Here is a 66,551-nt window from a genome sequence, read left to right on the forward strand (position 1 = left end):
GCATTGTCAGACGCATCGCAGAATATTGCGATAGGGGGGTGAGATTGATAATAATAATATATTGATGGGTGAGCGAGTAAGGTAGCTTTGGATATTCTTGCACTCTTCGAATGATTGTGATGCTTCGTCGGTCCATTCAATTATTGTTTTATCATGTTTCTTGACATGGTGTAGGTAAGCGTTTAGCGGAGCTTGTATTGATGCAGCATTCGGTATGTGGTCACGATAGAAATTTAACATGCCTAGAAATCGTCTTAAACCTTTTATAGTTTTCGGTTTTGAATATTCGGTAATGGCTTTAATCTTCTCTTCTGGTGGCTGTATACCGTTTTTTGATACGATGTATCCAAGAAATTTGACATCTGTTTGGCCTAAGTTACACTTCGCGGGGTTGATAATGATACCGTTTTCTTCCAATCTTCTAAGAACTGTTCTTAGGTGATCGCGATGCTCAGTCTCGTTTGCTGTGGCTATGAGCAAATCGTCGATGAATGGGAAAACGTAGTCTAATCCACGGAGCACTTCGTGAATTAATCGCTGAAATGTTTGTCCCGCATTCTTCAGACCAGGACACATGCGAGGAAATTCGAGGAATAAACCCATTGGTGTGATGTTAGCTGTCTTCTCTATGTCCTGTTCCCTAGTCTTCAATTGTTGGTAAGCGTGGTTGAGGTCGATTGTGGAGAATATTGTTTTGCCAGACAGATGATGGGTGAAGTCCTTGACTCTCGGCACTGGATAACGTTCGGGTTTGGTTATGCTGTTCAATCGTCTATAATCACCACATACCCGTATATCTCCATTCTTTTTAGGTACTATATGGAGTGGTGAAGACCATGGACTTTTACTCGGTCTGCAGAGTTCTTGTTGCATCATGTTTTCGAATTCTTTCTTCACTATTTCATAATGATGAGGTGGAATGGGACGAGCACGGCAATGTAATGGAGGTCCTTGTGTTTCAATATAATGTTCCACGTTAATTTTTGGCGATAATTGCATCGATGTTAATCTCGTGGTACCGGGGAATTCGGCGAGTATCGCGTGGTACGGGGCCTGTATATCGATACTTCATATTGTGGGTGAGGTCGATGACATTATTGGCGCGTTGATTTTTAAATTTGTGACGGCATCAATTAATCTTCGATTTTTTAAGTCTACGATAAGTTGATGGTGGTTGAGAAAATCGGCGCCTAATATTGGTTTCGTGACGTCAGCTACAATAAACTTCCACTTGTATGGTCGACGGAGGTTGAGATCGAGTTCTAATGTTTTCTCACCATAAGTTGAAATTGTTGTGTTGTTTGCAGCGTACAATTTAAATGGTAGAGGCGTTGCTTTCAGGCCTTGTTTTCTTGGTAGGACGGATATATTAGCACCGGTATCTACTAAGAATGACATCTTTGTTTTCTTGTCTGTGACAAAAAGGCGGTATGAAGTGTGAAGGACGCTGGGTTCCGCCGCAGCTAACGTCCGTTCTAGTTTCCCGGTGGCTCTTTCTTGAAGCTGCAGGGCGTAGTACAACGTCGTGCTTCACTACCAAATCGGCGATGGTAATAGCAGTAAAGTGTTGGTGAGCTATTGAGTGTGCGGAAATGCTGTTGTGACGAAGTTCTATTGCGAGATGAGGAGCGAAATCGGTGGCGATGATAGTGTTGAGATGGCCTTGAATTGAGTTCGGCGACTTCTAGTGATAGTTTTCGTATCTCGTTAATAAGTAATTGTGTGTGATCTACCTGATTTGATGTCGATGATTCTGGACCTGATGCTGGTGGCTGGCTGGAGACGGCTCGTGGGAGGCTGGAGACGGCTGGTGGCTGGCTGGAGACGGCTGCTACCTCCTGGATTTGCTCCAACATCGAGTCAGCAAGCAACGCTAGTTCCTCCAGCGTGGACTTCGCGCTGAATGACTCGCTGACGGCGAGCACGGAGCGGACGTGGGCTGGCAGCAGCTTACTCCACATCATGCGGAGGGTGGAGTCGGTAACCTTGTCCCTTGCAAGGTTACGCATGCGTCGCAGTAGCTGTGAAGGCTTCTGGTCTCCAAGCTCCATCTCGGCGAGTAGCTTCTGGAACTTGCGGCTGTCGGATTCCTCATACACCGATATGAGACGTTCCTTGATTGCTGAATATTGTTTGTCTCTCGGTATGTTAAATAGGATGTCGGAGATTTGTTCGATGTCAGCTTTTTCTAATTGGACGAGCACCATCTGTGTCAGCTGGGCTTGACTCCTCTTAAGATCATCGGTGGCAGCTTCAAAGCTGTGATACCACAATCGCGGATTTTCCCGCCAAAATGTGGTATGAACATCGACAGTGAAATGCTGGAGATTTCTGTCGCGGTTGGCGCTGGGAGTGGCTGAGCCTGGTTTGTGTCTTCCATTTCTTCGTCGGGTTGATATTCCTCGAGCAGAGATTTGTCGAACAGGAATTCGTCGTTACGGCGAGCTGGTGAAGCTGTTCTTCGATGTGTAGCCGGGCAGAGGTTCGGTGTTCTTCTGTTCTGGCTTCCTTCCGTCGGCGTTCTTGTTCGCGCTTCCTGGTTTCCTTCCGTCGTTGTTCTTGTTCGGGTTTCCTTCCGTCGGTGTTCTTGTTCGGGGTCACCACTTTAGAGACTGAGCGCTTGGCGATTAAATAAAACAACTGCTTGACTGTGAGGAATATGTGGAAGATATGATTTATTAAAAAGTTACACGATATATATACAAAATCCTTAAAACTAATTACCCAATTACAATCGTTACTTAAAAAATATTTACAAGTTCAGAAAATACACACCAATACTAAAGCTTACATTTTAACCAATAGTAAAACGTTTCATTCAATAAGAATTGAGAATAATATTATGTGTTCTATCTCGCTCTAAAACTAATGCTATCGCAGTTTGTGTAAACTTGCGTCGAACCTCGATCATACGATGACAATCAGCATTCCGCACCTACGCTGTTGCTCATTGATTAAAATTGCATGAATAGCGATCGACGCCCGAGTCCCGACGCGTCATTCGAGGACGCTCGGCCTTGCTGTGCGGTTGTGTAACGCGGAGCATATGACTGATCACGTGGGTATGTCTGCGATCGTCGAGAGAAAGTACGATGCTTGAAACTTCACTGATGACTACTGGTGATCTGTATGATTCTATGAGTTGATATACAGCATTATGAAATGGTTCTTATCAAAGCTAATATTACGTTATATAAAATAAAATGTTCTTGTCAGAACGAATCTTTCGGCATACGCTTATTACAGTTATTATGCACGATTACTATTTCTACGATCTATAATGCTACGTTACAAGTTATTATTAGACATTTGTATTCATTGATATTATTGGTTGTAGGTACAGCTACAACCTGTATAGCCGGTTGTAGGTACAGCTACAACCTGTATAGCCGGTTGTAGGTACAGCTACAACCTGTATAGCCGGTGGTTAGCGATCCTACCTACTAAGCTAGTGGTTTGAATCCCGGTAGGTGCAAGCATTTATATGATGAATATGGATGTTTGTTTCCGAGTCATGGATGTTTATAACACGTGTTTATGTATGTTTATATGTATTTATGTAAGTTTAAGTAAGTATGTGGTATTAAATATATCGTTGCAACCCATAACACAGGCTATATATACCTAATTTGGGGCAAGATAATTTGTGTAAAAAAAGTGTGTCAAAAATTTTATTTAATAGACCTCTTATGCTAACCTTTTCCTTTAATATTAATAAAATACTATTATTTGTATGTGCTACATATTGATAGCTTTGAAGTCGGTGCCAAGCCAAATGCAATAAAGGTACACTCGCTACGCGTGACTTTGAGCGGGACAGCTTCGTCTAGAACAAATCAACCCAAGCGGACAGACACGCGTAGCCAGACAACCTAAATAATTACAGTAAGTAAGCTGTTTATTATATTAAGTTTTATTTTATTTAGGGCTTAGCAATGACTTAAAACCTATCAATAGGTAGCACATATAAATAATAGTATTTTATTAATATTAAAGGTAAAGGTTTGCTGACATAAGAGGTGTATTAAATTAAATTTGTAGTTATTCTTATACTTTTCAGATTTTGAAGTCGGTTTTTTTAAACGGACTTTTTTTTTATTTCTTTGTACACAAATTCGATCTCTACAGATTTATTATAAGTATAGATAATCTATGGAATCACTGTCACTGTGTTAAAACTTAAAAGGTTACCACTATACTCTACAGTCAATATACAATAGTACAAGTAGGTACTACAGAGTACAGTCTACATTCTAGCTTCTACTAATATATTGTTAAATAGTAAATACAAAGGTACTCTGTGATTGTATTATGAAATATGAATTTCACTGCTTTAGGTTAGGGCTACTCTATTGGTTTTACATTATTACAATAATTAATAATGGCTCTCAATAAAGGTTGGAGATTTGGTGCATTTATTGGATGCTTTGTAGGTTTCATTGGTCTAACTCTGTATCCAATCGTCATTAGCCCTATGATGGATCCTTCCATTTACAGTCAGTATTCTATCCATAATTTATTGATGATAGAGCTTATAAAAGTAGATCAATAGTTAGCTGAAACAATTAAGATAGATTCTGTAAACAGATATTTTTGTTATAGAGACCATTCAGCAAGACACTCGAAAAGGCATTAGGCAAGAAGATATCCAACCTGGCAGTAAGTTAAAACAATCTAAATTACATTCATGTGTAAAACAGTGGAATAAATATGGATTTATTCCCAGTTTCATAGAAATTAAAGAAAGGGGTGTAGATGGAGCTCTCCAAGCAACATGATAAAATTTAAATTTATATTGGTTTTTAGTTCTTGCTAGCCATTATAAAAGTTAATTTCAAATTAATTCTGTATATATATAATATTGTTCTTAAAAATTAAATATTCAAGTAATAATTTACACAATTCAGATCTTAATTTTACTTTGTGTTCAGTCAGTGTTGGGTTTTAGTGATGTTGCTTCTTAATATGTAATGGGCCATCATCTCTCAAGTGTCTTACACTCATACACATAAAGTAAAAACAATCTGTGATTAAGACCATGAAATGGAAGTGAAAACTTCATAATAATAATATGCAACAAATTTTTTGTTTTAAACTTATAAATAACATTTACAATATATATATTTAAATTGAATATTTTGTACATTCCCATATCAAATTTTACCTTAACTAGCATAGCACAGCCAAGCATTTATCACTAGGCACAACTAAGTGTCATTTAAATCCCACAAAATGAAGTGCTCAGTGTGCGTATTGATGTTTCACTTCAAAAATTACTTTCAAATATAATTACAAATTAATAATCATGGCTCTTTTTCTATGGAGATTTGCTTGATTTATTTGCTAGTTGCTTTGTAGATTTCATTGGTTAATATCTGTATCCATCATTAGTAAATAAACTTGAGCTTTATTTGTTATTTTCAGATATGAAAGTATGGACAGACCCTTTTGACAGAAAAAAGTCTCAAGATTGAGTAAAATAGTTCAGTTTATTGAGTAATATAGTAAATTATTGTAGATACTAAGATTGTAAACTTATTGTTTGTATCGAAAATAAAATTTGTTCTTTTCCATTAAATACCTATGCCTTTTATATTTTATAATGCTCTGATAAAAGAGCGAGTGCATGCATAGTATGGGTCATGGGATATTTTGTTATTAAAAACATACTTTCAGTGGGGGAGATGGTTGAAAGTGCTTCTTTCTACATAAGACCAATTGCTAATTAATATATATATTAACATTTAAGGCTTTGGGGTATCAACTATCGTTAGCTTAATGCTATTATTATGCAAACATGTTAAGGTACCGGTTAAGCAAACAAATTGACAGTTTTGAGATATGCCAATAGAAGTGAAAACATGAAAAGTGACTAACCCAGAAGTGAGGGCTATTACCTTAAAAAAAATTGTTTAGTTTTCAAAGAGTGATATCTCGTGAGTTGAGCAGGTTATCAACTGTAATACTTTACAGTTGATAACCTGACAAGATTGAACTTTACGTTACTATACTGGTTTAACGTGAGTGGTTGCGGGTGCGTGTCCCGCATCGTTCATAAATTTTGTTTTCAAATTTATTTGTGTAATTAATCCCGGAAGTGAGGGTTATCACTTAAAAAAATATATAATTTTTATTATTCAAATATAATATGACGGGCTGTACAAGATAATGACAAAATACATGTAAATACAATAATAATATGGATAATATTCGTATTTACATAAATACAGAATGCGCGCGACAGCCGCCCGTAGCGAGCGTTTATACTTTATACGAATATGTCGTCCAAACTCCGAAGATCCTCTTAAATCCTCGTAAATCAAAGAATAGGTATATTACTATCTAACGTAAATAACACTTAAAAAGATATAAAAGTTGGGACTGCCTAAGTAAAAATTGAAATTTAGTTTAGTATGAAACGTATTTAGTTGAAAAAGTAGTAACTAATTACAGTATGGCTATTGGCGACGAAGTCAAGACCGGCTAAGTTTGAAAGCGACCAGTTGGTTAAGACGTAGTGTTTTTCTTCTATCTCTGTTTTTAAAGCCCACAGCCGACATATGTCAATCTATCAATGACTCTACCTCTCATACAGTCGAGTGAATCGCTTTTTTCTTAGAGTTTCGCTAGTCTGATGTCGTCGTCTAAGCGAATAAGGTGTTCTAGTTGCAATATTGTTTTTTGTGAAGTTTTGCCTTTCATGCAATACAAAATTGACGTGATGGACGAGGAAAGTCTTTCGTCAGAATATGTGTGAGTGCATTTAGTGATGCAGATATTGAAGAGGCTAAATCTTTACTCATCGAGTCATTACAAACAAACTGTAAAACAAGAAAAAGGCGTAGCAAAACAGAGATAAACCTGGAGGATATTACTTCGATATTAAAAAACCTGTGCTTCCCCGGGGCGTTAAAAGAATAGGGAAGTCCCAGACCCAAGAGTGTCGTAAGAGGCGACTAAGGGTTTTTTTAAGAGTCACGCTGCTGTCTTATGACGTCAGCACAATCGGGCAAGACCCGTCCGGGTTATTACCACACTCGGAAAGAATACCAGCGTGAAGGCCTAGTGCCGCTATGTTTTGCATCGGTTAGTGTCGAGGACCGGAGCCCATCCCCTACCCCTTCTCCACCAGAATATGACAGCGTTCCTAAAAGATATTTTACCCTAGGAGGGTACTGGCTCTTCTAAAGTCGTAGAATCCCTCCCCCGAGCATCCCGTCCCGTTTGGCACTACAAGTCAGCAGATTGGGATAGGATGCGTTCCTTTTTTGAACCATACAAGGGTAGGATGCAAAAAAGGAACGTATGCAAGGTTTGTTTCCCTTCTGGATGATCCCAGTGCCTGCGTCGTTGCAGTAGCCGAAGTTATACTACAGGGCATGGATATTTTTATACCACGCTCTGTAGTACCGATCGGTGGCTGATCACAAACTTGGTTTGCGGCGCTTGGCTCAAAGGATCGGATCTCCAAAGCTCTAAAGAAGAAATATAACCGTGCCTCCAGATATTTTAAGCTGCAAATCGCCCGTGCGAAATCGAAGTCTTTCCAGTTACCCGACTGTAATACGTTCTGGGCGTTGTCGAAAGCTGCACTTGCTTACTTCAACCAGCCGACCCTACCGCCGTTGCACATGAGGAATGACACCCTGGTCATACGGCAAAAGAGGAAGCCGATCTTTTGAAATCGACTCCTGACGACAACGGAAAAACACCGCCGACCATCCCGCGGTGTCTGAGCTCTATGCTTGAAGTACGATTCGGACAGAAAACTGTTCGGCGAGGTCTGTTTTCATTGGACACCAGGAAGTCGAGCGGGCTGGGTGGCATTTCTCCAATCGTGCTTAGAATGTGTGTCCCTGAGTTGACGCCGATGCTAACGCGTTTATTCCGGCACTCATATTTAAAAGGTGTAGTCCCGGACTTATGGAAGTCAGCCCTTGTCCATCCGATCCAAAAAGGAGACAGTTCGAATCTGGCAAACTACAGAACTTTTTTTATATAAGAGGGGGCATACGAGCAAGAGGCTCACGGGATGAGGAGAGGTGAGGCAACCGCCCATAGACATCAAAAACACAGGTGTCAAGAAATGCGTTGCCCGCCTTTAAGGTGGGAGTATGCTTTTTTCTTGAAGGTCCCTAAGTCGTATCTGTTCGCAGCTGGTAATTGATTCCACAAAGTGGCTGTGCGAGGCAATAAATTTCATGCAAAACGCGCGGTTGTGGAATGCCAGACGTCAACGTGATAAGGATGGTACTTTGCACGTAATGTCCGGTGGTGGAATTCGGCCGCTGGAATCAACCCGAACAGCTCCCCTGAGCACTCCCCGTGATAAATGCGGTAGAAGATGCAGGGAGAACCCACATCTCTACGAAATGCCAAAGAATCAAGCCGATCAGAAATGACTTGATCGTCGATGATTCGAGCCGCTTTTCGTTGTATACGGTCGAATGGAAGAAGTTGGTACTGAGGAGTACCCGCCCAGAGGTTTTTACCTCTGGGCTGTACTTCATGTGAGGCTGAATTTGCGCCTTATAAAGTACATATTTTATCTATGCATGAGCTAATACCTCCCTGCTCTCCAAAATCACGGAGAGCATAACTAACCGCCAGCTCTTGGTATACCTAGAACGCCACCAGTTGATCAAGGACAAACAGTACTGCTTTCGCCATGGTCGGTCGGCAGGCGATCTTCTGGTATACCTAACACATAGATGGGTGGCGGCTGCCGAAAGTAAGGGGGAAGGCCTGGCAGTTAGCCTGGATATAGCGAAGGCCTTTGGTCGTATATGGCAAAAGGCACTTCTTTCAAACCTTCCATCATTGGGCTTCCCGAGCTTATGCAAGTGGATCTCCAGCTTCCTCACTGGGCGCAGCATACAGGTCGTTTTCGACGGCTATAGTTCGAACCCGAAGCCGTGAACGCTGGAGTGCCCCAAGGCTGTGTGCTGTCTTCTCCACTGTTTCTACTGCATATCTGTAGTGCCAAAAAGTAAAAAAAAGATTGCAAAAATATCCTATTCAAAATCACTCATGTAATAAACGATAAAATGAAGGCACGTAAAGATGGAAAAGTTATAAAAATCCGAGAGATTATGATGAATTTTCTTTACTACGAGTTCGGGAAAAAGAAGTTACTAGAAAATGTTACTATTCTCACATAGAGCACTTACTAAATAACGTCATAAGAAATCCAAAACATTTATGAACGTATATAAAAATTCAAGACAGAACAATTTGGGATATCCTACTCCAATGAGCCTAGGTAGTTAAGTTTTTTTAGCAGAACATGTGAACGTTTTAGTCAGTTTTTTGAAACTGTGTTTCAAAGTCCCGCGACAAGATATCTATCAATCTCCCACAAATAAGGAAAATAAAGTAAGATATGGTTTGAATAATATGTTAACCATACTATCTAATTGTTATTATTTGACAAATATAATTAAATATAAATGTAAGATATTGAACTCTGATATAAATTAGATAGATGTAATAGGTTACACCTTTTTATTTTTTTTATGGAATAGGAGGACAAACGAGCGTACGGGTCACCTGGTGTTAAGTGATCACCGCCGCCCACACTCTCTTGCAACACCAGAGGAATCACAAGAGCGTTGCCGGCCTTTAAGGAAGGTGTACGCGCTCTTGAAGGTACCCATGTCGTATCGTCGCGGAAATACCGCACAAGGAAGCTCATTCCACAGCTTCGTAGTACGAGGAAGAAAGCTCCTTGAAACCCGCACTGTGGAGGACCGCCACACATCCAGATGGTGGGGATGATATCGTAACTTGTGGCGTGTCGTGCGAAGGTGAAATTCGGCGGCAGGAATCAGGTTGAACAGCTCTTCGGATAACACTACCCGTGATAAATGCGGTAGAAGACACACAGTGAAGCGACGTCTCTACGCAACGCCAAGTGATCCAGCCGTTCACAGAGCGCTAGGTCCCCGTCAATTCGACCTGCTCTGCGTTGCACGCAGTCAACCGACCTGATCCTGAGGCCGGACCTGCGCTTTGTGGAGCGCTAGAATGTGGGCCGGCTTGAAGTATTGCCGTCCTCTATTTATGACGCCCAGTTTCTTCGAAGCCAATTTGGCTTTGCCCTCCATATGGCCACGGAATTGGCAATCGCTCGAGATTTCGAGGCCCAGTATTCCGATACTAGGCGAGGCTTTAAGGGAAGTGTTATCGAAGAGCGGTGATACGGCAAATGGGGTTTTTTTAGTGGTAAACGCGCAAACTTGAGTCTTCTGGGGGTTAAATTGGACAAGGTCCGATTTACCCCATTCCGCGACCTTCCCGAGAGAGGACTCGATAAAAGACACAAGTTTCTCCCGGCACTGGTCGACGTTTTCCCGAGAGAGACCTGCATGGCCCGTGTATACGGCATCACCAGTGCTGTCGTCTGCATAGCAATGTATGTTGGAGGTGGCCAACATATGCAGAAGAAACAGCGTGGGAGAGAGCACACAGCCCTGGGGTACTCCAGCGTCCACGTGCTTGGGATTCGAGTAATAACCGTCGACAACGACCTGTATGCTGCGCCCAGTGAGGAAGCTGGAGGTCCACTTGCAAAAGCTCTCGGGAAGCCCAAATGATGGAAGTTTTGCGAGGAGCGCCTTGTGCCATACACGATCAAAGGCCTTCGCTATGTCCAGGCTAACTGCCAGGCCTTCCCCCTTGCTTTCAATAGCTGCCGCCCATCTATGTGTTAGGTATACCAGAAGATCGCCAGTCGACCGATCATGGCGAAAGCCGTACTGCCGGTCGTTGATCAACTGGTGACCCTCAAGGTATACCAAGAGCTGGCGGTTAATTATGCTCTCCATGATTTTGGAGAGTAGGGAGGTAATAGCAATAGGCCTGTAGTTTGCCGGGTCCGAGCTGTCTCCTTTTTTTGGGATCGGATGGACAAGGGCTGACTTCCATGAATCAGGCACTACGCGTTTTGAATAAGAGTGCCGGAATAAACGCGTTAGCACCGGCGTCAACTCAGGGGCACACGTTCTAAGCACGATTGGAGAAATGCCATCCGGCCCGCTGGACTTCCTGACCTCCAACGAAAACAGAGCTCGCCTAACAGTTTTCTGTCGGAACTGTACTTCAGGCATGGAGCTCTGACACCGCGGGATGGTCGGCGGTGTTTTTCCGTTGGCGTCAAGATTCGAATTGGAGGCAAAAAGAGTGCACAGGAGATCGGATTTCTCTTTTGCCGTATGGGCCAGGGTGTCATTCCTCATGTGCAATGGCGGCATGGACGGCTGGTTGAAGTTACCAACAGCAGCTTTCGACAACGACCAGAACTTGCGTGTTCCGATCGGGTAACTGGAAAGCTGCTCGCCAATTTTGACGACGTGCTTCGATTTCGCACGGGCGATTTGCCGCTTAAAAAATCTGGAGGCACGGTTATATTTCCTCTTCAGAACTTTGCAGTTCGGATCCTTTGAGCCCAACGCCGCAATCCAAGTTCGATACGCCTGTTTTTTGTTGTCAGATGCAGCTTTAACTGACGCATCGAACCAGAGCTGTGATCTGCCACCGATCGGTACTACAGAGCTTGGTATAAAAATATCCATGCCCTGCAGTATCACATCGGCTACTACAACGGCGCAGGCACTAGGATCATCCGAAGGGAAACAAAGCCTGCCCCAAGGGTAGGATGCAAAAAAGGAAAGCATCCTATCCCAATCTGCTGACTTCTAGTGCCAAACGCGGCGGGTCGCTGGTGGTCTGCGACGTTGGCGTCGGATAGGCACTACACTCCTGACCAGGTAATGGTCGGACGTTCCGAGAGGGGCGTCGACAGAGACCTGGTAACCATCGGGATGTGTAGTCAACAGAAGATCTAATAAGGACGGCATGTGGCGATTCACATCCGGTAGCCGCGTTGGCGACTCAACCAATTGGGACAGACCATACGCCAATGCAAAATTATGCACAGATCGCCCTGCGTAGTCTGTGGTACGTGATCCAAGCCGTTCGGCATTGTGCCCGTTGAAATCACCCAAGACTACGATTTCAGCGGAGGGGATCTGAGCAAGCACGTCATCAAATGCCGCTTGAACGCAGCCTATGAGGTGATCCATTTCTGCGTTACCGTAAAACGGGGTGATTAGGGATCCAGGGGTGAATAGGGATAAAATCAAAATTGAACCTGAGACGAGAAATTAATTTGCTTACCATAGATTACTACATACTTTTTTGAAGAAAATCGTAGTAGAATATATACTCTCTAGGTTGGCAGCATTTGTTTAACATGAAGTCAAGCAATTCGGCGTAAGATTCACTACTGAAGTTGTTGCTCTGTTACCGGTGTTTTTTTGTGGTTCTAAACTTTCGAGATAAATATATTTTTTTAGAACTATTTGAGCTAGTTTAGTTTTATTACGGTATATTAGTTATTTCTAGAGACGTTACATAAAGGGTGAGTACAATTTAAGCGCTTATTTGTAAATTTAACGGTTAAAAGTGGGTGGAGATACTTTTTATCGAAATTTGAGGTGAATAGGAACGCCGAATGGGGTGTATAGGGATGGTTAGTAAGTCTAATAGGGACGCCATATTTGGTTAATAGTGACGAGCTTAGTGACTCAATGGGAATGTAGAAGGGTCAATAGGGACAGGGCTGTCACCACAATGTTCTTGTTTTTTATCATATAAATAGTTACAAAATTAAATATCGGCTTTAAACATGCAAAGATTATTAATACATGATAACTAAAAAGTAAAAAATAAATTATGACGAGTAGTAATTATGAGGGGGTACAACAGCTTTACAATTCAAAGAAATCGTTACTTAAGATGTGGATATATAGGAAGAGCATGTGTTATGATAATTCTAATAAGCACAAGCTCAGCTTGGATAGTTACATGGTTCCATTAAGAAGTTCCGATGCCCACTTTCCGACTTAATCACCAGATAAGTTTGCTGGTACTATTGTGATTCCATGTGAATTTGGTTAGTTATAATATATTTTTAATGCAATAGGTAGACAAACGAGTTTATATTTGTTGAACAATAATAAGAAATAAGTGCAATTCTATCATTAAATCTCTTTCTTTTTTCAGATAACATCTATTTTTGGACAACGCCGCGTGATTACCAAACTAGTCGAAACACAAATCATAAAAAATATGACGATTCTGTAATAGAAATAGCACTACACGAGTACAATAGCTCTAACCTTTCCTTTAAAGATGTTTCACGGAAATACGATATACCGAAATCAGTCCTGCATCGGCACAACACCCGTGTCATGAAAAAACAAGGAGGCCAAACTGCCCTAAGCCGGGCTGAAGAAGCGTACTTAGTAGAGTACGTAAATGTATGTTCAGAATGGGGATATCCTCTAGAACCCATTGATTTTAGATTGCTGATAAAAGGATACCTGGATAAAATGGGAGTTGATATCAAAAGGTTCAAAAATAATTTGCCAGGTCCTGATTTTATGTCATGTTTTCTTAAAAGGCATAAAAATAAAATTAGCAAAAGACTCAGTCAAAATACAAAGAGAGCAAGAGCAGCTGTTTCACCAGAAACCATCGATGAATATTTTAGAAAACTTGAAACGTCTCTTCGAGGCACACCACCTGCTAACATTTATAATTACGATGAGACCAACCTCAGCGATGACCCAGGACGTCAGAGTGCTGGTTAAGAGAACAGTCAAATACCCTGAAAGGGTAATGAACCATACAAAGGGTTCCACATCTCTTATGATGACTTCTGCAGCTGACGGCACTCTTCTACCCCCATATGTTGTATATAAATTGCAAAATATGTACGATACGTGGCGGCAAAATGGACATAAATATTGTAGGTACAACTGCACACCTTCCGGCTCGTTAAGATGGTAATATTTTCCAGGACTGGGTTTGAACTATTGCAATGCCGTATTTCAGTGATAAAATTGGATCTAAAATTTTTATAGGTGATAACCTGGCCTCTTATTTATACTTAATATAATAATTAATATGTTAATTATAATACTTTAAGTATAGTATGTTGATTAAAAAAAGATTTTAATACTTCTATAATGTTGATTATTACAGTGATTTTATATTTTTGAATTCATTTGTATTATTTAACCTTTACCCGACTGTGCAAAATAATGGTAATATTTGACTTAGCCGTGACAACCCTGACTGTTTTTTTCTATTGTCCCATAGCTGATCCCTATTAACCCCTCTAAGAGTTTAAATAGGGATGGGCAACATTTTAAGCTATCATGAGTAATTCGTAAATTTTTTAAGTTCTTTCTACATTTTATCTAATAGAGATAGTTTTAACTCAAGTTTTTAAATATAAATAACATAGGTTTTATAGAAAGAAATCAGAGAAAATGTCATCTAAAATCTAGTTTCGTCCCCATTCACCCCGTTTTACGGTACCACTATGGGACACACGCATAGATAGATGTTTATAAAAGACAGACAGTTAAATCACTATCATATCATTTATTTTATAACACTGCCATCTATTTGGCAACCGTCCTCCTGCTGTGATAACTTTTTCGACTCGGCTTCGTTGAGCAGAGTAAGAATTTATTAACCACTGTTTCTATTGAGCTATTTGTGTACTATTTGTAATGTATTCCAAAAAATTAAATAATAAGACAATAGGGGACTTCTCTAGCAGTGTAAAACCACAATGTACAAGTACTAGAAAAATTAAACCTGATGGACCAAAACATGCAAGGATTGTTAGGTATAGAACTTGAACTGGAGTTATTTATGACTCAATAAAATATACCTATTTTATGTCTATCAGACCACTGGCTTAAAAAAATATGAGCTTTAACTTCAGTGGTCATCAGGTAGCAAGTGCGTTCAGCAGAGAAAAGGCTACGCGTGGCGGCTCGCTTATACTTGTAAGTAAATTATTTAATTCAAAGAATGTGCAGATATTGTGTTGTTGAACGTACCATTGAAATAGCCTGTAGAGAGCTTGATCGCGCCATCGTTGTAAATACATACAGACCCCCAGATGGAGTATATGAATTGAGGTGTATTGGAGGATTTTAGGTTTAAATTTTTATTATCTGAGTCTAAGAAGTATGATATTATATTTATTGTTAAAAATCCACCACCAGTATTAGATTTTTTATTAGTATTTCCTCTTTGTTCAAATCATACGATTTATACCATATTTTCTTAGAGCCTACAAGAGTAACCGACACATCCAAACGCTGTATTGATAATATATTTACCAAATTTAAACCCATCTCTCAGTCAATAATAACCAAGCTGAAATCAGACCACGTTGATCAATTATTAGCCTCTTTTATTGTTCAGTTAAAAAAAATGTACTTCAATTAAAAAGTTTACGTTTGTTCCTATGAATAAAAGGCGAATGGAGAAATATAGAGGTTATGTTTAATTAATTACTAAGTTGTAAATTCTGTTTACTATCGACTCTGAGCTCCATCCTAAAATTAATAATATTTTCCCCCAGTTTACGCTATAATGCTAATTGGAGGCTACAGCGAAAATAATTTATTTATTGTGTTGTTGTATGTACTTTTGATTCTTGACTTGTGAGCAGTGAGAGACACCTACTCTCAATCTGACATAAAACGTTTAAATTGACTCTTGAAAGATTTGGAAGACTTGGAAATAAAAAAATAATGATCTGTGAGTGTATTGCTAGCATGTACAAATTCGATACATACAAAAAATATGTTTATTTATTAAAAAAAACATTAATATTAATGTAAAAAAATATCAGCGAATGTTATTTTTACAATAAAACAAAGTAATCATCGAATCCATACTAAAATAAACATAAAAAAATGAGATTTTTAGATGTTAGTGATAGTGATATTCAAATTTTTTTTTGTGAAAACGCAGGTCTTCAAAATTATTTTAATCATCAAATAAGCCTAAATTGTAAGGCCTTATTCTAAAAAACTTTCAACTAACAAGTTTAAAAAAATAAAAATATTAACAGACCATTGACGGATAAGTCTTATGGGTACATTTGACCCATGAAAAATATTAAAAAAAAAACATAAAATATAAATATTTTTTAATTATTTATACTTAGTAGTAGTAATAGTTAATGATGTTCTTAATGGAGATTTAAAAAAATCATTGTTTACACTTGTTTTTTAAAATGTAAAATGTTTAATTTAAATGTTTTATAAAAACTAAATATAAAATCACTTATTGAAAGTCAAAAACTACCACCCATTCCAAAAGGTATACCTCAGATCAGAGAAGAACGGGCGCAACAAACTCAGCGGGCTTCTTTTTTTATATAAAAATGTTTTTTTTATGAAAATAAGGCATGAGACGAGCTGAACATTCAGCTGATGGTAATTGATACGCCCTGCCCATTACCGTGTGCCGCTTCTGAGCGGCACTACAACTGCGCTCGTCACCTTGAGACACTTATGTCTCAACATCTTAATGTTAAGTCTCATTTGCCCAGTAATTTCACTAGCTACGGCGCCCTTCAGACCGAAACACAGTAATGCTTACACATTACTGCTTTATGGCAGAAATAGGCGCCGTTGTGGTACCCATAATCTAACCGACATCCTGTGCAAAGGAGCCTCTCACTGGTTACAATGTTAAATCTTATAATAAAATATATTATTTAATAACCTGTAAACCCGCTCTATTCTCAATCAGTGGTATCATTAAGAAAGTTATTTATGTTATAATAACCTTTCCCACACAAACGCACCTCCCAATCATATTATCATATTTTTGCTACTTTTATTTTATTTATTTTTAAGAAAGACGTGTGACTGGGATGAAGGGAACATCTCTGGGATATAAATATGTTTAATGATTTTAAAATACAATATAATATTGTCTTGTGCACACTGCAGCGGTCAGTTGCGATCGTGTGTCCTGAATGCCAGTCGCGGTGGAGACGGTCGCCGGACGTAAAATCAAAACACATTATTAATATAAAATCATTCTTTTATTGCGAATATTGCATATACCTGGACGAGGGCACCCCACACACTAGCTATTCTATAAAAAGCGGAGTGTCAACGTCACAAATTTATAAAAAATAAATCTAAATATATATAATATGTACATGTTGTGTGAATCTGATGTGACCACCCGGACCATCCACCAACAAACACAACCAGCTCATCAGAACACGACACTCAACTAGAGCCGGTGAGGTACACACTAACTACCACACAACCATTGTTATTATTATAAACTACTTAACTGTAAATCGGTTAATATTAAATGAAGGACATATTTTCAATTGAATTAATTATATAATTTACATATTTTCTTTAAATTATTATTTATTTATTAAACATTTTTTTATGTCGACACGTACGACATAAGAAAACCGCCATATAATTTCGTAGTAAAACTAACCAATATCACTGTCTGTAACACTCATGACCGGTAACAAGGACACCAATCAGTTGTTTCATCAACAACATGTTCAACTATGAACCAGTCGTACTATTCACGTCATTCCAAAATGGTTGACGTTAAGTTTCGATTCTATCAAAGTAAGCGATTTCTCCTAACATTTTCTTAGACCATTAACTGAACCGGAGTTGAGAGTCAACGTCATAAGAACGACAAGCTCGCTCTAAGTTCTAACACTGTTCTAACAAATATATTACATATATTTGTACCTACTACTATTAAAAGGGTTATCTATGATATATTAAATGTTGTCTTATATTGTAAACTCAATCAAACGTCAAAATTGTGCAGAATATTCATCTCCCAATTGTCGTTCAATGTTGTTAGGAGCCTGTCCTCGTGCCGCGCGCCCGGTGCTAGCTCTAGTTGAGTGACACAAGTGGGTCATACTTGTTACAACACAAACTTAACAAACCATCACATATATTAATTATCTTTACTATAAAGTTTAGTATTTACATAATTATCCACGGCAGGCGGTTCACGGTATCGCACCAGACTACCTCCACCGGTATTACAAGCGGTGTCAGTTCAATTCACATTTAGTTGAACGTAATGCTAATAACAACTATTTGTTTGTTAACATTAACACATTACTATTTTAAGTTCTTATATTGATTTCATTCATTCATTAACTTCAACATTGTCTATGTTGCTCTATTACATTTGAGCAATTTTTTTACACTTCAAACTCCGACCAACACATTAGTAAAATATTTTGATTATAATAAACACAAATGATAAAGAAATACTTTTAAAATGAGTGTATTAATTTAAAAACATAAAGTAAAGTGGAGCTCAGTGGGTAGTACTCCACTAATGACTGAACATTGTAACTGTCTCAATATTACACCGAGCTTTATATTTGTATTGCCCAATTGCACTTTACACTCAGTTTGAATATAATTTATATATTTTCACAGATGACTGTTTTTAATTATTAAGTACAATATATCACAATGTATATAATATGTAGTTCCTTCAAATATTAATTTGCTACCATCAAAAATGATTTTTTATTTGTAAAATATATGTATGTTAATCACTTTCAGTTATATTACAAACTACAGTTTTCTCAAATATAATTAATCAATCGATACTGTGTTGGTAATTAACACTTTTTTTTAGTTTTTGAATATAAATAACAATAATTGGACGTACTAGGCAATATTAGTAATTGGTCAAACACTGATTTATACAATATTGTACAACACATGATCACAAAACAATGAACATGATCATCAGTGTGTCTTATGTGGAGCTCAAATGTTTATGACAAAAGTGTCGTCTATGTGTGTGTCACACATCTATGTAGTATCATCATCATTGTAGTAGTTTATGCTGTGCCTGTACCTGTGAGGGTCACATTTTATTTCATCTCATTATAAACGACAAAATAAGTAACAAATGTTCCAACTACGTTAATATGTCAATAGCAATATAAGTGACCACAATAACGTTGTTGAGTGTCGACTGCTCTGTGGTTGTTGTACGGACGTGGACCATCATCACATCACCTGTGTGTGTGACGATAACATCTTACTATAACTGATCACTATCATTTTGTACTGCCATTTAGCACGGTCACAAGTATCACTGTCGGTATGTCGGTTGTGTTGAGGCGCGACCGTCAGATATCAGTGAAGGAATTCGTCGTCATCGCCAACCTGTAACATTAAATACAAATATTATGAAGGCAGGTAATAACCAAATTATAAGTTACGACACTGGGACAATATGTCATAGATATTGTTTGTCAAATAATGGATCGTCCATAAATTACGTTCCACGTTAAAGGGGGAGGGGCACATTTATAAATATAATATCTAAGTATTAGTGGGTCAGTATCTAAGATTTTGTAAATTGACAGGCAGACATTAACCAACAAATAGGTATATGGTATAGGTATATATCAAAGGTCACAAGCACAGTATCATAGTACAATCACAAACTGCCAAAATAATCAACTTTGTTCAAGTCTATTAATAAGCTACCTACTTCCGTTATATTACTTTATGGATTGTGAGCATTATTTGAGTATTAAACCACTAAAAAACAAAATCAAATAGTTGTAACAGTGTTTGTAAGACATAAGGTGTGTCTCACTAATGTGACCAACTGTGTGAAGCGCGCGGTGTTTTCCACGTACTGTATGGCCACAGGGACCACCTGATGTGTTGTGGCCGACATGTTCAAGGAAACTATCACTAGCGGCACGCTATGGTGGCCGTTTTGACATTTCAAACAAAAAAACAATTAAATTAAATTATAATATTGATGTGAAATGTCAATTTATTCTGGAAAAAAATAAAATCAAATCTATTAGTTGCTGCAAGTAGTACCTGATTAAAAAGGTTTTATAAAACAAAAATATAAATGTTTACTCAATATATTTGAACGATCTGAATATTGGAATGAAAATGAATATACATACTTTATATGCACATAAGAAACATATGAATACAAAAAGAGACCAAAAAAGGTGTAACAAAAGGCCAGATTTAATCAGATTCATCAATACTGCTATTTTCACTGTCGTTACTGCTATCATCACCTACATAAATTATAAGTCCGTTTTCTAAAATATTATCTATTTTCACATCTCTTTCATAATCTTCCCTTATTAATTTAACAGTTCTATTCACAACCTTTTCCCAGTCTCCTTTAGTCACATGTTCACAAGCTTCTTCTAATATTTTTAGCATTTTTGTTGTGGTAAATGTGGGTTCTGTATTGCGTCTTGCAGCATATCCCTTAATTTGAGCCCACAACAACTCAATTGCATTATATTCACAATATTAAGGCGGTAACCGTATAACTCTGTGCCCATGTTCTAACGCTATTTCGTCAAAGACGTATCGTATTTTGGTTGGTTTGTTTTCTTTTTAAAGACGTACTAATTCAGCTTTGAACATATTTATGTTTGCATCTACGTCATTTTTTGAAGCCATGCGACGATGTCAGCTTTTATTTTGGGATTGGGCAGGTGGCTTGTCAAATTGCATCGAGTGGTATGGGGCGTTGTCCATAATTATAATAGATGGTTCAGGGAGGCCACACAACATTGAGGTAAACCATTCAGTAAACTTTTCTTCATTCATAAACAGACGGCGTGACAAATTATAAGTCGGGATCCTTTTCCAACAGGAATTTTGGACGTAGATTCTGCAGTGTCATCGGTCCAAGAACGGTTTACAGTATGGTTAACATTAAGCCATGTTTCATCCTAAAATACAACATTTTGATAATTTTCAACTTCTTTCCCTTGCCGTAAAAAACTATATATTGCCATCACGATATCAAATCTTTTCATCAATATTTTGCGTTTGTTACTTTGTTTGTATCGAAATCCAATGGTCTTCAAAATCTTCGTTAAAGAACTTTCCCCACCGAAGAATAATCCAGCTCCCTTCAGTGATTGCACTAACTTTATTCTTGTTAGTTACTCCTTCCGTAAATAGTAGCCGTACACATGTCTTCGGATGGCATCGGCATCAAAGCTATCGATGCCTACGACTGGTTTTGCTCGTTTTATCTTTTTAACCGACTTCAAAAAAGTTGGAGGTTCTCAATTCGTCGGTATGTTTTTTTTTTATGTTTGTTACCTCAAACGTTCGTTAAAATATTTTTAAGCTATTGCATAGCTTCTATCGCGGGCCTTGAGCGTGGAGACCGAATCCAGAAATTCCGTAACGAAAATAACCTATCACCCCACTTACTAGATGTACATAGATATTTCGCCACGGTCATTACAATTACCGTGGAACAGCGGTTATCACGTATGCTTTTTGTGGAGAAGGTCCCAGGTTCGAGCCTGGGGTAAGTCTTGATTTTTTAAGCTATTGCATAGCTTCTATCGCGGGCCTTGAGCGTGGAGACCGAATCCAGAAATTCCGTAACGAAAATAACCTAACACTTACTTACTAGATCTATATAGATATTTCGCTACGTTCAATGCAGTTGCCGTGGAACAGCGGTTATCACGTATGCTTTTTTGCAGAAGGTCCCAGGTTCGAGCCTGGGGTACGTCCTGATTTTTTTTAACTTCTTTATTTTTTTATCACGTTTTTTAATTTTTATTATTATGACAAGCATTTTTATTTTTATTTTTTTTTATCAAAATACACACTATCATTGCAGTATATTCCAATGCGATACAGGTACATACAATATTTCACTTTTTTACATCCTTAAATTTCATAACATATTATAAATAACGCTACTCTCGTGAATTCACCCTGAGTGCAACTGTGGCGACAAACTTAGGCCACAACCTCTAATCGCTACGCTCATGCGCCTTGCACCAAACAACAATACCGGCCGGAAGGTAGATCAGGTGATATGAGCTGATGATCGGGTGACATGAAGGCGCCGGCCGACCGCCGTCACGCGTCGCCGACACGGACACGCCACCAGTCAGCAGCTAGCCCGCCTTAACTTAGCACGTCCCGCTTGTTTGCTTGTCTACCTAATAACATTGTATTGTATAATATCTTACTTACTTCTATTCAACATTCTTATCTAGTATCTATTCCTAATAGTAGTAAAAATAAATAATTCCTTGTAGTAAAAATAAATAATTCATTTCCATCCTGCCTTCCGCATTAATTATTTGCCTTCTATATTAAATATTAGAATCAGTGCTTTCTCCAACCGAGAATATAATACAGGGTGTGTGGTATACCTAGCTTACCACTTAAAACCCTGCACATCAAAACAGATCCGTCTGTGAGGCTATATCATTCATAGTACGAAGGGCACGCGTCACCGCTGCCTGGCTTAACAAGTTGGTGCGCGCGGACGGCACCATTGGCAACAGCGGCCGACGTCGGCGCCATACGTACCTATCCGGAACAACAAAATACAGTCTACTCAATATATCCGCATTATGCACCTTCCCTCTAAGTACTTTGAATAGATATGAGATCAGCGCCAGGTCCCTTCTTACCCTCAGCTCGCTGTATCCTACCATACCCAAAATAATAACATAAGCGGAAAAAAAGGCTAAGCCCCGTATAGCCTCATATACAGGTACTGTATAAATTTATTTTGGATCCGCTCTAACATTATACTGTACTTGGCCTGATGAGGAGCCCAGATAACGGCGTTGCATTCTAACTGGCTTCTAACCAAAGCGTTATATAAATTAATAATTGCCTTAATATTGGAAAAACTACGAGCCATACGTAATATAAACCCCAGATTCCTAAAAGCTTTCTTACAAACCTTAGTGACATGATCAGGAAACGTCAAGTTGGCATCAAGAATCACTCCAAGATCCTTGACTTCAGATACCCTGGTCATCTGCGCTCCGTCTACGTGGTAGTTAAACAATGTTGGATTACGAGATTTGGAGAAAGTAATAACTAAACATTTTGAGGTGTTAAACTGCAATAAATTGTATTTCACTTTGTAATTTCTCAGTCATTCTTTTCTTGTATTGGTAATGAAAGTTTAAGATCATTGGCAAAGAGCAAGCACTTCGCATACTGAACTACCTTAGGAAGATCATTAATCATCATAATAAACTCTAATGGACCCATATTACTGCCTTGAATTACACCGGATCTGGTGAAATAAGGCTTTGATGTATGTACAGCATAATTTACATACTGCTGTCTATCAGCCATATAGCTGGCCATAAAGTTTAATAGTTGCGGCGTGAATCCAAATCCAGCTAACTTTTTTATCAGCACATCGTTATGGACTAGATCAAATGCTTTTTTAAAACCAAAGTAGGCTGCATCGACCTGTCCGCCACCATCAACTACTGGACTAATATTTACCATGTGGGTTAATAGATTACTTGTGGTGTTTCTTTGCGGTCTAAACCCATCTGACAAGTAACATTGTACCTGTGCTAAGACGCACTTTTCAATTGCTGACTCAAAAACCTTTACTGGTGCTGGCAAGATTGCCACAGGTCTATATTCGTCTACTCTACTGCTACCCCCACTTTTGGGTACCGGAACTACACGACTTTAGTTTCACCTGTACGTAATCAAATCTTGCAAGTAAAATTTTATTCACTCCCCGTTTGCTTTTATTTTAAATTAATTTTATCAAAAAAAAAATACTGCATTAATAAAATAAATAAATAATTATAATTGCATAAGTTGATTAAAAATGCTATGCAATAGCTTTACCGCGGCAGTCCCCGAGTGCCACACGTCTTTTTTTGGTGTGTGAAGTTTATTTTCTTCTGTGCCAGTCTCGCCATATTTTTCTTTAGTTATTCGTCTAACAGTTCGTTGTCCAATATTAAGCGCATCAGCTACGCGTTCAACCACTGTCGTTATAGGTAAAATTGGCCCTCCATTTTGACATTCACGATCGAAATAGTTACAAAGGCGTATAACGAACTCACGTGTCTGACTGTTTAGAACTGTCAGACACGTGAGCGTAAGTTCGGCCATATCGACGAAATCCACACCAAAAGGCCTAAACAGAGTCCAAATTAACGAGCAAGGGTCAACAGTAATGCAGTATCAATATCCGAAATCCAAAGCCACGTCAAAACTATATTATATATAGTCGATATATACTATATAGTCGAAACTGCTTTGTTTTGCATTTAGTATTGACGCGAGTTTGCCGCAGGTTGTAGTTGTACTGGCCAGCGATCCTATGTGACGATCGTATTAGATTTCATTTTTAAAAATTTTGAATTTTGAAAAACAAATGCCGTGTTTTGTGGTAAATAAGGACACCAATAATTAGAATCTTATAAAAATAAAAAATAAATGTTCGCGGGACCCTATATAGTTTAGAAATCAATGTAAAAAATAAATTTTGTGTCCTAAAATTATAACTTAACTAGCTATGAATACCCGCTTCGCTGGGTCATTTTTAATTGTATACTTATTTGTTAATGTTAATAATCTATCACTACTTACTTCACAATTTTTTCACAATAAAGACACATTTTCTTTTTTCTTATTAATTTATTGATCTTAGTTATTTTTACATTAAAATCTTACGACTAAGTTGACATTAATATCTTTTATCATCTAACATTAACTGATATCCTAAACATTTTTATTGAAATACATTCTTATATACTACGTTTACAGTTTTGCATTCTGGTGCATAAACAAATAAATTTTCTTTCTGTCCTACGCGTGAAAAAGCTACATAGAGTTGACCATGTGAAAAACAGGATTCTTTTAAATTAACTCCACAAAATCGGAACGTCTGACCTTGCGCCTTATTGATAGTCATACTATAAGCTAATCGTACAGGAAATTGTAACCGTTTAAAATAAAATGGTAAATCATTCGAAATTATTGGAATTCTTGGTATAAAAACCAAGTTTCCTTTTTCTTTGCCAGTGAGAACTTCTGCCTCAATGATGTTGTTCAAAATTTGTTTTACGCATAATCTTGTACCATTGCACAATTTTGGCGTATTAAGATTTCGCATTAATATGACTGGTGATCCAATTTTTAGCTTTAATTCATGAGAAGGCATACCAGGTGGGTTTAATGAATTCAAAAATTCCGTTAAGTTTAAACTTTCATCTTGATTCATCATTGTATCTATTGATTTATAGATTTTTTCCTCTCCCGGTATCATTTCCTGTATTTTTTCATTTATTCGTTTTACTGCATCATTTTTTGTAACCAAAATTGTTCGCTCAGACAACCATGTTTTATTTAAATAATTTTGTTGTATGGATGGATAAATTTTGTCTATAAGGTGTTCTTCGGTGTCTACCACATGACATATCTCTTCAGTTAAAATTATTTTACCAGACTGTGGATCTAGTGGGTAGGTGCCATTCCCAATTTTCAAAAGATTGTCGGCAAACTCTTGTGCTTTTGGATCTCCAGTAATTAACGCTCGCATATTTTCTGTCAGTGATAACTTTTCAACATTGTTCCAAAAAATTGATCGCTTTAAACATGCATTTATTTCGTCAGCTGGTGTTGATTTTGGAATAACTGGTAACGTTTGTCTAAAATCCCCTGATAGTAGCAATAAAGCATCTCCCATTAGTTTTGTATTTTTCCGAAGATCCTGTAATGTTCTATCCAGCGCTTCCAGTGATTTTCGATGAGCCATCGTGCACTCATCCCATATTATAAGTTTGCATCATATTAAAATTTGGCAACGTACAGAAAATTTTGTGATATTACAGACTGGGAATTCTTGTTCAGCTACATTTAATGGCAAATTTAGTGCAGAATGTGCCGTTTTTCCACCTTCCATTAATGTCGCGGCAATTCCAGAGGATGCCAATGCTAATGCTATTTCATTTTTCACCCGAATTGTAGCTAGGACCAAATTAATGAGGAAAATCTTTCCAGTACCTCCGGGTGCATCTAAAAAGATTATTCCTCCTGCATTCGTCTCAATACGATTTATTATTGTGTTATATACTATTCGTTGTGTTCGTGTTAATTTTGGTTCATTTTCTTCAATGTAACGTTGCAATTCATCTTTATTATAATTAAGTTCTTTTGATAATTAGATCTTTAGATAATTTCTAAAATTCTTTAGATAATCAGAATTAGTCACGCTTAATTCGTTTCTTTTAGGAGATTGCACTCCGAGAGTAACTAAAGTTTGATTACATATTGCAAAACATCGATCTTCTAAAATTATCAAAGCTTCATTATAAATATTATCGTTGAATGTAATATTCATATCTTGATTTTCTCTACGTAGTCTTGCTAGAATATCATCACTCATACTATCACGATATTTCAGCCATAGTCTATTCGGATTTGAAGGATTACACGATGTTAGAATTATAGCAAAGAGTTCTCGCAGTTGATTCGCTGTTGCTGTTTCTGCTGCCTCTTTCATTGCCTGCTCCCATTGATTATCATTTTCTAATAAACCACGACGCTGGCATGCTTCACGATACATTTCGCAAATGTAACCATCTACTGTTCGAAGATCTTCAAAAGAAGTTGGTCCACGTACTTCATGAAGTAGTAGACGTAAATAGAAACATTCAGCATTCTTTGGATGTACCGTATATACTCGACCAATAGCTTTATCTTTAAAGACACCTTTAAATCCTTCAACCGAAACTCCTTTCTTTCGTCGATTAAATACTTTTCGCGATGAGTCCCATGTGTAATAACTGGGAACATCTCCATAAAGAAGAGTTCTAGCAAACAGATCACTTCGACACAATTCGAAAAATGCAGTTAACGTAGTATTAACAGGTTGGTTTGCAACTTTTTGTGCTGCTTGATTAGTAAAATATACCCGTTGCCCATTCTCAAGGTGAACTGCTAAGTGAAAAACAGCTGGATCCCTGCCATGAATCGGAAACCCCAATATACGCCGAGCTGCCTCATTACTATTTATATATCGTCCCATTTGATAACTTAAAATTTCATCATATCTATTTTCATTTGTAATTTCAAAGACAGCCATATCACTTCCTTTGTTAATATAGTTACACACATATTTAATTGACTGAACTGAACTGCAATATACTACATTTATATGTGCATTAAACATTTTCGATAATAACGGATTATAAGGGACAACCCATCGATTATCAATTTCGATTTCTTCACCCCGTACTCTAATGTTTGCTGTAAATCCTCCTTCACTCGGTGGTCGACGTCGGTATTGCGGATATCCATCATCTCCCGTTTGCGTCTCACTCAAAAATGATCTTGGATATCGTTTTGAGCATTTATTATCTTTTATACAGGGTGATTGCATATTAAGTGCCCCGCAAGGTCCATGTATCATTTGTTTCACGATTATTTCATATAGAACAGGATCTTCAACCGGATTTGGGAATTCTGCTTTAATAACGTTTTCGATTTGATTTGAGTGAATTTTTTCTTTCAGCCAAATTAAATTGCGTGAGTGTGGCAACCCTCTCTTTTGCCACTCAATGGAGAACATCCAGCTATTAACATTTCCGAAAATACAACTCTTCACAATTGCATTAATGAATTTTACTTGTTTCTGTTTAAACACGCGCGCAATTAAATCATGTCTGTCATGTGACTTTTGTCCAAATTGTAACTCATCTTTAATTTCCTTCCATGACGAATTGCACGTAAACGTTATGAATAAGTCAGGACGACCATATTTTCTCACATACGCCATTGCGTCTTGTGCACATTGAAGCATATGCCTAGGGCTACCAATGAATGTAGAAGGCAAAATTACTAATCGTCCCAAATTTTCAACATCCCATGAATATATTCATCCGTTCGTAATTTATTTTGATTTAGACGAATAAATAACAATCTTTCTGCTTCTATTTTTGCTTGCATATCAACAATAAACTGTAAAAACAATTTCCGACAATTGAGTATATGATTGTATATATTCACTCTGTCCATTATCCGATATGCGTAAAATTCCTTGGAAGAAACTTTTTTGTTTGTAGGGCTATTTGTTTGTGGATCAACATGCTGAATATTAAAATGGTAACCGTCTTCACCATGACAAAATATTAGTGGATACTGTAAGGCATGTCATACATGTGATTAGTTTCAGCGATGCGTTCCAACTTATTACTTCTTCGTTGTACCACAATATCCCTATAACTACTTTCATTGTCCACCATAACTACGGCTATTTCATTTACTTGAGGTGCATTAAATCGTCTTTCGTGTTCGCCAATTAGCTTTTTATCTGCCCGAATTATTATTTTATAATTATCCGAAACCATTTTTTCCATCGCAGTCTTAAATATCTTTATCAACTCATTATTTTCATGTAGAAAGCGCTGTAAATGAAGAATTATATCTCGACGCAATTCTGTAAAATTTGAAAGCCTTTCATCCAGTTCGTCTTCTTCATTTCCTACAAAGTAAATTTATAAAAACTTCGGAGTATTATTTGGGAGTGACAATAATGATCCAATTTTATGATATACTTGTCCCTGTATTTTAAATACTGGATTAAATCCTTTTTCTTCAATTACTGCAGTTGCTCCAAATGAAGTCATTTGAAAGCATGCATTGTAATTTCTAATTTGTTGTAAGAATTCTTTAGAATTTTGTGTTTCTCCTTTCATATATTCTAGAAATTCCGGTGGCAGTGATTTTAACTCTGGTAATTTAATTTTGCCACTTGAACAGCATATACTTTGCGTTTCTCCTTTGAATTTTTTAGCTTCACAAAATTTGCATACTTCATTCATTCTTCCGATCACTATACTTGAATGTTCAAAATAATTTCTAGTAGGATTATAATGAAACGCCTCTTGTTCAAGACTGTATTTTTCCCGACGTTTTTGACGAACAGAATATACAGTTGTTTTAGAAACTTGAGCCTCCATTTGTTCATTTAGTCGAAGATCACGCATTCTTATTGCATTTTGTATTCTTCTATCATCTGCCTGTTCATTTGTCTTTCTTTTTCTTTGCAATCTTTTTCTGATTCTTATTCTTATTCTTTAGAATCATTAAGCTGCTCTTCAGTCTGATTATTTCGACTTTGATGATAATTTTCTCGGAGTAATGTGAGACGTTGTTCTCTTTCGTCTGTAGTTTCATTTCTCCGTGACATTTTTTGCCTTTTCGATACAATTCGAGAACGTGAGAATACGCATTTACGTTTCGGCATCGTTAGTAATATTTTAATTTTTTTTTTCACCTTTTTCACACTGCACTAAAATAAAAAAACTAAAAAAAAAAAGAAACAATATTGTGTATTACATTGCACGTTAAAACTTTTGATTCTTCACTTTAAAAAACACTATACGCTGTTATTTATGATTATTTAATTTTTAATATTTATTTTTTCGTTATACAATTCTTATAAAAAATCGACTGAAGCACGGGTTTGACATTTCGGCTTATATAGTCGCAAAAATTATCCCCACTACCGACCAAATTTTCCGGATTGTTCTAATAATTTCGACTTTTAAGTATCTCAAGAAATTTTAAAAGTTTCTAGAACGATCCAGCATATTTCTAATCTATCAAAAAGTTGAGATACATTTTGGAGCTTTCTAGATCATTGGAGGAAATTCCAGAACATTCTATATTGATCAGAAAATAAGCATACAATCTAGAACATTCTTAATCGTTCAAAACCGTGGCATATAAATCATTTCTAAAACATTCTGGAATATTCTAGATCATTCTAGAAATTTCTAGGTGATTCTAGAATTTTTTCGAACATTTCAAATATATTTGATCAATCAGAGCCTTGGAATACATTCCAAAGATATCCAAATTATTCTTGGATGTTCTAGATTATTCGATAAATTTCTAGATCATTCTAGAATTTTCTAAATCATTTTTATTCAATCAGAATCTAAACGTAGATTTTAGAACTCTTTATATAATTCTAGAATTTTCCAGATCATTCTAGACATTTCTGGATCATTCTAGAATTTTCTAGAACATTCTCATTCGATTAGAATCTAAATGTAGATTTTAGAACTTCCCAGATCATTTTAGAATTTTCTAGAACATTCTTATTTAATCAGAATCTAAACGTAGATTTTAGAACTCCCTACATCATTCCAGAATTTCCCAGATCATTCTAAACATTTCTGGATCATTCTAGAATTTTTTAGAACATTCTCATTCGATCAGAATCTAAGCGTCGATTTTAGAACTTCCCATATCATTTTAGAACTTCCCAGATCATTTTGGAATTTTCTAGATCATTCTAGAATTTTCTAGATCATTCTAGAATTTTCTAGAACATTTTCGATCGATCAGAACATTGGTATACATATTAAAGCTTTCTAGAACATTCCAGAAATTTCCTGAACAATCCAGACCATTTTAGATCAATAATAGTCACATTTTCAAAGTTAACATCTTTCAACCCCCGTATCTTTTACACCCTTATAATTATCGACTTGCAACCACCATAGTGCACAATGGGAACCTTGTACCTATTGCCACATACAAACACCATTGGTCTGCGATGCGTAGTTTTGGCTGCAAGGTGAAATATACACACACCTCCAATTTTATATATATATAATAGATAATATAACTTCACACACCAAAAAAGAGAAAACGAGCAAAACCAGTCGTAGGCATCGATAGCTTTGATGCCGATGCCATCCGAAGACATGTGTACGGCTACTATTTACGGCAGGAGTATCTAACAAGAAAAACGTTAGTGCAATCACTGAAGGAAGCTGGATTATTCTTCGGTGGGGAAAGTTCTTTAACGAAGATTTTGAAGACCATTGGATTTCGATACAAACAATGTTACAAAAGCAAAATATTGATGGAAAGATTTGATATCGTGATGGCAATATATAGTTTTTTACGGCAAGGGAAAGAAATTGAAAATTGGCAAAATGTTGTGTTTTAGGATGAAACATAGCTTATGTTAACCATACTGTAAACCGTTCTTGGACCGATGACACTGCAGCATCTACGTCCAAAGTTCCTGTTGGAAAAGGATCCCGACTTATAATTATAATATATAATAATTATACGACTTATTATTTGTCACGCCGTCTGGTTGTTTATGAATGAAGAAAAGTTTACTGAATGGTTTACCTCAATGTTGTGTGGCCTCCCTGAACCATCTATTATAATTATGGACAACGCCCCATACCACTCGATGCAATTTGACAAGCCACCTGCCCAATCCCAAAATAAAAGCTGACATCGTCGCATGGCTTCAAAAATGGCGTAGATGCAAACATAAATATGTTAAAAGCGGAATTAGTACGTCTTTTAAAAAAAAACAAACCAACCAAGATCCGATACGTCATTGACGAAATAGCGTTAGAACATGGGCACAGAGTTATATGGTTACCGCCTTACCATTGTGAATATAATGCAATTGAGTTGATGTGGGCTCAAATTAAGGGATATGCTGCAAGACGCAATACAGAACCCCCATTTACCACAACAAAAATGCTAAAAATATTAGAAGAAGCTTGTGAACATGTGACTAAAGGAGACTGGGAAAAGGTTGTGAATAGAACTGTTAAATTAATAAGGGAAGATTATGAAAGAGATGTGAAAATAGATAATATTTTAGAAAACGGACTTATAATTTATGTAGGTGATGATAGCAGTAACGACAGTGAAAATAGCAGTATTGATGAATCTGATTAAATCTGGCCTTTTGTTACACCTTTTTTGGTCTCTTTTTGTATTCATATGTTTCTTATGTGCATATAAAGTATGTATATTCATTTTCATTCCAATATTCAGATCGTTCAAATATATTGAGTAAACATTTATATTTTTGTTTTATAAAACCTTTTTAATCAGGTACTACTTGCAGCAACTAATAGATTTGATTTTATTTTTTTCCAGAATAAATTGACATTTCACATCAATATTATAATATGTCAAAACGGCCATCATAGCGTGCCGCTAGTATAGTGCAATTTCGAAACAAGTACGAAACTCAGCGATAGTATAAAATTAACAAACCGCTTCGTTTATGTTCTATGTTGTGAAATGGAACTAGTATCACTTTACTTGCTTTGAAAGATGGAAACATATTTTACATGAGTTATTCAAAATATCTCTCTCGAGTAAAGTTCGCACCACCCACTTTTGATTTTTTCCATCATAAAAATCTACTCACTAAACCATACACTTAAATAACAATTAAACTGTATACTATTTACAAATTCTATGTACGATATAAACTCAAAAGGGCGGCAACACAACACTGAACACCAACATGAATGACGTTTGACTAGTGATAGTTTAACCAATGTGACGTGTGATACATTCGTGAGTAGTTACGCGAAACAATTTTGTGAAATTGACAAAAGATACAACTTATAGGTTCCGATTAATATTATTGGAAAGTAACTATTCAACGCTTTACATGGTGACCGACGCATATTAGTTAAAGCTAAAGTTATTCCCTTAAACAACACATATTAGTCGGCAGTTACCTGCAGAAAGTATTCGAAATCAGTCCGATGACAGTTTCTATCGGCCGAGAACGTGAACTTGTGGAACGTGCCGTCCTCACAGACCACGACGGCGCTGCAGTCGTCGGCCAACGAGCACACGGCGCGCGCGGCCGGCCCGGCGGCCGCACACAGGCGCGCGCAGGCGCCGCGTGCGGCCCACACGTGCAGCGTGCCCTTGTCCGACACGCAGCTCACCAGCGACCCGGCCCAGTTGAAGCTGATGCTGTAACCGACACGCAACTACCGCTCACTGACCATACCTTGCGAACTAATTGCAGCTTCCGGCCTTTAGCGAGGAACTAAATTATGCGAAATCTAATAAAAATATATCATATTGAACGTTTGCAAAGCGTACAAATAAAATATAAAGATGTGGGGCGTCTCTTATCATTCAAATAAAACCTAAGTTTAATGAGGTATCACTAAGTATGATAAAAGGCAATTATTTTTCTCAAAACTGATTCCTTTAGAATTCTTTTTGATTTCATTACTAATATACTAAATACTACTACCGCTTCGGAAACAAATGGCGCTCTGAGAGAGAAGAAGTGGCGCAAGAGACTCTCCCAGCATTCCTTTTTTGAGCTCTTTTTAATAAAAAAACTCTTTTGCAGAGCAAACATTATATCAATGCCAGCAGCATGACCCCACAGTATAATACTGGACGTCATGATGCTGTGAAAATAACTGAAGTACACTAATCTAGCGGTCGCAACCTTCGTTTACTCTCTAATCTTTCTACCGGCGTATACCGCAGAGCTGAGTCTATCTGCTATTTGTACAATATGTGGACCCCACTGACGCTTTTTATCTAAAGTGATACCCAAGAAGACAGTAGTGTCCACAAGTTCCAATATCTGGTCATTTATAAGTACGTTGATTTGTTCCTCCGCTGTGTTTGTATTGTTTACCTCGTCATCAATATCTGCACGTTGCTTCACTTAAAAAATAAGTGAAGTATGATCAGCAAACAATACAATCTCATGGCCATCATCTACCACAAACGGTAAACGGTATATATAAGAAACAAGAAAGGACTGAGAATAGAACCCTGCGGAACACCTATTCCTACAGGTTTATCCGAAGACCTTTTGCCATCTACATCGACTATCTGAACTCTTTCGCTTAAATATGATATATTTTCTTTTTGACAGTTCACGCTTATAAATTACCTCTTTCTTCTTTTTGGTCCAATCTGGTCCAGTTTTGACAATGGCATGAGTATCGTTAATTATCTCTTAAGAATTGAAGAGTTCCTTTACTTTGTTATGGATCCCATACTCAGAACCTTATCAAACTACCCTTGAAGTTTATCCTTTCCAATAAAAAATTAAATGAAAAATATCAAGACTACCTAAAAGTCAGTCAAATTATTACGACAATATAATGTGTAGTTACAATTATTGCTATTTTATTCGTTGTATGCGGTCAAATGGAAGAAGCTTGTACTGGGGAGCGGGGGCATGCATTAGTTCTCACACTTTGTAAACTTTAAAAAAAATCACAGTAGTGAAATAATTAACTATTACTTTTTTTACAAAACTCGTTTATTATTTAGTGATTTATTTAAATATGACATACGAAAATCACATTAGAACAAAACTTGGCTAAAATTTATTTTGTTAAATACTTATTATAAACAATAATGTTACAATAAAAAATATTAAAAAAATTTAATTGATTCTATCAAATCAAGTGATGGCAATCAAATTAAACATAGTTTGTCATAAAATAATTGTGTTGTTATGATTGATCATTGCTCTTTTAATAAAGTACTAAATTCATTTTTATATCGATTAAAAGCAGTTAGTACCTTATGATGGAATTCAATAACCCTCTATAATATTATTGAGTGATTTTTTTCAGCTCTCCCTTCTCTAGCTTAGCTAGCGCTTCTTAAGCTCAGGAATGAAACGCGGGATGGGATAAGTGCAACGGGGGATAACGCGCGGGGTGGGCTGCTTCAACCGGCCGACTCGCTCGTTAGTCGGTCACTTAATAAGAAGAATAAGATATTTTTCGGTAGAGTTTGTGATGAAATGAAACTAAATCTAACAAAACTAAAAATTGCCACAAATAGATTACATCTTTATCTCCAATTAGCGGGAAATTTTTGCTTTGAAATTTTGATATTTTATGTCGTAAAAACGATTATCCGTTACCTCTTCACACAAAATTGATGAAATGGGGCTTCATTCAGGATCAGTTTTCTGCTACTACTTACATAATTTTGTCTCTTAAAAATTAAGTATACTTAATCCCGTGTTTTTGAAAATATTATATCTGCTTTCCTAAGCAGAATTTCAAGATGGCGCCTATGAAATTCACCAACTTCTCATCATGGGTGTCATTTTCATGGTTTTTGGGGTCAAAAATAACGATTATCGTGTCAAAATCGAAATCCATGATGGCGCCTATGAAATCTACAAAATTTTCTTCATGGGTGTTATTTACATCGTCAAAATTAGAATTCATTCATAAACTTAAATTATATTATAAAAGGCCTGGTCTAACAATATCCCACATGCTACATTAATTCTTCATTCCCTAAATATAGAAATATTTACGTTTCGACTTTTCACCCACAATATTTACAAAACAAATTCCGTTACCAATCTAATTAAAAAATCTCAAAATTTGATCTAAAATTGAATCTAATGACACGCTACATACAAAAAAAATTTCACCCCTATTTAACCACAACAAGCTCTACCCTCCTTAACAATTATTACCTCCATATTATGTCAAGAAGAGTTATTTCAATAGATATTGTAATCATAAGGTTATAAGCTTTTTCATTTCGTATATCTTCCTTAATCCCGCATTATTTTCAAAAGACCAAAGGAAATGTCATGTATCAAACCTGAATCTATCTTTCGAAGACCTATCCAACGATACCCCTCAAGGTAAATCTCCAGAATTTTTTTCAACTCCACGTTTAGGGGAGGTGTCCTTTGGGGGGAAGCTACGTCCAAAGCACCAGACAACACAAAAAATGGCGCGCGTACAAAGTACACATGTCAGAAGTGAAACTTATTTGTGAAAACAATTTTTTTAATCTCGTTTATATTAATAATTATCCTAATCTGTTCTCTAAACCAATTGATTTTTGTCAATATTAGAAGTTATTAGATGTTTTACTAATTATTATTACTCATTAAACCTGCACGATACAAAGCTAGTAGAGAAGATGTTCTACATACTCGCGGCCGCGAGCCAAACCTTCATGATACAACGCTAGTAGTGAAGTTGTTTTACTTCATAGCGGTACCGTCTGCTTCATGCTACATTCGAATTTTCTAACTCTATCTCAATCAGACTCAATCTCCCTCCCCTCTTCTTGGATAAAAACGTCCTTCATTTTCGTGACACTTTATTCCATTTCATACGTAAAAAATTTACGCTCATGCGGGCAAAGAAGTTTCACTTCAAAAATGATCCCAAAATCGTTCTCTGAACCCTCGAGAACCTCGGATACGATACCCATATCGTTGAAATCATAATATTTGCGCGGTGGCTATCTTGGATTTCAAAAATGATCCCAAAATCGTTCTCTGCACCCTCGAGAACCTCGGATACGATATCCATATCGTTGAAATCATAATTTTTCGGCGCGGCCATCTTGGATTTCAAAAATTATCCCAAAATCGTTCTCTGCACCCTCGATAACCTCGGATACGATACCCATATTGCTGAAATCATATTTTTGCGCGGCGGCCATCTTGGATTTCAAAAAAGATCGCAAAATCGTTCTCTGCACCCTCAAGAACCTCGAATATGATACCCACATTGTTGAAATCATAATTTTGCGCGGCGGCCATCTTGGATTTAAAAAATGATTCCAAAATCGTTCTCTGCACCCTCGATAACCTCGGATACGATACCTATATTGCTGAAATCATAATTTTTCACGGCGGCCATCTTGAATTAAAAAAAAAACTGCGTTTACTGCACACGTCGTTATGCGAATAATTGCTATCTAAAGTTCTAATATTTAACTACTAAACGAATACATCAACCAATTATAAAAAATACATAGGTATTAAAAAAAAACAAAATTCAAACTTGCTAAAGTATCAAATTCATTTGATTCCCGCAACTAACTTAAGTACGTGTATGTGTTTGAGCGGTGTCAGTGTAGTGGTGCGATTCGATACCTCTCTGTTTTGAGAACGCGTCCTTAATCACTCAATTAAGTTGTACCAGAAAGCTGAAACTATATGGAACGAATCTGCGGAATTTTGCATAATCATTTGGGGATGTGGGGAAAATGGGGATATTTATGCCGCATTGCTGACAAAAGTGCGTGAAGTGGTGACCTGTGTTATTTTTAAAGTGAAATGAAGTGCAGATATTGTTGACGAGGTAAACAATGCACTCTCAAAGATAGTGCGTTGGTTTGACTCGAATAATCTGCACTTAAACGGTAAAAACACCAAGTGTTTACGGTTCATTACACCAAACACGGCGAAGCTACAAACCAACGTACTTATAAATGACCAGAAATTGGAACTTGTGGACACTACGGTCTTCTTGGGTATCACGTTAAATAAATAGCTTCAGTGGGGTCCACATATTGCCCAACTAGCAGATAGACTCAGCTCTGCGTCATATGCTGTTAGAAAGATTAGAGAGTACACTAATGTTGCGACCGCTAGATTAGTGCACTTCAGTTATTCTCACGGCATCATGACGTACGGTATTTTACTGTGGGGTCATTCTGCTGACATTGATAAAGTGTTTGCTCTGGAAATGAGAGCTGTTCGTGCTATATATCAGCTTGGTTATAGACAGTCTCTCAAAGAAAAAATTAATGAAATAAATATTATGACTGTTCATTGTCAGTACATTTATGAAAACTTAATAAACGTTCACAAAAATCGTCACTTTTTTGCTCTTAATAGTGATTTTCATTATTATAACACTAGAAATAAGGGATTGCTTGTAATTAATTCTAGTAGGCTTCATAAGATACATAATAGCTTTAAGGGTAAATGTATACACTTTTATAATAAAGTCCCAGCCACTGTTTAGGCATTATCTATAAATAAATTTAAATATTTTATAAAAAATGGCTCTGTCGTAAATCTTATTACTCCACAGCTGAATATCTAAGTGATCGGACAGCCTGGGACTAGATTATGATTATTTTATAGCAATAGCAATGAAAGAATTGTATATTTTTATTAAAAAGAGCGCAAAAAAAAAGAATGCTGGAAGAGTTTCTTGCGAAGCTTCTTCTAGGGAGAAGGGCCTTCTTCTGAGGGCAGAGCGCCATTTGTTTCCGAAGCGGTAGTGTGTGTGCATCTGGTATATTAGAAATGACATCAAAAAGAATTCTAAATGAATCAATTTTGAGAAAATAAATGCCTTTTATGCTTTTGATGAATCTGTTCACTCAGCGCGAGTTGCAATGCGTGCGCTAGATTAAACACGGCTTAAAGAAATTAACCACCCACCTAGCCCCCAGTAATTATTTTCTAATGTAAGAAAAGACCTCCGAGGTTGAAGATTTCCGAGTGACGAAGAGATGAAGACGGCATTTTCAAGTTGACGAGCATTTTCAAGGCAAAGACGGCGAATATTTATTCACCGGGCTAAAAGCACTTTATGGAAAATGTAAGAAATGTATTGAAGGAGAGGAGGACTTCATAGAAAAATATTTTTTAAACATTTTAACACCATTTTGAATACCTTAGGCTAAAATATTTCAGCCGCCCTTAGTTACGTTGTAACGATATTTTCGACACCTCCAACATACATTGCTATGCAGTTGACAGTACTGGTGATGCCGTATACACGGGCCATGCAGGTCTCTCTTGGGAAATTGTCGACCAATGCCAGATAAAACTTGTGTCTTCCATCGAGTCCTCTCTTGAGAAGGTCGCGGAATGGGGTAAAATGAACCATGTCTAATTTGACTTGTTGATATTGTAAGCTTGCAAAGGTGTACCGTTTGCTGGTAAATAGCGAGATTGAAAGCTGATGATATTGTAGGAGGACGGGCGTCACTCACCAGTACACGTCCGCATAGTCCGAGCCTCTCCTCAGTTCGTGTAGCAGGGCTTTACTAGCCGTGTCCCACAGCCGGATGATGGTTCCTCGCTCCGAGGCCGTCGCCAGCTTGGCACCATTCGAGGACAGGCTGATGCAGACGAGCTCTGTCTGGTGACACCCTAACACCGCCGGTGAACTTGATTGAGCCCCTTTGACTGAACGAGTCACGTCCTGCAACGAATGATCCGGGTCCATGTAAAGTAAACACAAGCAACATTATTACATTGTCAAATAGAGCCGACACAGAACACCGATGTATACAATGTTAACATGATAATCCCAGGTCATCTTTATAGCAGCCGGATGACGACCACTGGTGGACCAAAAGGCCTCCCCCAAAGATGTCCAAGATGATCTGTACTGCGCTGGGACTAGAAGATTTCACAAAGCTTCCCGAATGATCCGAGTTGGATCCGACGAGTGCCTAGCTGGATTGTTTGTCCAAGGTAGATAGATGTACTCTTCAACAATTTCGAGAGTACAATTCCCAACTGTTACGGGAGAAGGTGCGACATGGATATTAGACATAATCTCCGACTTGTCCATGTTCATTTTGAGACCTACTCTATTGGGAAACTGTATTGAGGCAATCGAGCATATAGCTTAAGTCTTCTTTGGTCTCAGCCATGATTACGACATCGTCTGCGAATCGAATGTGAGTAATCGCCGTTGAGATTGTTGCCCAGCCCGTTATAATCTTCTGGACTTAAAGACATCTTCTAACGCAACGGTGAACATCTTGGGCGATATGCCATCACCTTGTGTAACTCTCTCTTGTCTTCGAGAACTGATCTCGGAGACGGGCCGATTTGAGGGCGTCTATATAAAGCACTTCAATGCCACGATATACCGATAATTAATTTATCAAATAATGGACATCGCATATTATTTGGAATTCAAATAAGTAAATCTCAATTCCAATCCTGATTTATCCCGCGAATAAACAATGTCTTACGGGAATCATCGAGAGCAAAATAAAAAACAATAAACCTCTTGACTTTTGCCTCTCAATATATTGTTGCTAATATATATTTGCTAGAAACTGCCATAATCATAATGTGAACACCAGGAACAAACATAAACTAATAATGCCTAATACTCGGCTAACTCGAGTTAGTGAGTCATTTGTGGGGCGTTTTATATTTACAACAAGATCCCAGCAAATGGTGAAAACAAATGTATTAGTAGTATAAAAAGAAGCCCGCCGAATTCCTTGCGCCCGTTTTTCTCAGGTCTGAGGCATACCCTTTCGAATGGGTAACTGTCAATACTTGATTATATCCCTTAACAAAAATATTTGAATTAGAACTAAAGTTAGACGAACAAGTACGAACCAAGAGCTGTAAGGAGTGCGGCGGTGCGCCGGCGCCGCCAGCAGGTGCAGCGCGGCGGGGTCTGCGGCCAGCGACGTATTGTAATAGGAACCAGCAGCTGCAAGGAGCCGCGGCGGTGCGCCGGCGCCGCCAGCAGGTGCGGCGCGGCGGGGTCTGCGGCCAGCGACGTATTGTAATACGAACCAGCAGCTGCAAGGAGCCGCGGCGGTGCGCCGGCGCCGCCAGCAGGTGCGGCGCGGCGGGGTCTGCGGCCAGCGACGTATTGTAATACGAACCAGCAGCTGCAAGGAGCCGCGGCGGTGCGCCGGCGGGGTCTGCGGCCAGCGACGTATTGTAATACGAACCAGCAGCTGCAAGGAGCCGCGGCGGTGCGCCGGCGCCGCCAGCAGGTGCGGCGCGGCGGGGTCTGCGGCCAGCGACGTATTGTAATACGAACCAGCAGCTGCAAGGAGCCGCGGCGGTGCGCCGGCGGGGTCTGCGGCCAGCGACGTATTGTAATACGAACCAGCAGCTGCAAGGAGCCGCGGCGGTGCGCCGGCGGGGTCTGCGGCCAGCGACGTATTGTAATACGAACCAGCAGCTGCAAGGAGCCGCGGCGGTGCGCCGGCGGGGTCTGCGGCCAGCGACGTATTGTAATACGAACCAGCAGCTGCAAGGAGCCGCGGCGGTGCGCCGGCGCCGCCAGCAGGTGCGGCGCGGCGGGGTCTGCGGCCAGCGACGTATTGTAATACGAACCAGCAGCTGCAAGGAGCCGCGGCGGTGCGCCGGCGGGGTCTGCGGCCAGCGACGTATTGTAATACGAACCAGCAGCTGCAAGGAGCCGCGGCGGTGCGCCGGCGCCGCCAGCAGGTGCGGCGCGGCGGGGTCTGCGGCCAGCGACGTATTGTAATACGAACCAGCAGCTGCAAGGAGCCGCGGCGGTGCGCCGGCGGGGTCTGCGGCCAGCGACGTATTGTAATACGAACCAGCAGCTGCAAGGAGCCGCGGCGGTGCGCCGGCGCCGCCAGCAGGTGCGGCGCGGCGGGGTCTGCGGCCAGCGACGTATTGTAATACGAACCAGCAGCTGCAAGGAGCCGCGGCGGTGCGCCGGCGGGGTCTGCGGCCAGCGACGTATTGTAATACGAACCAGCAGCTGCAAGGAGCCGCGGCGGTGCGCCGGCGCCGCCAGCAGATGCGGCGCGGCGGGGTCTGCGGCCAGCGACGTATTGTAATACGAACCAGCAGCTGCAAGGAGCCGCGGCGGTGCGCCGGCGGGGTCTGCGGCCAGCGACGTATTGTAATACGAACCAGCAGCTGCAAGGAGCCGCGGCGGTGCGCCGGCGCCGCGAGCAGGTGCGGCGCGGCGGGGTCTGCGGCCAGCGACGTATTGTAATACGAACCAGCAGCTGCAAGGAGCCGCGGCGGTGCGCCGGCGCCGCCAGCAGGTGCGGCGCGGCGGGGTCTGCGGCCAGCGACGTATTGTAATACGAACCAGCAGCTGCAAGGAGCCGCGGCGGTGCGCCGGCGCCGCCAGCAGGTGCGGCGCGGCGGGGTCTGCGGCCAGCGCGCACAGCGGCCGGGCGGCGGGCGGCGTGCGGACCAGCGCCACGCGGGCCAGCGACGGCAGCGCCAGCACCTGCACCGACGACGTCACCACCACCGCCACCCTGCGACACACACCGGTCATACATCATGCATGCATAGAAAAAATACCACAGATATAGAGGCACAACCGAATTAAGCCAGCACGCTCTCCCACTTACAGCCAACGTGAAATAACGGATTTGCCACTGTGATTTGTTAGATCTATGGGCTATCCGGAGGCATCCCACCGACCCCCCTTGACTGCTCGTCGGCGGTACCAGACTTAGTAGTCGTAGAAAATTAGTCCCTGTCAGTCGGACCTGTACCTAATAGTGGATGCCCAGACTGTTTCACGTATTCTACAGGGGGCAAACGTGTGCTGACTCGGGGCAAACAGAGCAAGAGGCTCAACCCAACCTTCTCCACATTCGCTGTGGACTTTTGCAACATCAGGGGGGCCACACTCAAATTTAAATTCCGTGTCCCCTTCCACCTGAAGACGGCGAACCCGACACTCCTCATTTTGACCACGACACATATATATTCTCTCTGGCTGATACACCTTACCTCCCACCTACCTATCTCACTACTGATACCCCTTACCTCTCCCACCTACCTATCCCACGTACCTATAATCTGAAACACTCCTTTATACCACGGACTGTCATGTGCGTTTACGTCAGGGAGAATGTATGTTCTCGACGCCTGAGTATCCTTGAAAGACAGGACCTATCCGTTATCTGGTTGCGCGTAGTGTGCGACGACCATCCGCAAATCCGATCCTCGAGCACATCAAAACGGCTGCAGATTCATTGTTGGAATCACCCACACCGAAAAATAAAATATTAAATAAAAATCGATCACCGATCATACGGGGACATATGTTCACGACTTCGCTTTAGCATTTGTCCTGACACAACTGATTATTACGCCGACGCGAATCCGAGTCGTATAAGATCATACACCTTCACTGTTGGACCCTATGTTGACCTCATATCCAGACTGCTACCTAGTTCCATTAACCAAGATGGGTTCGTCGAACCACTGCCTGATTCGGAGCACCGTCCCTGATCATGTGCCTAACCCGACCCCGCCTTTTAAGTTGCTGCCGCGAGTGTCACTATAGGTCAGCAGAGTGGGATAAGATGCAGTAATTTATGCATCCTTTATATCGCTCGATGATCCAAACGCCGAGAGAATTGGCGAGAGATTTGTACGCCGCCCCTCGAGAACTTGTGTGTTCTGTTCTCTCGCTAAGGCTGTCCCAGGAAATTTCTGCCAGCCTGTCACTCCACCACTGAACAGGAACGATGACTCGCGGGCCCATGACGAAGGAGAAACCTGATCTCCTGGGCTCCCTCTTCAAGTCCAACTAGACTGGATAACTTATTTCTATAACGCTTTTCACCTTGGCTTTTAGTTTCGAAATTCATAAATCGAGCGGGCCCGATGGCGTTCCCCCGGAATTAGAATTAGCGCTGCCTTACCCTTACTCCTTACCCATTTTTTCCGGCTCTCCTACTCATCATGCTTAGTCCCGAAATTATGGAAGGCGGCATTAGTACACCCGGTGCCTAAGGTCCGTCTAACTACCGTCCCATTGCCATTACCTAAATATACTCCAAAGTTGTGGAATCTATTATCAACTGTCAGCTTTTGGGATACCAAATCAGCATCAGCTGATCAGCCACTGCTAGTACGTTTTTCGTCAGCTTCTTCCATTTGACCGCATACAATGATCGGCTTGATTCGTTGCCGTTGTATACAGATGTGGGTTCTCTCTGCATCTTGTACCGCCTTGATCACGGGGAGTGCTCAGAGGAGCTGTCCGGTTGATTCCAGCGGCCGAATCCACCACCAGACACATTACGTCGAAACGCTAAATATCATCCGCCCACAACCGCGCGTTCTGCAAGTTTCTTGCGACGCACAGCCACTTTGTGCAATCAAATACTGGCTGTTGTTTTCCCGAACCAATACGACTCAGGGACCTTCAAGAATAGAGCATACTCCCGGCATACAGGCCGGCAACGCATCTCTTGACCCCTGGTGTTGCGGTGTCCATGGGCGGCTGCCTCAACACTCCCCATCGCGTGAGCCTCCTGCCGGTGCTGCCTCCTCCTCCTCCGCCTTTATATATATGAGGGGGCCAACCCCTCATATATATAAAGAGAATAAAAGAATATTAATAAAACATAATATATGAGTGATATTTATAATACTTCTCATTCTGTCAGTATGTATGTTTGTTTGGTGGACACAGTAATAACAGTAAGCGCATCTCGTCAGAGCCACGTTTATCATGTATAATACTTTTTACCTAACAAAATTTGCCCCAATGAATTAGGAAAAACTTCAGCACATTACATTAAATTATCCCTACACGGTTAAGTTATCCCTACTTTTTGTACTGCGTGGATTTCCATTGAAAGGCCAGAAGCCTAATTATTCCGCTCGTAATTCGTATCTGCAGTAATTAAAAAATGCTTATATTTTATTAGTCCCACATTGTCACACATCATGATTATTGGGTTAAATGACATCTGTTATATTATGAAGGTCACATGTCTGTCGTGGATCAGGCACATTCAATATTGATCCAAGGTGAGGAAGTGTCGGCGGCCTTCGTGTGATTGTTGTTCGTGGCGCCACTTCCGTCTGGCGGACGAACAGTTAACAGTTAGTGAACGAGCGGCGGGCGGCGCGTGGCCACGACGAACACAGAACAATGTGTTAACTGTTCACGTTGTATGTTGTAATAATGTAATGCCAGACTGTATGTCGTCCGTGCGTGTGGTGTCAATCTTAAGTCCTATCAGCGCAAGCGCCATATTACCAATACGTCATAGATGGAATTTAAAAATGAGAAACATTTACAAACATACCTTGAGTCGTTTATTGTTATGACGAGAACACGAATATAATTTAAATAAAACCAAATGTGCATGCCTTAAGTGCTCACTGCTCATGTCAGACGTATTTTTTTAAGTAGTTAAAAGAATAATTTTTTCACTAATATTTAACCTTATTACTTTACTTACAATTTTCTGATAATTTTACGTCAAACATCAATAAAACAAAAAGTTTTGAAATTCCAAAAGTGCACGACTCATATGATGGTGAAATATTTAAGAATAAATCTTCAATCAACAATTAATTTTTTTGAAGCGAAAACTTCTTGAGCAGCTTTGAGCACTTTACTTGGCACTGATAATGCAAATCATCATCAGTCCGTGAAGATGGAGCAGTTGTATTAATATTATGCAGATAAGAAGAACACATCAATTAATGACGTTTTCTAGTGCTTCGTGTTCGTTAGCACTGTTTCCTGGTTTCAACAATTTTAGTACCATGTGGCACAACAATTTCCGAAAGATGCCTTTGAGTTGTTTGGCTAAGGGAAGTCTGATAAGGGTTATCATTTTAACCACCACGCATACGTATAGCCCAAAAATAATTTTGCGCGGCTGCCATCTTGAACTTTAAAAATGATCACAAATTCGTTCGCTGCACCACCCTCGAGAACCTCGGATACTATATCCATATTGTTGAAACCATAATTTTGCGCGGCGGCCAAAACAATATTTATATAAATAATAGCTGGCAACGGCGACTCTGTCGTCTCGCTTCTTCGTTTCATCGAGTTTCGAAATAGAAAACATCAAAACGCAATGGAATTGGTTGAAGCGCGGTGTGACGTCAAAGTCTAGATAAATATAAGCAATGGTATGGTTCCTAGATACTATTTTCGGTGTAGTATAATTATTATTTACAATGACTGAAAGTGGATTTTTTTAAGGGCACTGAGATAATCTTCCAAAAATTTACGCGATTTTTTGTTTCAAACTCAGATTTTATTTCTGCTGAATTTAAAAGATTGAAAGCTAGAAGGTTATATATATTGTATAATAAACCACAACAATATTATAAGCAAGTTGTTAGAGGAGATACTTAATCTGTTCTCATTGATTTTCTTTTTTTTATGGTAGAGAGGACAAACGACCGTATTGGTCATCTGATGTTAAGTGATCACCGCTGCCCACATTCTCCTGCAATACCAGAGGAATCACAAGAGCCCTTTAAAAAATTGTACGCACTATTTTTGAAGGTCCACATGTCGTATCGCACATCACATGGAAGAACATTCCACAGCTTCGTACGCGGAAGAAAGTTCCTTGAAAACTACTCTGTGGAGAAACTCTACACATATGTGTGGAATTCTGGATAAATGGTGGGGATGATATCCTAATTTGTGGCGTGTCGTGCGAAGGTGGATTTCAAATCAAGTGTCAATCAACAATGGATGCAGGTGTTGAGCTTTTCAAGAATATTCTTGATGCCTGGGAGGAATCGCAGAATGCACTTAGCATCTTCTGTGATTTATCTAAGGCTTTTGATTGTGTTCAACATTCAACGGTGGTCAGGAAGCTAAGTCACTATGGCATAAAGGGAAGCTGCGCTCGATCTTCTGAATTCATATCTAAACAATAGAATTCAGAAGGTCGACGTGAATGGCAGGAGATCTCCTGGGACTACTCTCAGTATGGGGGTACCACCTACAGGGTCTATTCTCGGACCGTTCCTCTTTCTTATCTACATAAATGATCTTCCTAATCTTATAGAGAAAAAACATAAGGTGGTACTGTTTGCGGACGACACTTGACTGATTTTCAAAGTGAAAAGAAACCAAGCTATGTATGACGAAGTGAACGATATTCTATCTGACATCGTGTACTGGTTTAGCGCTAATAACCTATTGTTAAATAGCAAGAAAACGAAATATATAAAATTTACCGTACCAAATGTCAAAAATGTTGATGCAAGTGTTTTGTTAAACGGAGAGGTGATAAAATTGGTGGAATCTGCTAAATTTCTTGGCATTACTCTGGATTCCAAATTACAATGGAATATTGAAGGATTGGCGAACAGACTTAGTTCTGCAGCATACGCGGTTCAAAAGATTAGACAATTAACTGACATAGATACGGCGCGACTTGTATACTTTAGTTACTTCCATAGCATTATGTCCTATGGTATATTGCTGTGGGGCAGCGGTGCCGATATTAATACAATATTTGTGCTGCAGAAGAGGGCTGTTCGCGCTATTTATAACCTAGGCCCTAAGGAATCATTGAGAGCAAAATTCAAAGAAATTAACATCTTGACTGTTGCTTCTCAATATATTCTTGATAATGTAATGTATGTTCATAGGCACATAAGTGAATTTGCCAGAAACTGTGATAACCATAATGTTAACACCAGGAACAGACATAAGCTTATAATGCCTACTACTCGACTAAGTCGAGTTAGCAAGTCTTTTGTGGGGCGATGTATATGCTTTTACAACAGGATCCCAGAAAATGTTCAAAACAAAAGAATTACGTCATTCAAATGGACATTATATTGGGGATTCCAAACCGGTGAAACGTATACAAGTGCACTTCGTACCCATTGTAAAGACACTTAATTGCAAATGGATTTCTGAAATCTTTGCAAGTACGCTTAATAAAACCCAGCATTTTCCAAGACTTAAGTATGATGTTATCAATATGATTAATAAAATTTAGGTTTTTGTCTATAACTATACCAAGATCACGAACTAATGACGCCTGTTCCAAAGGAACATTATTAACGACGTAAGATGATGCAGTTTCAGTTATATTTCTAGTGATCTTGATATGTACACATTTTTCCGGATTTAGTATCATTTCATTTACATTACACCAGTTGCAAGTATTATCCAGGTCAGTTTGAAGAAGTCTTATGTCATTCTGAGACTTAATTTCTTTATAAATTTTTAGGTCGTCTGCGAACATAGAACATTTACTAGATGTTATTTGATCCAAAATATCATTTATAAAAGCGTTAAAAAGAACAGGACCAAGATGTGAGCCCTGAGGAAGGCCTGATTTAGGAAAAAAGGTATGTTAAGTGTAACCATTTGCAGTGACCCTCTGCCTTCTGTCTTCTAAATAAGATTGTAACAAATTTAATAGTTTACCATGAATCCCATAGAATTTTAATTTTGAAAGAAGTATTTCATGGTTCACTTTATCAAAAGCACTGGAAAAATCTGTGTATATGCAATCAGTCTAAGCTTTGTTGTCTACGCCCGAAGAAAGATCCGTCACATAACCAAGAAGGTTACTTAGAGTTGACCTGCGTCTACGGAAACCATGCTGTGCATTCGACACAACGTTCTCCAGATGTCTGGTTAAAATTGGACAAATATTTTTTTCGAATATCTTAGGAAATATGCTTAAGATTGATACGGGCCTATAATTTTGGATATTACATTTATCACCTTTTTTGTGTATGGGTACAACATTCGCAATCTTCCAATCAGTAGGAAATATACCAGCATTAATAGATTTTTCAAAAATGTGAAGGAAGTGTTAACTGCTTTACTGTCCTTTTAATAAATATTGGAGGTATCCCGTGCGGTCCAGCACCTTTACTAACGTAAATGAATTTTATAGTGTTCTCGATTGCTCGTTATGACGATGTTACTAAGTGATAGCTGCGGAAAAGAGACACCTTTGTCAAGACTAATAGAACTATAGAACGTAGAATAAACAGATGAAAAGTGCTGAGCGAAGAAATTACAAATATCTTCTCCTGTTTGAGCTTTATTTTCATTTAAAAACATTTCTGCAGGCATATTTGAAACACTACCTCGTTATTGTTTGACAAAAGACCAAAACTTTTTAGGATTTTTAAAAATTGCTTTTTCCGTATTATTTATATAATCGGAATAACAAGATGAAATCATGGAATCGACCCGCTTACTACATAATTTTGCTTCTATCTTATCCCTAGGATTTTTATATATCTTATACTTTTTGCGAATTCTATCTCTTTCAGCTATTATTTTTATTAAATCACGTGTGAAAATATAGTTTCTAAATTAAATAATTTTAAAATAAACAAGACTTGTGACAGTAATTATGAGAAGAAACAAAATGTTCTTTTGGGTGAGGATCGAACTTATGTCGCTACGATATCAGTCCGACATGATACCACAAAGCTATACAACACACACGATGAATTATGTGAATCTAAGTCGTTCGTTGATACTATATAATGAGCGAACTTTAGATAAAGTTTAAAAGTACCTTCACAAATTACACCAACACAAAATTTACTCAATTTGTTTTCAAGCACAATTTAGTATCATTAAACACTTAAGCTTGGAATATCGCCTAATTGGTGGTTACGCGTATTATTATGTGATTAATTTGTTATTTACATACTTTTGTATCACTTTTTAAACCTATTTAAGCAAACCTTGTAGAGTGTGATCGGATTTCAAATGTAGTTTCAAAAGTGCAGTATCTACCGGATTTTCTATGAGATAACACTCATTGTTGAAGCTCGGACACTGGACTGCCTTTTAAATCTAAGGTAAGACAGAATTGATAATTATTATCAACACTAATAATTTTAAACTTTAACTTTTTATGGAGACTAACGCACCGGACACCATGACAGTTACTTTTATCTTAATATTGAAATATAATTGATTATACCAATGAGTTTGTTTTGAAATAATTACAAATCAAATTAATTTGTAACTTCGTGCATGTTTTCTGCGAATATTTTTTTATTTTTATATGAATAAAGCCCTCTTGTGATTGAAGTTAATTATAATTATATTACTTGCTGCGGTGGAAACTACAACCATTAAATAAGAATAAAAGAGAAAGTCTAGAACTTGATAATGACTTGACTTGTAATAACATTAGTTTTTTTTTTATGGAATAACAATAAGTACGCGCTTTTTTTGAAGGTACCCATGTCGTATCGTCCCGGAAACACCGCACAAGGAAGCTCATTCCACAGCTTTGTAGTACGTGGAAGAAAGCTCCTTGAAAACCGCACTGTGGAAGACCGCCACACATCCAGATGGTGAGGATGATATCCTAACTTGTGGCGTGTCGTGCGAAGGTGGAATTCGGTGGCAAGAATCAGGTTAAACAGCTCTTCGGAACACTCCCCGTGATAAATGCGGTAGAAGACACACAATGAAGCGACGTCTCTACGCAACACCAAGTGATCCAGCCGTTCACAGAGCACTGGGACCCCGACAATTCGAGCTGCTCTGCGTTGCACGCGGTCAAATGGATCGAGCTGATACTGGGGTGCGCCAGACCAGAGATGACAGCAATACTCAATGTGTGGCCGGACCTGCGCTTTGTAGAGCGCTAGTATGTGGGCCGGCTTGAAGTATTGCCGTGCTCTATTAATGACGCATTAGTACTAGTATTTATTTTTTTATTGTTAAATTAATTTTCTTTCATCAGTTGTCCATTATTATTTTATAAAAGCTGAAAGTTTTTCTGTGCATGTCCCCGATACAGGTAAGATCGACCAGTGAATATAGTTTAGGTTGTGGTTACTTGGGCAGGTAACAGGTAAGTAAAGGTAAGTACATATATATAATAGTACCTAAAATTCGTTAAAGTATAAAGCTATATTTTTTTTATCCATTACCGGACACGTCTTATGGTTATGACAGTTACGACCCCCTGCGATATACCCCTATACTTTAAGAAAATTTATTGAATTAGGCGTTACTTTACGGAAATCCATAATTATACAAATGATTTAAGTTTTCTTTAGTGTTAATTCCGCCAATATTTGTTTTTAAAAACAATTCGACACGTGTTTCGCCTCTACACGAGGCATCCTCAGGACGTGTTGTCTCGCCAAAATCTGGCACGAGATTCGTGCCAGATCTGAAAACTTAAACCATTTGTACCCTATACTTTAATAAATAATAGTTATACTTTTGTTATAGTATAAAAACTAAAATTTATACATGTTGCTTGGGGACCTATTAAAAATGTTACCTCAATAGCCAGATAGTATTAATGGTTGTTACATGTTACCAGACATATTGATAGTCCGTTATAGGTGCGAGCGCGAATATTGCTTAGTTGAATACGATCGTTTAAGATATAGGTTTTCATACTCATTAATTGTTCTTCTGATTGGCCATTAATATAATATACCTGTAACACAGTACACGGGGAATGGTGATACCAGTGTGGTGGACGGTTCACCACAGCAGCGCCGCGGACGATTATCAACGTAAAAAGTACACGACCTCTCATGACTAGCGCCACTCGCTTATTAGATCAGTACCCGGCGCTCCGGGACCAACACGTTTGAAAAACTTTCAAATATCGAACAATCTAAAAAATAGTTTCAATCACGCTAATTATTTGTTTAAAACATGAGGCTACGGAGCTGACTACGTCATAAGGGTCAATGTCGCTTGAACCTGCCACGCGGTTACTGTTCCGCCGTTAGGTTGTTTTATAATGTTAGGGACTATCAATAGAGATACTTAGATATCTATTATTGAACGATCAAATTCGTTTTTGTTATAAATAATTAAAAATATACTTCATTACCAAAATATTTTGTATTAATACTTTATTAACCATATATTATTATATATTCAAGTCAAAATCACTGTATTTATGTAGGTCACGGAAATGACACCTATGAATGCCAAAAATTATTTCAAGTCAATGCCTTACATGATGAAAAAAGTAAATGTAAATTAATACAAAACAAAAGTTATTGAGTACAGTACTTGCATCACCCGCACACACCTTAAAATATAAAGGTATCTTGCGAGCATTTTATAAACGATTATAAAAAAATATAATAAATTTTAAGAATCTGAAGTGAAGTTTCTGGTAACATCAGTGTCTGAATGCAAAGCATAGTCTTGATTTTAGACACAAGTTTGTTCCGGTTCTCGTTGACGCTCTCCCGGGACATGTTGGCCGATGTAAGAAGCATATCCTGTGCTGTGATCTGTATAGCAATGAATACTGCTGATTTGCAGTATATCATTGATGTGCAGAAGAAACAGTGTAGGGGGTAAGCACGCACCTAGCGGGACAACAGCGTTTATGGGTTTTAAGTCGGAGCATGCACCGTTGATAACAACCTTGATGCTCCGATCGGCCAAAAAGCTAGTTATCCATTTGCACAAGCTCAGTTGGGCAGAGGCCGCTTGTCTCCCGGCCGGAGCGCCACCTCCGCATGGCGCAGGTTCCACCGGCACGACCCGGTACCGGTGCCGGTACACCTCACACAGGCAGAGAGTTCAAACTCAACTCGTATCATAACTTACATAATATAAGGGTGATTTATTTTATCAACGTAATTCTACGTATACTTTTAAAAGAGCTTCAATATTTTGTTATTATTATCACCGAATGTAACGGCCAGGTTTACAAACCAGCACTCCGATATGACTCCTGCTCCACACACAATCAGAACCGCATCACCAACCGGGGTGTCGTTCGTTTAGTCCATCATGAAGCTGACTTCCACGTCAAATGAATCGTGTATCGCTCGGAGTGTCCTGTCGGTCGCACGCCGCACCACTCAGATGGCCGACAACAGCCCTGTTCCTGTGAGCTGCAGGGAGCGTGGGGGGCGGCCACCACCATTACGTGACAAATGTGTCATGACAGGTCCCTTGAAGTACTGCAAGTGTGAGATGGTGGATGGACGTTCAAAACAGTTTAACTATATTTCCACTTACTTGTCCTTCCTTGCTCTGAGCGCTCGTATGGGCGATTTGAACACTACTTCGGCTCGGAACCGGCGCTGCTGGTCATCCAGCAGCATGAGGCTATTCGGTCGTCGAGCGCGCACCACCAGCAACCAGTTTGTACGGAACACCATCTCACATAGGGATACCTCTCCAAGTTCCTCTCTGCCTATTGAAAAAAATGTTTTATATATATATTGTCTCCGTCCCCGGAGCCCAATTACTTAACCCGACTTATGTAAAACCTTGAACCAGAAAAAATCGTAAAGATCTGTTTAAAGTAAGTATGAAAGAAAGAAAGAAAAATGTTCATTTCTAACGAACTACGAAAGATTTGTTATGTTTTTAAAGTGATAACCCTCACTTCTTGGATTAATTACACAAATAAAATTTTATGATCGATGCGGGACTTGAACCCACGACCTCTCCCTTGCGAGTGCTTGCGTGCGAGTGCTCTTCCAACTAAGCCAACCATTGGAGTGATGATGTATCGTCATAAAATCTTGTATGCTTTATTCAACTCTCAGGTTATGGCCTCATCAATTTTTTTTGTTATTCTTTATTTTTTTTTGAGTTTAGTCAAAGATGACTATCATACCCGTAGCTTAAAAAAATCCTTTATCTTTAGACTTGCAAGAGGAACATCTCAAGTCAATTTCCTAATATGCAAATATTAATAGATTTTAATTAGATAATGAAAGGTCCACACTTATAATATGATAATATAGTTATCTGATAGTGACTCACTGTAATGTGCTTTCTCCACAAGTGGATCTACATTGTATATGCGCAGGCCAGATGTTAGACAGCAAGCGAAGCAGCCTGAAATAACAATCTACTATTACATTTGTGTTATACATTTTGATGGGCCTCTGTCCGTTGGATACATTTATAACATCAATACGGGCAACTTTCATTCACAGCAATATATTAATACTTACTTTGCTTTTTATTTATTTATTTTACTTTTAAAAATACGATCATAGACTCTATTAAAGATAAATACATATAATTAAACAATTATACTACATTATTCTCTCAGAAACTAGCGAGTTAAGTTTATGATTTCAGTTAGGGAGATAGTTGTCAGATATGGTTGTCATTGTTGTGGAGATATCAATAGGGCCCATAGTGTATCCCAGACAATCGAGAAGAAAAGCGAAACTTGTAGCAAGTACCTAGGAAAGGGTAGGGTTTGCACTTTGTCTAGGAGCAGAGAGTAGCTCGCATCATGCGGGTTCCAGACGCAAGCGACGGATTCCATTTTACTGAGCACCAGAGCAAGCTCAAAAACTTTGAGATTGCGTGGCGTTGATTTCTAAGCGCGGTCGAAACTACTGAACGAAAAATCTGCCAAATATACTCTTAGGCATGGTCTAGTTGTATATTGTATGTCAATATACGAGGAAAGTTAAATAAAATTTAAAAATGGGTATGTTGCAGGTAACTTTTATTAAACAAACTATTATTTATTACAGTTTGAAGTTATTTCATTACGGTTTTAACTTATTATATTCGATACAGTCGTCTTATGCGAACATAATACACTTAGAATCATACTGCCAACATACCTGCGCATAGACAATAAAAGCGTATGAAAGAGAAATACTAGTATTATTATATCATGATACTGCAATGTTGGAGGTTCGGGTATTGTAATGATTATAGTCTGACTGCGATAATAAGCCCCTTTATTAGTCTATGTAACTATGTACTTATATACTAGTTGGAGAGATGAGTGTGTATAGATGTATAAAGGTGTTACACACACTACAATACTTTAATTAACACTTACATTTTTGACAGGATATAGGCAAATCTATTTTTACTGCAACCTATTCTGATTGCTATTAGGTCCTTAGTATTTTGAATATTTTATTTAAAAAAAATAAGAATAACCTTGTAAGCCCGGCGGACTTTTTGTATATCCAAAGATTGTTAAATATTGTAAAATTAAAAATAGCACATTAGTTTTATTTAAATTTGAAAAAATAATAATAGTCCTATGTAAGGGATTATCAGCTTTAGAAGCTTATAATAATAATTGTTCCTTTATGGAGTACACCAGGACATTATTACAACCAGCTCTCACATTACCATAGAGTAGGTACCAAGGTTAAGTTGTAAATATCACTAAGTATTTAAGTATATTCAATAATTTAAGTAATTGTTTCTGTGCATGTCCTTTATAGTTTATAAGCATGTATATTTGTTTCAGGTACAAAAAGAAAATAAAACTTTGTTCCTACCTCCTTTTACTAGCATTCCGATCCGATATTAAGCATTAAAATAATAAAACACATACTCTAAGCTTGGTGGTCTACTTTAACATGACATTAGCTCAATTGTGTTGTGTCTTCCATACAAGCCACAGTATGAAGAATAGTATAAACAAGTAGGTAATGCACACATTGACAAATCAAAATGTGTCACACATTATGGGGCTGTGAGTTCATCTCTATGATAGTATAATTTATATTCTATATCCATACTTTGAATATCTATTTTATAAACTAAATTATTTTCTTAAAAACCTTGCATCCATAACACCAAAAAATTCCTGTATTGCAACAATTTGGGTTCATCAACTTTGAATCTCTGTCCTTTGAAATAATCCCGCAACCTATCTAGATTATATATATATATAGAAATAAATCACAGACAAGCTCCCATACTTCATACTTCAGATACCACAGCATGGGAAAGTAGTGACCACACTGAGGCAATTTAAATAATAAATTTTATTGCATGAGATTTTATTTAAAGAAAAGTAGCCCAGAGTTTCAGGTCTGAGGAATATATTTTTGAATAAAAATTATATGATTTTCATGTTGAATTCTGACCTCTTAGGCAGGGCCTACCCTTTTTAGAAATAAGAGTTCATTAACAAGTAGAAGCTAAAGAAATGTTCAGTTTCATTTGTTTATGTACATCATTCCGAGAGACCATTGTGTGGTGACTATCTTTGTTCACTCATTGTCGTTATCATGTCACTGTGACATGATAATCTGCTTCAGCTATTAACTGTTTGTTTCTAAAAAACTAAAGATATTTTAGTTTTTTCTTTTTTTTTAATCCTATCTATATTCCAGCTTTACCAGCCAGTATTTATTCTTATGGTTTCCAATAAATAGTGTGCATGAGGTGTGTTTGCACCTATTGCACTATTATTGAACACCTTTATATTTAGTAATCAAGTGTAAGTACAATCTGAATAAAGCTTGAAATAGATCACAAATCCAAAATAGGTATATATTAATTTGTTACAAAGTCAAGTAAAACAAAGAGTTTTATTATTCATAAGAAATGGCAGAATAACAAAGGCTTAATAAAATAGTACATAAATACAGTACGTAGTCGCTTAACTTTATATAAACAACACGTGGATAGATTATTAAGGAAATACCTACGTCTTGTGTTGAGTTTGGTTCGAAAGCGTGGCAAATTAAAAGCTTGTCTTGGAGTAGAGTAAAATTAAATATGCTAACTGACTTCATGTGATCACCCATGATACGATCCCAACACACGGTTAGGTCATCAACATTATAAATAATACCACAATTCGCACTTTGCGTATGAGAAGTGAGAACAAAGAAGTAAGGTTGTCGAACTAACAAGCTTTATTACCTTGATCCTGGTTAAATCCCAGGCTCGTAATTCCACTGCTTCTCCGGCGGGCCATAATTATCCCACAATAAATTTATTATTTATCATAAACATTGATTTGAGTTTTCATAAACTTTTCTAGTGTACATTTTCACAACAAAATTTAAATACGCACATTTGTTGTTACATGTTCGCGTGTGATACACAGCTGATTTGTTGAATGTTGACGGATTAATGACATTTGATAATTTTTTTTTTTGGTTCTGTTCGTCCATCTGGACAGGCAAAGGGGTCAAAAGCCCATACAGCCAGGTCTTATTTTTATTTTTCTATTCTTCAGTCTTCACTTTACACAGCTTGTTCAAAGTCAAGCTAAGTCTTTATATCATCTTCACCTTCAAACATTAATAGTACAATTTCACATAAAAGTAGTATTTCGTGTTCTTCATGTTTCATTTTCTTCAAATACATATAGGTTCGCATGAAAGGCCGAAGCCAAGTCTTTTATTGATAATATTCTTGTTCCAATGAAGATCAAGCTTAAACCCCGGGCGGGATTAATAATAATAAACTTTTATTATATAATACTAAAATATAAATCTCATATACGTTATAAGAAATATATTATACATGAATTATAAGTAATAATAATGAATATAATAATTATAAGATAATATGAAACTAATTTAAGGTATAACTACAAATATACTATTTACATTTATACATTAAAATTTACATTATAAACACAAGTCTAATAATAATTTATGGACGAATATGTTTAAGTCTGTGTAAGGGATTGTGTCAAAAGCCAAGCCGTATTTTCAAATTTCGCCTACCGTTGAAACTATAAATTTGTAAAGCGGCACGAAGCAGTCATAAGTTTTCAATAACTGCTGAAGTGAGCGCGGGATGTTTTCAGCATTCTTATAAATATCCAAGAGGCAGTCTATCAATGTAAATCTTTGAAGATTATATTGGAGACAGTCAAAGAAAATGTGATCAAGAGTTTGGATGGATAAATTACAGAATTGACAAGTTGGAGAATCTAAAACACCGATCCTAAATAAATGAGCACCACTACGAGAATGTCCCAGACGTAACCGACAAATTGTGGTGTAAAATTTTCTGTGCAAGTATTTTTTCTTTTTAACAAACCAGGGAGGAGAGATTTCGTTTTTAATGTCGGCTAACCATTTGCCCTTTGTTTGAACAACTTGTTGCCAATAATTCTGAAAGTCTTGCAAGAATGTACCTTTAAAATGAGACACTGCATCTGTATGTGGTATGGGAATGTTAAAAGCAGTATGTATCTGATTACTATTCACAATAGATTTAGCAAGATAATCAGCTTGTTCATTTCCTTCCACGCCTATGTGTGAAGGAGTCCAGAATAAAACAATATCTTTTGTTAGGGATAAGCATTGATATTTGTCTCTAATATTATAAATGATGAAATTAGTTGTAACATTACATTTAGGATATTGTAAAGCTTTTAAAACACTCGTGCTATCCGTTATGATAATCCAATTATTATATGACTGTTCTCCAATATATTCTAGAGCAGCATTTATGGCAGCACATTCTGCTGTGTATATACTAGCCAAGGTATTTAACCTATGACCAAACCCACTCCGCAGTTGTATGTCATAAACTGTCATAGAGACAGCAGTATTACTTTTAGATCCATCAGTATAAAGTTGGTTATAATTTTGCCACTCTGACAGCATACTTTATACATCTTCCTTATATTTTAATGATTCATTAATAATTATTTTAATATGTGTATATTTTGAATTATAAGAATTTAAATAACATGGCCAAAGAATACTAGAAAATAGATTATGATCACAAGAAAAATGTAACAAATCAGAGATGCCTTCTACTTGATAGTAGGAATTATTGTCAGTTCGGTTAATATAGTCCTGTATCTTTAATAGGAGTGGATGATTATTAATAGAAGTTAATTTGAGAAAGAATTTTGTTTGTAGATATTTGAATCTAAGAGCTAGTGGGGGAATATTACATTCTACTTGTAATGATATAATAGGAGTAGACCTAAAAGCGCCTGTTATGATCTTTAAGCATTTATTTTGTATTTTTTTTTTCTAATATATTCACTAATGTAATTACTCCACCAAAAGAAGGCATACTTACTCAAAATGGCTACGGACTAATGACTTATATAGTGTTAGCAAGATGCGTGGGATGATTTCAGAATATTGCAGGCCTTTAATGCTCGATTTTCTAATATTTCAACATATTTCTGCCATCTAAAATTACTTAAAAATGTAACTCCTAAAAACTTTATTGAATTATCTATTGAAATTTCCTGAGTACCATAATATATTTTTGCATCTCTTATTCTTATAGAATGCTTTGAAAATATTACTACTTTGCTTTTGTCAATACTGACCTCAAGACTAAGATATTGAAAATAAAGCTCCAATTTTTTGAGTGCTACATTAAGATCTAACACAACATTTGATAAATTAAGTCCTGAACTATACACTACTAGATCATCAGCAAATTGGAGGTTAGAAACTCTATTACCCAAAACAATATTTATTTGTTTTATGCGATACGCCTCTATATGAATATCGAGGACCTATTAATTGGTTATTGACTCTAACATAAAGTTTACAACCATGCAAGAAATTGAATATCCAACTAACTATTTTTTCAGGGACATTTAAGGATAGAAGAATGGATGATAATTGTTCTAAATCAACATTATTAAATGCTCCTACAACATCCAAAAAAACACCAGCCAATATCTTATTGTCAATCTGGGCACTATGGATGTCAAGACATAAATGCCGTATACTCTCACAAGCAGAACGACCACATCGAAATCCAAATTGATTATTAGGTAAGAGGTTGTTACTTTCAATATAAAATATTAATCTCTGTTTTATTAATTGTTCAAAAATTTTACCAACACACGAGCTTAGTGTGATAGGACGATATGAATCAGCTGAACTAGAATCTTTCCCATGCTTTAAAATTGGAATTAGACAGTCTGTTTTCCATTCTTCTGGAATAGTGGAGTTGTTCCATAGGAGATTTAATATTTTTAGAAACTTATTATATAGTTAGAAGAGTTTAGGAGTTTAAACATTTTATAGGAGAGCCAATCCAAACCGCATGCAGAGTCCTTTCTTGATGATAGACCAGCTTTAAATTCTTCAATAGTAAAAGGGGCAATCATAAAAGAGTTGGTGCTATTTAAAGGATGATTATTGTGAATAATTGTCAAATTTGGTACTGTATCTGGAGTATATTTGTGTAAAACTTGGAAAGAGTCTCTTGTTTTGCCATTGTTTAAGACCGGCAACCCTAAGCACGTCATAAATTATGGGCCTATAACAATAATTCCCGTATTTGCTAAAGTTTTTGAGGTTCGGGTGTATCCAATTCTGTCATTCCATTTAAGACAAATTATTATAACTCGACAACATGGGTTTATGAAAAAGAGATCTACAGCTTAGTAACCTTAAGGTTAGTAACCTTATGTCCTTTGTCGGTGATCTGTCTGAGGAAATGGATCATGGTCATTCAATTGACACTATTTATACCGATTTCAGCAAGGCTTTTGACAAAGTTAACCATGAACTTCTTATTTACAAGCTTTATTCTTCTGGAATCGATGGTATGTTCTTAAAGTGGTGCAAGTCTTACTTAACTAACCGCAAATCTTCTGTTTTCATTGGAGGCTATTCTTCTAAGCCTTTTACTACTCTGTCAGGTGTCCCACAAGGCTCCCATTTGGGACCATTATTTTTTAACTTATTTATTAATGACATATACTATTGCTTCGAACATTCTAGGTTTTATTTATTCGCTGATGATCTTAAATTTTTCAGACAAGTTAATTCGGCCGATGAAGCTCTTCTTCTTCAAAGTGACTTAGATAATCTAGTAATCTGGTGTCAGGAAAATGGAATGAGATTAAACACTGATAAATGTCACGTAATCCGCTTTAGTAGACAAAAAAATAATTTACCCACGAGAACGTATTATGTTAATGCTATTGCTTTGGCTGAAGTGAACCTCGTTAGGGATCTAGGGGTCATCATCGACAACAGGTTAAGGTTTAATTCCCATATTGATGCAATTACTAAAAAAAGCTTTCAGATTTTAGGCTTTGTGTTACGCTACTCCAAGCCCTTTAAAAGGCCCACAACAAAAATCACCATTTATAATGCTCTAGTGCGGAGCACTTTAGAATATTGTACGGTCGTTTGGAACCCGCATTACGATGTATATAACAAACGCTTAGAATCAGTTCAGAAGAGGTTTCTCTGGCATTTATCTTATAGCTGTAATCTAGCGAAAAAAATTCCTTCTTATACAGGTAGACTGCAGTATTTCCACCTTAACTCACTTAAGTCCCGTAGAACTTTGCTCGACAGTATGTTCCTCTTTAAATTACTACATAATATTATTGATTCTCCTCATCTTATATCGAAACTCAACCTCGCTGTTCCAAAAACTCAACCGAGAGCGTGTAAGAAATATAATCCATTTCTCTGTAATTATGCAGGATCTAATTTAGGCTATTTCTCTCCCTTGAATAGAATTACCAGGGAATATAACAGTCATCACGATGAAGTCGACATATTTGATCATAACTTACATAAATTTAAAAAATATATTAAAACGGTTCTTTCAAGGGAGGGATGACCTCAATCGTTATTTTTCTTTTTTGTGTAAATTAATATTAATATTGTACTCATAGATATATAATAATTTATAGTTCTCATTTTATTTTGTGGCTTAATTTAATTGAATAGCGTGTCATTTTCGCCTATAATTGAGGCATCACTTACCATGTGAATGTTATTGTTTTTGTATTATACTGTGTTTATATTAGTGTATACCTTGTTGGCGGAATTTAATAAATAAATAAATAAATAAATAAATAAATAAATAAAAAGTTGGATATCCAATTATTGCTAGAGAAACAATTATTATTAGAATATAAGTTCTTAAATTTCCTCATTTTTGTCCAAATCTGTTTCATTGGTGTTAACCTATTTATGGTGGAGCAAAAATCTGTCCAGGATTTACGACGTTCAAGTCTTAATATACATTTTTTCTTTGCTTGAGCTTGCTTAAAATGAATGTAGTTTTGGATATTGCAATTTGATTTGAATAACAGATAAGCCTGTTTGCAATCTTTTACCACTTTAGTACATTGCCCATTCCACCAGGGAAGTTGTCGCTTTCTTTTAGGTAGATTAGTAATATTGTTACAGTGGTAGTTGGTTTTAGGTACTGAATTTTCTACCACTCTAAGAATTATGGAACAGAAGTTATTGTAAGATTTCTGTAGATTACAATTATTTATATCAAATTGTTTTAACAAGTCATTTACTAAGTTCTCATATTGGTCCCAATTTACTATTTTCAGATTACTGTGTGGAGGAATGTTGGATGGAATTGAAGAAGATTCAGTTTCCGACACTACCATGGAAAATTTTGTGATTGTAGGCAAGTGATAGCTGCCCAAAGAGTCCTGATGAACTTGCCATTCACAGCACAGGAATAATGAAGATGATACTATTGTTAGATCTAGTCCATTTGGTCTCCAAGAATTAGTACCCACTGTAGTTGGTTGATCATTATTTAAGAGCATTAAGTCATTATCGTCCATTACATCCATGATGTCTCTACCTCTAGAATTGGTTCTATTACAACCCCAAATGGTATGGTGAGCATTAAAATCACCAGCAATTATTAGTGGTTTTGGAATACTATGCAACAGTCTATTAAATTTAGATTTGTCACAGTTAGGTACACTGTTGCCAGGACTATAAAAGCTAATAATTGAGATGTCTTTTTGTTTGTATTTAATTTTGATTGCTACATTTTGCACGGAGTTATCAGAAAATGTTTCTAACTTTTGAAAATAAATGCCATTTCTAACAAAAATTGCTACACCATTGTGATCATTACCACAATCATTTCTTAGTATTGTATAACCTCTGATAGAAAACTGTTTATTTGGTTTAAGCCAAGTTTCTGATATAAGTGCTATGTGTATGTCCTACTCATAAAGAAGGTTTTGAAGCTCAAGTCTGTTACTCAACAGACTTTGAGCATTCCACTGTACTATGTTAAGTTTGTGACAGTTGAACATGACGTTTTATTTTTAATTTCTATGGTATCTTTAATAGCTGAACTAATTGCGTGTGAGCTAATGCTTTGATTCTGTGTTTTATTTAGTGTAATGACTTTGATTATTGATTCTGTGATTAGGTTCATTGCTGCTGGATTGGATAAAATTAAATTAATGATGTGTGTTCTCTGTCTTATTGAGTGATGGAAAGTTTGTTGGATGTTTAAATAAATCTGATAATGGTGTTTTACTTTTATTTTTACTATCCAATATCTTTTTTTGTTTTATAGGGCATTGACCTGATACTGCAAGATTACCTTTACAGTGCACACATACTGCTTTGTCAATAGGTATAGTACATTCTTTATATGAATGATTTTCAGTGCAGATTGAGCAACGCTGAGCATTCTTACAGAATTTAGCCAAGTGGTCAAACCTAAGGCATCGGAAACACTGCTTAACTGGCGGCACATAAGGTCGCACTGGTAGACGCCACATCTTTAAGTGAACGTAATCTGGGAGTGAAGTAGATGACGCAAAGGTAATAATGACTGCCTGTGTAGGTTGTAATATAAAACCAATATCGGATTTGTTTTTTTTCATTATACGCCGAACAGAAATAATTTTTTTTGTACTTGACAAAGATTTGAAAATTTTTTTGTTGGACATATCAATGGGTACGGAGGAAATCACTCCATACAATTCAGTGGCACCAGCTGGGATGGACACCTTAATATTTTGTTCCCTTAAAAATGTCGTGTTGTCTAGGAATGTATTAGCCAAATTGGGTCGTTCAAACACTACTCCTATCTTATATTTGTTGAGTTTCTTAAGATATTTAATGCCTTTAATGAAGCGCGATATGTAGCTACTAAGAGTAAGCATGTCACGACTACCAAGTGGCTGTTCAGTGACACTCTCTATGAAGACTATAAATTCATGACCGGCACCTGCGTCTTCCGGATATCGGCGACAATAGTCGGCCACCCTATATGGCAAATAAAAGTTCTCGTGGTCTTCCAAAACTGTACGCGAATCTGAGTATTCGCTACTTTCAGAGGTGGAATCTAAATAGACTCACCTTTATCTCGTTCCGGCTTGGTTTTTTTCCGCCTTTTCGACATCTCTTAGCACAAACCTAAATCACTAAATATATAGACTTTTACTTATACTAAACAAATAAAATGATTAACATATACAAATACTTAGATACTTTTCAAAAATATGAGGATGATATACAATATAATGTAAATATTTAATTTTATGGTTAAAAAGACCGCCCTTAGCAACCAAGAGTTCCCGCGCTCTCCACAATTGACAAATGAGAATACCACAAAACTTAGAATAGTGACACTATAGAAGTAGTCCCAGCGTGCCCCTTTTAGATAGCAATACTTTTGACAGGAGTAGCCTTAGGTGTTGTCATATTATTATTATGACTAAAATTACCCCTCACGGAATAAAATCGAATGACATAGTGTCACATACTCAACAGAATAATGAAAAGCATGTTATCATAATTATTTAATTTTAATTTATTAATAACATGACAAAAATAATTTAATAAAATCACTTATCATTGTCTATTAAAATATACTACAGTGGAGTCATTTTAATAGGTAACATTTGACGTCTGTCAGTTTTATCTTCTTAGTGAGGTGTGATAGGTGAGGTGAATTTTAAAAATCACCAGGCGAATCCCTGTCCCATTATTATTTTTTCTTTTTTAAATTTAAGGAGCAAAATAAGACAAGTACATACTTTAACAAAAAAAGGCAATTATTCAGATGAACTATTATAACTGTTATTAGTATCGTCATCTTCATCACTGCTGTCAGCACAGATATTATTAATTCATTTTCAATAATATTGTCTATTCTCACATCTTGTTCAAAATCTTGTAAAATTATTTTCTTTGTTTTCTCTACGACTTTTCTCCAGTCTTCTGTAGTGAGTATGTAGTAGGGTATTTCTTTTTATATTTGTTACCTCAGAACTTTCGTTTGGGTGAACAAATTTTTATGATCAATTTTTTATTTGAAAGCTGGTGCTTACCGCGTGGTCCGGTCCGATTTTAATTTGGTCTAGTTCTGTCAATCGCATCCACGAGAAAAACATAAATAAGTCATAAGCCTAAAATTGCATGCACGCCATCCGATTTTGATGACTTTTTATTGTAAAGGATAAATTTCAATAGTAGTTTGACGAGAGTTTCGTTAAGTTCTAATTATGGGATCCATTACAATAAAACAGAAATCCTCACTTCTAAGGGGCAAATTAACGATACTCGGCCGAATTTTTATATGCTATTCGGATATTTGAGTCATCTACCGTAATGTCGTGATGCTCAAGTAATTGTCGTAGTCGAATATGATGATCAATACATCTTACACCCCTTAACGGCTTACTTACTGTACTCCCTATATGTGGCAGAATTTCTAACTGTCTGTAATTATATTGCAATAGGCTTACGTTCGCTGCTGCATTGCACCATGACGCGACGTTATATCTATTTTTGCGTTCTTCGCATGTCTCTTCTGAAATTGTCCTCGAAGTAGATTTCCTCTATTGAGATAGACGTCTCCCCCTGACTTCGTTGGTTTCATTAAAACAACGCTGTCTCGTTTAGTAGGTCTTCTCATATTATTCAGACAAATTAGTTCGTTAAATTCAATAAAAATAAAACTTTCCCAAAACAATATAAAATGCACTAAAAAGTAAAATATAATTGCGTTTTCTTTTAAAAAGTAATAATCTTATCTTACAATTATTTGCAGAGTTCTCCGAAGTAAAATGAAAAGATAAATATTAGGCTACCTAAAAGTCAATCAAATTATGACGACAATATGATGTAGTTACAATAATTATTATTGCTATTTTTGGAGTCGGTGTCAGTCAAGATAGATTTGTAACTACATACATAGTTATAGGTGAGATGTGCTAGTATCACACTTGTACGGCGTGACGAGGCGAGGTGAGACCGGGAGATTTATTTAATTACATGAATAAATTTTAACTGCACCTTCAATGAGCCGTTTGTTAATAAGTTTTGTGATTATTTGTATCGCACCAAAGTGCACTGATGAAATTCTTGCATGTTTATTTGGTTCCCATAAATCTGTTCGTCCTGTTGCTTTTATCCATTTTTTTTTAGTATTGGATCTGATGGAAACCTGAAATAGATTATTTTGTTTATTGTTTTACTACACAGTGTCCAACATCCTTACATCATGTTTCTTGTTTTGTTATCAATCACAGGAAAACGTACAAATGTCATTCAAATTTCCTTACTCCATACAAATATACCGCTGTAAATTATTAATACTAATAATAAATACATGCTGTATGTTAATTTAATAAGGTTTAAATTAAATCATTACCCTTAACTTGGGTAAAACTATATTTATGTTATGGCAACATTTCGGTTGTTATTGTTTTATCCCCCATGCCACTAAATAAATTAAAAAAAATATTGTTTTATCCATCCCGTGCCACTAAATCTATATATATATAAATGAATTGCTGTTCGTTAGTCTCGCTAAAACTCGAGAACGGCTGGACCGATTTGGCTAATATTGGTCTTGAATTATTTGTGGAAGTCCAGGGAAGGTTTAAAAGGTGAATAAATATGAAAGTGTTCGGAATTAAATAAAAAAAAATTTTGTTTTTCCTTTGATGTGTCCCCCGTCGCCCGATATTTGTTTTGTATGGACATATTTATTATTTTCTATGAGAGAATTTATTGACGCACGGTTTGACAGTTCTGCTGTAAAACAATTTCATTACAACAACAAGGAGCATATTTTACGAAATAATTCTTGATGTTATAAAAACATTATTTTATTTATTATATAACTAGTAAATTTACAAAAAATGCTGTTTTATATTATGTTTAGTTTGATTACGAAAAAATATGTACTGAAAATAGGTGCCTATGGATAAAAATCAATACTTTTGGAAAAAATATTTCATACCAAATTTATTTGATGCGAGCTTCTTACAAATTATATTGAAAACGTTAGGTGAAAAGCAATACTTACATGTGGAAGCTAACTCCTGGATTTTTGCATTCACTATGGCTTTGGCAACCATAAACAAAACACCCAACCATGGTCTTAGCTTTTGTTTGTTTTTAAACAAATAATATGTTTCAAAACAATAAAATCACTCAATGACATGACAGATCTTTGTTTATTTGCCCCAAAGTTGACAGTGGGCCAAATCAATAAATGGGTTACGCGATATAGATGCAAGATCAATATCTTGGCCCCGATCTATCTCAGCCTTAGTTGTATATTGCTTGTCCTTTCTATTTGTAACGAAGTTACTTCTGTAGCGTTAAAATTCTAAGACACAAAAAGATTTTTGACAATACTCTGACAATTGACTATCTCAGATAAAACCTGAAATGTTATCTGTAGTAATATTAAAACTTTCATTAAGTCTGACCGTAGACAAAGAAAATGGACAACATTACTTATTAAGTTGCAGTTTTTGTGAAGTTTATGCGAGCATAAAATTGTAAAGTTAATTGTTAAGTGACGTGTGGCCATTTCTTGTCTGATTCGGTTATTTCATTTACCATTCACAGTTTTACGCATTCCGGCAAGGATACCGGGGCGATAGCCCCAGGATTTTCCACAATGGAGACTTCGCAAAAAACAACAAATTATGAGTAGAAAACGTTTCCTTTGAATTCTTTTTGGTATATTGTCTAACAATAAAATAATCTAGTCTTGGTTTAACAATAAATTATATTTTGAAAAACTCTACTGAGGCCTCCAGGCCTCCAAATCCGTCATTAGACTGCACAGTATAATCTCTTTCCTAAAAAGGAACACATTTAGTTTGTAGCAATACCTGCAACTAATAACACTAATTCATATATTGTATGTCTAATACCTAATATTATATTCTTTAACGATATATGTTCGCATAATAATTGTAGATCGCAGAAATATAAATCATGCATATTAGCCGTAATAGCGTATGCTATTGAGTGATTTCTTCTTAAAAGAACATATTTTA

At 37.5% G+C, this 66,551-nt stretch overlaps 2 protein-coding genes and 2 long non-coding RNA genes across 5 annotated transcripts; 3 read left to right on the forward strand and 1 right to left on the reverse strand.

Moving 5' to 3' along the window:
- The first annotated feature begins 4,343 nt into the window (after window positions 1-4,343).
- On the forward strand, window positions 4,344-5,580 carry LOC126970896 (small integral membrane protein 20). The gene is made up of 3 exons (XM_050817048.1): window positions 4,344-4,496; window positions 4,603-4,659; window positions 5,425-5,580. Exons 1-3 carry the CDS (start codon window positions 4,382-4,384, stop codon window positions 5,472-5,474), a joined length of 222 nt encoding a protein of 73 aa, XP_050673005.1. The 5' UTR covers window positions 4,344-4,381; the 3' UTR covers window positions 5,475-5,580.
- Window positions 5,581-12,128: 6,548 nt separating this feature from the next.
- Window positions 12,129-13,413, forward strand: LOC126970919 (uncharacterized). The gene is made up of 2 exons (XR_007730732.1): window positions 12,129-12,421; window positions 13,066-13,413. It is a non-coding gene; the product is annotated as an uncharacterized LOC126970919 (long non-coding RNA).
- A 3,495-nt stretch (window positions 13,414-16,908) lies between these two features.
- On the reverse strand, window positions 16,909-55,622 carry LOC126970857 (WD repeat domain phosphoinositide-interacting protein 4-like). 2 transcript variants are annotated; one of them, XM_050817006.1, is made up of 7 exons: window positions 55,424-55,622; window positions 52,544-52,618; window positions 51,788-51,961; window positions 41,126-41,300; window positions 38,280-38,491; window positions 32,243-32,486; window positions 16,909-19,076 (listed from the first exon to the last, which is right to left on the reverse strand). In XM_050817006.1, the coding sequence occupies exons 3-7, from the start codon at window positions 51,928-51,930 to the stop codon at window positions 19,047-19,049; spliced, it is 804 nt and encodes a 267-aa protein (XP_050672963.1). In that variant the 5' UTR covers window positions 51,931-51,961; window positions 52,544-52,618; window positions 55,424-55,622; the 3' UTR covers window positions 16,909-19,046. The 2 variants fall into 2 exon arrangements, with proteins under 2 accessions (XP_050672963.1, XP_050672962.1); XM_050817005.1 differs by having other exon boundaries at window positions 51,788-51,965.
- Window positions 55,623-57,699: 2,077 nt separating this feature from the next.
- On the forward strand, window positions 57,700-61,773 carry LOC126970904 (uncharacterized). Its single transcript, XR_007730718.1, has 3 exons — window positions 57,700-57,935; window positions 58,086-58,271; window positions 60,816-61,773. It is a non-coding gene; the product is annotated as an uncharacterized LOC126970904 (long non-coding RNA).
- The last annotated feature ends 4,778 nt before the right edge of the window (window positions 61,774-66,551 follow it).

The sequence above is a fragment of the Leptidea sinapis genome, chromosome 22, assembly GCF_905404315.1.
Source record: "Leptidea sinapis chromosome 22, ilLepSina1.1, whole genome shotgun sequence".
NCBI lineage: Eukaryota > Metazoa > Arthropoda > Insecta > Lepidoptera > Pieridae > Leptidea > Leptidea sinapis.

What these genes read in the sequence shown, in the direction of transcription:
- LOC126970857 (XM_050817005.1), bottom strand. Translation starts at nt 55,478, where the DNA reads ATGGCCCGCCGGAGAAGCAGTGGAATTACGAGCCTGGGATTTAACCAG. An exon ending in TGTGGAGAAAGCACATTACA is followed by an intron (nt 51,966 to 52,543) that starts GTGAGTCACTAT and finishes TTTTTTCAATAG; the next exon opens with GCAGAGAGGAACTTGGAGAG. An exon ending in ATTTCGAATACTTTCTGCAG is followed by an intron (nt 19,077 to 32,242) that starts GTAACTGCCGAC and finishes TTAATGTTACAG; the next exon opens with GTTGGCGATGACGACGAATT.
- LOC126970896 (XM_050817048.1), top strand. Translation starts at nt 4,382, where the DNA reads ATGGCTCTCAATAAAGGTTGGAGATTTGGTGCATTTATTGGATGCTTT. An exon ending in GATGGATCCTTCCATTTACA is followed by an intron (nt 4,497 to 4,602) that starts GTCAGTATTCTA and finishes TTTTTGTTATAG; the next exon opens with AGACCATTCAGCAAGACACT. An exon ending in AGAAGATATCCAACCTGGCA is followed by an intron (nt 4,660 to 5,424) that starts GTAAGTTAAAAC and finishes TGTTATTTTCAG; the next exon opens with ATATGAAAGTATGGACAGAC.